The 72,089-nt window shown below is 44.1% G+C and overlaps 2 protein-coding genes across 2 annotated transcripts in view; both read right to left on the bottom strand.

Annotated features, from left to right (window-relative positions):
* sgk1 (serum/glucocorticoid regulated kinase 1) overlaps positions 1–4,348 on the bottom strand; it is a 49,001-nt gene extending 44,653 nt beyond the window's left edge. Inside the window, exons 1-2 of the mRNA XM_015947104.3 lie at positions 4,071–4,348; positions 3,495–3,660 (exon numbers count right to left, since the gene is read on the bottom strand). Of these exons, the coding sequence (XP_015802590.1) occupies positions 3,495–3,608 (114 nt within the window). The 5' untranslated portion in view covers positions 3,609–3,660; positions 4,071–4,348. The remainder of the gene's footprint in view (positions 1–3,494; positions 3,661–4,070) is intronic.
* Positions 4,349–46,749: 42,401 nt separating this feature from the next.
* LOC129165230 (uncharacterized) lies at positions 46,750–58,199 on the bottom strand. The gene is made up of 2 exons (XM_070542546.1): positions 57,813–58,199; positions 46,750–48,657 (listed from the first exon to the last, which is right to left on the bottom strand). Exon 2 carries the CDS (start codon positions 48,654–48,656, stop codon positions 46,947–46,949), a length of 1,710 nt encoding a protein of 569 aa, XP_070398647.1. The 5' UTR covers position 48,657; positions 57,813–58,199; the 3' UTR covers positions 46,750–46,946.
* Between the last annotated feature and the right edge of the window lie 13,890 nt (positions 58,200–72,089).

Here is a 72,089-nt window from a genome sequence, read left to right as displayed (position 1 = left end):
GTGTCATTAGGCTCATTTAGACCCAGCAGATGACTGTGCTCGTGCATTGCCAGACCTTTTAGAAGATTCTGAACATTTTCATCTCGCTTGGATGAAATGCAGACTCAGTGAACTTAACCTTTAATCTGTAATTACTAAAAAATAGAAAGCTGGCATCAGTCCAGTAATGACTGTGAGAGTGCTTCAGTCCACCTCTTGTCTACAAGTTCTTAAGCTTTAATGTTAGTCATTTCCTTCCTGTCTTCGCTTGCAGCCATTTTCCCGTTTGATCTCATGCAAATCAGCTGTAAATTATTCAGAGGAAAGCAGAAGTTCAGCTGTTTGTCAAGCTATGCATAATTAAAGCTCTCGTGGTCCTCAAACAAACCTCTGGCCATCCTGATTATTAGTTGGTGTCAGAGTCCATCAACATAGTAAATGATTCATTTCTTAAATTTTCACCTTTTATTTAAACCTGCAGGTCAACTCTGCGGCTGTTCACAGACAATTAAGAAAATAGTTCCTGCAGCTCTGTGTTGTTTCTCCAAAGCATGCATTAAAGGGTTTTAAGAGAACTATTTGTTAATTATTTCCGCACTGCTCGATTAATGCTGAACACAGAAAAGATTTTGGCTCATTAAAATTATTTTGTTTCAAAGAAACAGTTAGTGGAAAACAGGTGAGTTTTCAGGTGACCTGTTGCAGTTTGATGAGGTGTTACAGCGGCTGGAAGTGGGTTTGTGGAGTTCTGATCTCGCTGTTTCTGGAGAGGATTTTTATTTTCTATTTCAGCACCCTCAGGAGGAAAACAGGGAAAGGAATCCAAAAATGTTGTTTTTGTGTCGAGTCTTCTCTTTAATAAGAAGTAATAATCACACGAGAGCTACAAGAGAAACGCTGCATCCCTAATTTTCACCGATCACTTTTCTTTTAAAATGATCTTTAAATCTTTAGCTTTGTGACAACTTTGGTATTATGTAAGTATTTTTGGATTTAGCACCATGCTACAGTCTCGTACAGCTGGAGGACATACTGTCGCGGTCTGCCCCTGCCTCCCTGACTGTGTCTCTCTCCTGCCCCTGATTAGCCCTTATTGTTTTCACCTGCCCCTTGTTTACCTGCCCATGTGTTCCTCATTTGCCCTGTGTGTTTATACCTCCCTCCTTGTATCAGTCTTTGTCAGATCATTGTGTTTTTTGTCAGCGTTGTGTTTGTCCCGTCGTTCCCGCTCTGTTATTAAAACCATTTTTACTTTATCCGAACCTGCATTTCTGCCTCCGGGTCAGCTCCTCCACACACGGTCTGCCGTCATCCACACCCGCGACGTGACATACAGTATGTTTGTTAGGAAGAAGAAATTAATTTAGTAATTTTGTGAAAATTAAATACTTTTAAAAAAATTCATTTATGTTACTTTAAACCAGCTACAATCATCACAACTTTTTAGGAGGACGTGTTTTAGTGCAGTAGGTGTAGAAATTGCTGTCTCAGAAAGCTCATTTTACACTTTATTTCATGCACTTTTAGTTCTGGAAAGAATAATCCAGATCTGCATCGCTGCACATGTATATCTTCTTTACATTTCTGGTCCTAGGATTGCAGGATCTGAGGTTTCCTTTGAGATCAAAGATTTAAATCCGACAAGTTGGAGACACAAAAGAAGAAAATACTCACATTAAATTCATATGTACGCTAAAGAAAAAAATTATTTTAGCATTTACATGACATTCCTGCAAATGTGCAAATATCTCATTTACAATTTCATCACTCCTGTTACAGGAAGTAGAAGTGAGCCAGAGGAGAGATGAGCAGAAGACAATGTTTGCTGACATTTGGCTTCTGATTGGCTAACAGCAGCGCGACTCTACCACTGACTCTGTTTGCTTTGCAACGCTGATGTTTATCTCCACAAATAACACAAGCCTGAAGAAGTTTTACCATGTGGTGGAAATGCTAATGCTAACGGTTAGCTTCTACTAGCCGATGTATTCCCCACTGTTTGCTAGACGCTAAAACAGCAACAGCTTTCCCCGTCACGAGTCAAGATGGGTGAGTGCATGAATGCTAACTTTCAGTGTGACATGGATCTGTGTGGCTTTTCTAATCCGAGCGTTTCACCGTCTATTTTCTATCAGAAGCTAATGCAGGAAATAGGGGTAGGAGACCCCTTCTCAGTGAACTTGGTGTAAATGAGCAACATTTTTATCTGAAAGACCCTACTACAGATATATTAGAGCAATCCTACACAAGAAAACGTACCATCCCAGAATGCACCGGGGCGTAGAAGCCCAGCTGCTGTAGTCATTGCATTTTTATATTCAAAAAAACTGTATCACATTATATGTATATATTTTTATTACTTTTATTGATGTTCTGATAATAGATTATAAAAATATTATTTTCTGAACATTTTGACATAAGAAATCCTGAAAAAAGAAAATTTAGGTCTTTTTTTGCAAACTTAAATTTCAGCCTCTCATTGAACATCTTAGGTGTGTTCTTGCTGTGCGTTATTTCTAATTCCATGTTGTTGTTCTTTTTTAAAACACAGAAACGGTTTTGTTACCTGTTATTGACGCTACGTTTCGCCGACGGCTGCCGGCTTCTTCAGGCTGACGCTGATGGTGGCGCGTCACTTCCTTCTCCGTTTATCTGCGGGCAGCAGAGGACGCTGTCGCCCTCTACTGCCCGCTCTCTCCTCTCCGACGATGCAGTCCCATGCGCGGTCCAGCGTGTAAACTCCGTCGTCCCTGTTCATGGTCCCACATCCACGTCTCCTTATCTCGATTGCTTCTTTAATCCATCTTTTGTGCGACAACGTCCTCTGCTGCCAGCAGATAAACGGAGAAGGAAGTGACGCGCCACCATCAGCGTCAGCCTGAAGAAGCCGGCAGCCGTCGGCGAAACGTAGCGTCAATAACAGGTAACAAAACCGTTTCTGTGTTTTAAAAAAGAACGACAACATGGGATTCAGCCTCTCATGAATTAGAAGTCATCAACTTCACGCATCTCACATTTATCAGTTTTGGAAACAATGTTTGTAATTAATCAAAAATCCAACATCTGTGTAGGCTCCAACAGAAACTCATCATCTTCCTTTGAGCATCACAACATGCAGAAAGTTAAACATTTGGACTTTTTAATAAACTGCAGCTTTTCTGCAAGCAGCATCTAACCCTTTATGAGCATCTTTATCAGTCCACTCTGAATCATACTGTTTATGATGTCAACATGTTTAAAGAATACAGTTAGCAAATGGGATGAAACCAAAAGGACAGGACTGGTCCTGCATCAGCACTGCAGCACAACATCCTGGGTGAGCAGCACCGCTGGACTTCATGAGTGCTGTTATGTCATCATTTGATGATGCAACAATGGGTAGAGTGCACACACACATAATGACAATCCACACACACACACACACACACACACACACACACACACACACACACACACACACACACACACACACAGATCAACCGTCCCAACATTTTTGAACATTTGCTCAAACTCACCTTTCTTTTGACAAACTGGAAGGCTGAACACTTCTTAAAGGAGAAGGTAGCTTTCTCACCACCTCCACCCACACCTCCGCCACCACCCCCTCCTCCCCCGTTCACTAGCTTCATGGCCGGCACCGGCGCTCCGCTTGTCTCCGTAGATCCCAGGGTGACGGACAGACTGGCAAGAAAACAAAAGGAAGCACAATGAGAGTTGTTTCAAGGCATAGAGGCAGGAGATGCTGAGGAGGAGAGCACAGGACGAAAAATGTGAGGTTTAAATTAAAGACAGAGTGAGACAAGAGGAGGTGGAGGAGGCATATGGACCAAAATGTGAGCGAGGAGGGCAGGATGGTGCATTTACTGGAGGATAGTGGAATAAGGATGGAGATAAAGATAGAGATGGGAGAGGAGGTGGGATAAGAGGAGGAGAAAAGGGGCGGCATCAGCTCCTGTTGCTGTGAGGAGGAAACAGCTTTGTTGACAGTAATCCCACAACACTTCTAAAGCATCTCGGACATGTGAGGTGTGTAAAGTTTAAGCATGAAAGTGTGCCTCAAACACACACTCTAACACCTGCTCCTTATGTACCTTTGTGCTGCTGCGTTGCCTGGCTCCGCTGATCCCACTGCAGCTTTTCTTTTCCTAAAACCTGCTCCCAGATCAGATGTCCTCTCCTCAGTTACAGGTGTTCCTCCTCTCTGAGCATCATCCCAGCATGGAGAGAGGAGGACAGTCTGAGTTGTTGTCCGATGAGAACGCAAAATGTGTGAGTGTGTCCCCAGTGCAGCAGCTGCGAGTGTGTGTGGGCGTGCATGACGAGGAGAGGATGATGTGTTTAGCTGCGATGCTGCTACTTTATCAATGAGCGGCTCTGCAGTGAGCAGCTGCAATACCCCTCCCCCCCTCCCCCCTTCTCTTCATCCCCTATCTCTCTTTCCATCCAGCCTCCTCACTGTTCCTCCTCCCCCTCCCCTTTTCCTCCCCTCACTCATTTTTCTGCTGCTGCAGTCAAAGGTAGAGCTCCTCCTTCTTTTCTCTCCCCTCTTTTAATCTGCGTCACCTCCTGGATGCTGAAACTGTCCCAGTGAGGACCGAGGAGGACGATGACGTCTGTTTTCTGACCTTTTTTTTATGAGATTTGCTCTAGCTGGGTTTCTCACACACGTTTAGTCTCATCAGTAAGCATCTGACTCAATGACACAGGAACAGTTTAATTTCCTGATGTGACATATGTGATATCTAAAACTCAGTCATGTTTTTAAAATGATTTTTAATAAACCCGCACATATAATACGTGCTGTGAGATGGGTATATTACCTTAAAAGGAAGTGGGACTTGTTTGCAGCTTTCAGACCTGTTATATCTGTCTTTTTCAATAAAGAGTTTAAGAACGTGCATTCCCTCTATGTGTCATACAATGTTTGAATGTTTGATTAGTGCCGTAATGATGCCAGCAACACAATATTTAAATGAGCCAAAATGCCTCACAATGATGGTGACAGTCGGCTTTGATCAGTCAGATTTTTTTTCGTGCTGCAGGTTTGTCTTTGTTCTCTTTTAGATTCACTTTTGTTTTAGCTCATAAAGCTTTATTCCTCTGTTTGGTTCCTTATGCAGACCGAAACTAACTTTTCTATTTCCTGTCTCCTGTGCAGGTTCATGCTTTTCTATCAATGTCAAAAGCAAACAGTTACTTGAGATTTGTTTTAGATCAGTGGTGTTTTGTTCTGGTTCTTGAGAATCACAATCCTGCATGCTTTAACGTTTTCTTTCTTCCAGCACACCTGACTTGAAACAACGGGTGATTAATAGGCTTCTGCAGAACTTGAGGTCATTCTGAGGAAGTAATTCAACTATTGAATTAAATGATCCACACTCGTATAGCGCCTCTCAGAGTAAGGACTCCAAAGTGTGTATCATTCACCCATTCACACACACATTCACACACTGGTGGGGATGAGCTACAATGTAGCCACAGCTGCCCTGGGGCGCACTGACAGAGGCGAGGCTGCCGAGCACAGGCACCACCGGTCCTTCCGACCACCACCAGCAGGCAAGGTGGGTTAAGTGTCTTGCCCAAGGACACAACAGCAGAATTCTCTGTCCAGAGCCAGGATCGAACCTGCAACCAGCTGTACAACCCGCCCAACCTGTTGAATTACTGCTGCCAAATTAGGTGTGTTGGAGCAGGAATACAAACATGCAGGATAGTGGACACAACTGGTCCTGATGTCAAAATATATTTGTTATTATGTTTAAATTAGGAGTGGGACTAGATACAAAATTAATGTAATTATTCAGAGGCTTTGTAATTAATTAGTTTTGATTAATAGCATTTAACCATTCAAGACAATTTGCCCCCAAGCTATTTTTTAAATAAAAGAATAATGCATAAATGACATGCCCACACTTTAATGAGTGTATTTCTGCAACCAGAAGGTCTACCACTGTGAGATGTGTCGGGATGTGTAAATATCAGTGTATGTTTGTTTTTTTGTGTTTATTTTATTTTTATTTACATGGACCATTGTAAATGTTGTGTACTAAACTGAATACTAGGTGGCAGAAGAACACTGCTAATACATATAGAGGTGTAGTGTAGAGTTCAGGGGCAGTTCTGCTGAGGGTTACAAGATGAATGCTGTGTGTATGCTTGTCTGTCCTGCTGTAATAAAGTTCATTTGAATAAAGTTTCTGCCGGCTTTCTAACATCTAGAAAACATAACAATAATAAAGATGTTTTTTTTTCTTTTCTTCATGAAGAGCGATTTGACATGACTCCTTTATTTATGAACAGACTAAAAAAGTATGGTCTTGTAGCCCAGGCTTTGCAGTTCTGTTAGAGTAACACATTCTCACTCCCAGCGCGTCAAAAACAAACGCTTGGTCGGCCTCCCTCCGCCTCAGACCCCTGATGCCAAAAGAGCCCTTTTTCTTCACTTATGTGTGAAAAGGGGTTTTTCCCTTTCCTGACTGCAGATCCCAATGCAACGTAAAACTGACATGATGGGGTATCCGCTGATGCGGCATCGAACCGGCTCATTTAACCGCACCTAAACCTTAACGTTTCACTATTTATAACCTTCCCCTCAGCCTCATCCTAACCTTAACCCTCTTGCTACCTAAAACGTTACTCTCACTGTGATCAAGTGTTTGCATTCTGACTGTGAATTTTCGTATTTGCTGCCCAAGGGGAACGTTAGAACATACCATGTGGCGAGAGGGAGGTTACAAATACCCACTACTTTTAACCTCCACCTTGGCAGTTGAAACCTCCCCCTCGCGTTGGCTCGGTCCAAACCCAACCAATGACGAGGCGGCTCCCGCCGTTCACTTCTTAGAGCTGGCTTTTAGCGTGACCATCACTAACGTGTTCGCTAGCAAGATGGTTAAGGTTAGGATAGGGGTGAGGGGAAGGTTAAATAAGAGGATGAGGTTAGGATGAGGTACAATGAGCTTGTTTGGTGCCCTGGCTGCGGACATCCCATCGCGTCAGTGTAACGCTGCATTGGGATCTACAGTCAGAAAAGGGAAAAACCCCTTTTCACACATAAGTAACGAAAAAAGGCTCTTTTGGCGTCAGGGGTCTGAGGCGGAGGGTGGCCGACCAAGCGTTTGTTTTTGACGCGCTGGGAGTGAGAATGTGTTGGTTAGAGGTGCAGCTTGATGATATTTCTATAGGGCATACATTTTAATTCTAGATTTTTCCAGCCCCCCCAATTGGGGGGCACTCAGGCTCACAGGGAACATTTTTAACATGTTATTTCTTCTAATAAATTAATCCGAATTAACACATTAAATTCCCACCCCAGAAAAAATAGTGAAGTAAAAAATGGTCAGACCTGGCAGGCCCAAAAGTATTGTGAGCGTTTGCTGGGAACATCTGGCATAATCTCCTGTCAGGAGGAGTTTTAATTGCCACCCCTGATAAAACTTCCAAAATGTTCCTGGGGAGATAGGGGACATTGAGTCTGAGTGAACCATTTTCCATGCTTTCATTGTCAAGATGGCCGACCAGAGCTGCGGCCGAAAGGTCATCTGTGCCCAATGTGGTGGCAATCCTTGAGCCCGCAGGTGAACACCAATGGTTAGGGATGCTGTCAAGCTGTCAAGAATCCTATCAGATCTTTTTTGTCTGTGGGACTCCAGAGACAGCCGATGGGTACTGGCAGGCCAAGTGGAATGTGGCTCAGGTGGTCGCAGAGGCAACGATGGAGAGATGAGGTCCTGCCTCAAGTGGAGGAGTTTAAGTATCTTCATGAGTGAGGGAAAGATGGAGCGCAAGACCAGAAGGCGAATTGGTGCTGAGTCTGCAGTGATGCGGGCATTGTACCAATCTGTCGTGGTGAAGAAAGAGTTGAGGCGGAAGGCAAAGCTCTTGATTTACATGCCAATCTATGTTCCAAACCTGGTCACGAGCTTTGGGTAGTGACCGAAAGAATGAGATTGTGGTTACAAGCGGTCGAAAAGACTTTTCTCAGCAAGGTGGCTGGGCTCTCCCTTAGAGATAGGGTGAGAAGTTCAGTCATTCGGGAGGGGCTTGGAGTAGACCTGCTGCCCCTCCATATTGAGAGGAGCAAGTTGATGTGGCTCAAGCATGTCCAAAAGGGAGAAGACCTAAAGGAAGATCCAGGACATGCTGGAGGGACTATGTTTCTTGGCTGACCAGGGAAAACCTTAAGATTCCCCCAGAGGAGCTGGCCCAAGTGGCTGGGGAGAGCGGAGTCTGGGCTTTTAAACTTAGGCTGCTGCTCCCACAACCCAACCCCGGATAAGTGGTCGAAAATGAATGGATGGATGGTTGGATGGATGGTAAAAAATGGTTTCTCAGTGAAGGACCTTTAAGATTTTTTACTCAGAAAACTGTAGCATCATGAAGGTCCTCTAAATTGTGACAAAGGTCACATTTTCCCAGCTGGGTCAAGCTGGGTCAGACTGTAACTTTTAGTTCCACAGATTAACCCAGCAGCCCTGATGTCTGCTGAGTAGCACCCCTTATCTGCTGCTGTTCCGTCCCAGAAGAAGGACACTTCAAGTTCACAATAATAACCTAAATAATAATATTAATAAACTCTCTGACTTTATTACTGTTTATTATAATCATCATAAATAATAACTTGGTTCAGTATAAATGTATTTTAATTACTGAAATGAATTATTATGCTTTGGGTATAATAATGATTACTATGATAATGGTTGATGATCAGTAATGTGTGTTCAGTAACCAGAAGGTCAGCTTCCACTTATCCATCTAACGGAGTTTATCCAGAGTAAAGGGTAACTGCCATCTCATGTTTTTTGACTCATGACCAAAGCTTTCTTGCTCTGAGAGGGCTTGTTCTGAGGACTTTGTTAAACTAACTTCCAGCAGCTTTCACGCCAGTTCGTGAACCACCACCATCCTGAGGAAGGGAACGGCCGTCCTAACTCCACCTGCTGTTCTGTCACGCTGATAGAATAAGCTTTGAATAAACGTAACTGTAGCCAGCTGACGCAAAAACTCCTTCAGAGTATTGACTTGGAGACGCAAATAGCTCCACCAGTCGAGTGACCCAAGGAGGCACATCTGAGGACCGATTTGGTCGTGCCAGAGGTTTTTCTACCAACCTTGTGCCTGGCGGAAACCATCTCCGCCTGACACTTTGGATCCAAAAAGGGGGTCTTCTGTACTGGGCGAGGTAGACATTCTGACAGATTGTGTTTGATGCTGTTTTCTCTAAGTAAACAACAGTTAGCTGCAAACCATCATTTCCAACCCAGAACCCGTTCCTCTCTCTGAAAGAAACCTTCTGAAAAATCCATTCACACATCCAAACTCGTATTTTCCATTTAGCTTTCATCCAGCCACAGGTTCGCCTTTTAAAACAAGTTTAATATCAAAGCTGTTAAAAACTGTCATTAAATTATCCATGAATTGTCATTATTAATTGTCATTCAAATCGTAAAGTTTAAACTTGCTAGTAATAAATTCTTCATTTTTAAACTTGCCTCATTCTTTGAAATGAAACACAGAAAGGTATAATTATTTCTGGTTATTGAAGATTCCTACCTTCTGATTCAAAAACAAACATTTGCTATTAAATTTAATTATCTTAAATTAAACATTAATCTTTGGATTAAAAATAGACCAAACAGGTTGGTATGAACTTACATCGATCCTTGATATTTACACATGATGTAAGCTTCATAGATTAATCTGCTTGGTCATTCTCAGAATCTACAACTGATAGCAAACAGTGTTGATTCTAGTATGTAGTCTAACTCTACAAAACTGAGGAAGTCCAATTTCAAATGAAGTCCAGATACAGTCAAATGAATTAGCTGAGACGTTACATCTGCTGCTGTTGGCTTGGTCTGATTTAGATTGTAAATGTGGGATTTCTAAAGCACTAAAGTATCAAAAGACTGAGCTTTCAAACACTTTTCTCATTGCATCTATTCAGTTGAACAAAGGAAGAAAAAGTTTTTGTTGGTTCAAACATTAAAGTAGTACCGACATCCTTCAATAAATCCATTTGGTGGAATTTAGACAAAAAGAAATGAGTTGGCCAAAAGATCTCAGAGAGCTGCAAGGGCTCCAGGGTGCTATAACACAGACAGAAACACAGCCTTACATAACCACAACACATGCTCTTACTCTCTCATGTATATATATATATATATATATATATATATATATATATATATATATATATGTGTGTGTGTGTGTGTGTGTGTGTGTGTGTGTGTGTGTGTGTGTGTGCGCGCGCGCTGCATAACACATAAATAATTTTGTGATCTACTAAAAGATTCTTTGATGCTTCTGTGAAATAAAATGAAGCCTCTAAATCAGGGCTATTCAAATCTGGCCAGGTATCCAGCACATTTTGGTTTTAACCTGCTTCAACACACCTGATTTCAATCAGCAGGTGATTAACAGGCTTCTACAGAGCCTGGTGAGCTGCTGCACAGGTGATTCAACCACTGAAGATAGTGTGTTGGACTAGAGAAACCATTAAGACATGCTGGATATCGGCCCTCGAGACCCAGAATTGAATGGCTCTGCTCTAAATAATTGAAAAGCAAGATTTCTTAAATTTTACAGAGTTGCCAAAATAACCCCAAAGACAATAAATTATGGATCTTCCTCAAACAGCTATCATAAATAAGACTGCTTTAAAAACGCAATGAGAGCACCGTATGTGCTTGGGTTTTGATTCTCATCCACCCACACGTTCCAAGAGCTTTCAACAGAAAGCCAAATCAGGATGTTTTTAGGCTCATCTGATGGTCAGAAAACAAAATTCACTCACAATCTGAGACCACTAATGAGGTCCACTGGGTATGCACTGATCATCTAATGTGGTTCTAAAATAAAAAATCTGTGCTGAACCTTATCAGCCTCTGCTCTGTACTGTACCGACAGTTCTAATGCAATAGTGGGTAACTTTTAAACCTTGCATATTCTTAGCAGGATAGGAAAGAGGTGGTGATGACTCATCAGTATAAAGTTGTGACTTTGCCCGTTTTTTGTGTCTCTGTTGCATAAATCACAGCTGATTCCCACCTCCCCCCAGTTCTGCTCATCTGCTCCAAACGCCTCCGTCTCACCGAGAGTGAATCTTTTCTGGGCACAAACAGACTGACCGCTGACATGCGGTCAAGGCCGGATTATAATATGGACAAACTGGGTACAGGCCCTGGGGCCCACAGCCACAAGGGGGCCTACGCAAGCAGCAGTCTTAATTAATTTATTTTTTTGTGCAGCAGTCTTAACGTTGGAGAAAAATGTTGACAAGTAATTAAAATTGCACCCAGATTTTCTGAGTTAACACATTTCTTTTAACAACGGTAGTTTCTGCTTCAGCCCTCTCCCCCCTCCCCCAGCGCAGCGGCCGCAAACTCACTGATGCACCTGCAGCCTCTCAGAGTTGCTGCTGCTCTAAACATTAAAATAATTATTTAATTTTCTGTTCCTCACTTCTGATTACCTTCAATGGTGTCTGTTTGTTGCAACCACCAGGTACAAAAACTAACTTGTTTTTATTTGACTATTTTTCTGTCCTGTCTGTTTATTATCTTCCTGCATCTCCTCTCAATCCTAAAGAAAAACTGCTACCTGGCTTCATATATATTCACCTCATGAGTTACCTTTGAACTGCAGTTCTAAAAGATCTACCGACTGCAAACATAGCGGAGTGCGCACAGCGCGCCGGCCACACCGGTGAGGTGAAATCACCTGAGGACAAAACAGGTTTTCCGCTCCGTAGCAGTAAAACGCATCAGGCACAAATAAAAGACAGAAAGCCTGATTGGATATGAGCCGACATGAACGATCGTGTGTAAAATTTTCTTTGAGGTGGCGACACTTTGAGAACGTTACTGTGGCCGTGCTCAGGACGCATCTGTCTGGAGCGCGTCAGCCATCAGAGCTCTTCACCTCTCGGCTCTAAATAATCCCATCAGAGTCCACATGAATAATGTAATATTAATAGAACCATGATCGTTTACGGGCTAATAAATAGTCTACAGTCCAACTTCCCTAATGTTTTTGTGGCCCTGCAGATTTTTCTACCTTCACTTCTTATATGTAGCCTACCTCTCAACGTAGGACTCTTTCATAAGGGTACCGCACCATCAGCTACGTCAGCCCAGACAAGAGCAGAGCAAATAGAGACAGAATAGAGGATGATTCTGTCTGGATGTGGATGGAGATTATATTTTACAGCAGAATGATCATCATTTAAATACGTAAACCATCACCTGTCTTCTAGTCCACGCCATCAGCATTATTTTAATTTGTATTTGTGTGTGTGTGTGTGTGTGTGTGTGTGTGTGTGTGTGTGCGTGCGTGCGTGCGTGCGTGCGTGCGTGTGTGTGTGTGTGTGTGTGTTACAAACCCTGAAGTTGTTTAGGCATTGTGGTAGAGGGGTAACATAAAAACTGGTGCGGAGAAAGGGGGAGTGTAAATAAAATGTATTTTTATTAGCAAAGGGCGAACACAATCACTCAGTCCTTGACTGGAAAACACAAAACAAAACGCAGAATATACTCGGAAATAACTAACGAAAGCAACGGAGAAAACTCAAAACACCTGAGACAAAAGGTCTCAGGGAAGAAAACACGAGAATATCGGTACTAACAAACAAACAAAAATGCCGGAACTAACTAACTAAAACAAATCTCGACGACTATCTCTATTCTAAATATTATTACAACTAACAAACTTAAAGTGAGCTCTAAAGCTGAAAAAAACTGAAATCCAAGCACTAGGGCAGAAGAAAACAGGATCACTAAATGAAAACGACTAATAATTACTCTATGGTTAAACAAAAGGAACTATCACGATCATCAAAGTTCTTCACCGATTGTTACCAAATCTAAACCGTATATCACAAAGATCCAAGCCGAGGAGAGAAAGACAGGGTGTTACGCTGTGAGTCTCTCTCCGAGAACTGAAAGCTGCGGTCTTTTGAACCATCTGTCCTCATTAGCTAATAATTTGCAGCGGGGACAGCGAAGGCGGGCAGGGGTGGAGGCCAGCCTGACGGAGGACCTGTCCAAGGTCCTGAATGGCATGGAGGGAGCAGGACTGGACCATTCAAGGTGCGGGGAGCCCAGGATTCATAACAGCCCCCTCCTTAAGAAAAAACAAAAGGAGAAAACAGTAAAAACCATGTATATACAAAACTGATTTCTACTCTTTTTTTTTTCAACACTAAGAACCGAATCCAGGTCAACATGAGGGCTCCCGCTAACTACCTAACGGGGAGCTAACTAAGTCATCCCTAGTCTTCATGCTGACCTAGAGGTGGGCAGATTAAACAGAAAATATCAGGCGGTGCTGATCCCCAGCACTACCGAGTGTTCCCGAGATGTCCGGAAGAACCAGACAACACTAACCTCCATGCCGCAACACTACAGAAAACAACAAACAGACTCGCCCTAAAGAGGGGGAGTCTCTACAGCCTACTAGGGAGACCCTCAAGGGATTCCAAGACCCAAACATCCGTGTGAACGCCCATCTGCAAGGATGTTACCTGCACCACCTTTGTGGCGGATTTCGATGGGGAACTCTTGGAGAAGCAGGGCCCATCGCATTAGTCTCTGGTTGTGGTTAAACATGTGCTGGAGAAAAACTAAGGGGTGATGCCGGTGCTCCAGCTGGATCTGATGAGGAAAAGAGAATGGCTCCTCGTTTTTCACCCCCTCCTTCGCCTCAGTCTTCGGGAGGACTTCGTCTAAAGATCCGTCTGGCCCGACTCCAGCTCGAAGCCAATGAGCGGGCCCAAGAGAGAAAACTCAACTTGGAACTACAAATTCGCCGATTAGAACTCCAGACCAACGCCGACACAGCTGTGCGGATTCGACAATTAGAGCTCCAAGATCAAGCTGACGCCCAGGTGAAATGGGAAACATGTTGACGCACACAGGAGACAAACAAAAACATGCAGATATTTCATCTTTGCAAACTTTTCAATAACTGTATAATCTTTTATTTTTTATTTTTATTTTATTTTATTTTTTTTTACCGTGTCCTGTCTGGCTGTGAAGCAAACAGAATTGATGTCTGAATGCTGGTGACGGCCTTACGGATTTACTCTCAGGTGGAGCATCAAAGTGTCTGCTTTTAATGTCACGCCTGATACTTAAAACTTTATTGTTATTGTTTTTGAATGCTTTGTAATTGTGACCAGACATGGAGACAGAGGTGAAAGAGAAAGGAAATGACATAGGGTGGGGGGTGGGTGGGAGTGTGTGGGGGGGGGGGGGGGGGGCGGTCCACAAAAATAAACAATAATGAACAAGCGTCTGCTTCTAGACCTGCAGAAAGAGAAAGAACAGAAAAAATGGGACACACAACAATACAACAGGAGCAAGCTATCACCGCGTCAACGTGATGATGAAATATAAAATCAACATTGTTTAACTGAACAATCACACGATAATAAATCATAGTGCATTTAGTGGCAACGACAGCCTTAAGACATGTGTTGAACGTGCCCAAGCCCATACTTTTGAGAGCACCATGTGAGCACCTGTGTGTGTACACACACTTGTTTATTTAAGGTTTATCTATAGGAGCATCCAATAGAGTGTGTGAGGGGCCACAGATCCGCCCCCCAAAGATGCACAGGAGACGGGGGGAGCTCCAAGTCCAGAGATCCAGGCGCTGCCCCAGAACACAGGAACCCCAAGGGGACTGCAACCAGAATGGCCCCGCCCCCCTCGAGAGGCACAGAGGATCGTCCCGGGGGGCCACAACCAGCAGCCGGCAGAGTCCCGGGAGACATCAGCGGCAAGCCCTCAGGCCCGCCCGCAGCCTCCCACCCCCTAGCCGGCCGAGCCCGGGACCCAGCGACACCGGGACCCAGGGGCGACCACTCCCGCAGGGGACCCAGCAGAGCCCAAGGACCCAGACCCCACCAGGCAGCCACCGGGATCTATCAGGCAGATGCCAAAATCTTAAACCCCCTGACCCGGTTGCCATGAACACTCAGGCAGACCCAGGCACAACCCCTCACACCAGGTGTGGTGGGGGAGGGGGGACGAAGATCTATATCATCAAAAAAAGTTCCAGGAGAGGGGAGGAGTCAAAGGCCCCACCTGACATACACAGTCATACACAAACACAGTCACACACTCCCTCCCTCATGCTCATACATTTACATACAACCCAAGACTTACAAAAATGCACGCCGGACACCCACTCATGCTCCCCATACACACCCTATTCACTCTGGTCCCGGTACTGCTGCACATTGGGTACAACCATCACTGGTAACCAGAGTTTGACCCTTTCTGCTGGGGTGCTGATGAGCAGGCTCCCCCGCCCAACGCTGAGCACAGCAACCCACCACCCCAGACCCCAACCAGACGGCCAGATCTCCCTCCTAGCTTCCAGCCCCAGGAAGCCAAGCAACAACAGAGGTGTGCTAAGACCCCTAGTCTCCCTCCGCCTGCTCCATTATAGTGTTGTGTGTTGATGAGGTGTATTCCATGGCTGTGGTGAGCGGGCAGTGCGGGCATTGTCTGGCCTATGCACATTGTGCCCAGGGTCCCTGCATGCGGTAATGAGCTCATCAACAAGCTCAGTGCCCAGACCATGTGACCCTGACTGCATGCGCTTTCTGCTGCTCTGCACACACTTTCTTTTCTCACTGTCTCCTCCACTTTGAGCCCGTTTCATAAATGAACCATATTTCTGGTCTGCAGCACTGAGACTCTACTCAGGGAAGAGGGCTGTGCTTCAGTCACAAATGTTCCCTTCCAAACTGAAAATAGAAACTGCTCTTTGCATATTTACTGGCATGCAGCCCAGTTCAAATGCAATAAAGTGCAAGCTTTTAAACAGGAGTTTTATTATCTTGCACATAGTAAACTGCAAGAAACCCCACAGCAGTTTTAGCTGTGAATTCACATTTAAGGTGACAACACATCCAGGTGTAATAATTCTAGTTTCTGTATTTTTTCCAGTATGAACGACCTGTTTAAGGTCAAAAGGATCAAAAGGGCAAAGGGTGTGAGAGGTTCATGGCTCAAATATGTCAGAGGACAAACAGCCGGCTGCAGCCACTTCAACTTTAGGACAAACTACTAAAGTCCCCCCCACAAAAATACCATATGAAGTCACGGACAAAAAATGACATTTGGACCAAGAAAACGGCAACACCACCATCATCGGACTCATCTCTGATGGGGATGAGTCCGCTTGCAGAATGGAGGCTGAACGGCTGGTGTCCTGGTGCAGCCACAACAACCTGATGCTAAACACCCAGAAGACAGCGGAGGTTGTTGTGGACTTTAGGAAACACACACACCCCATCCCCCCCTTAAACCTGTCTGACACTCCCATCACGATGGTGGACTCATGTCGCTTCCTGGGCACCACCATCACCCAGGACCTCAAATGGGACCCCACCATCACCACCATCGGAAAAAAGGCCCAGCAGAGGATGTACTTCCTGAGGCAGTTGAAGAAATTCAACCTATCACCACAGTCAATGAGGCAATTCTACACCGCTATCATCGAGTCCATCCTCACCTCCTCCATCACCGTGTGGTACGCTGGAGCTACCTCCAGGGACAAGAAGAGGCTGTAGCGTGTCGTGTGCTCTGCAGAGAAGGTCATTGGCTGCAAACTCCCCTCCATTCAGGATCTGTACACCTCTAGGACATTGAGGCGTGCAGGTCGGATAATAGCTGACTCGTCTCACCCTGAACACAGTCTCTTCGACTCGCTCCCATCTGGCAGAAGGCTCAGATCCATTCGGACCAGAACCTCTCACCATAAAAACAGTTTCTTCCCCTCTGCAGTTGGACTTTTGAATGAAAATCCTAGGGCAGCCCACTCAAGTCGATTGGTCCCAGTCACGTGACCCAATGCCGTGCTTGAAAAACACTCAGATTAGTACCTACACGGGGTAGATAGCTGCTTCTCTAATTCTTGCCACTTTTTACATTAATAATTTTATCATGAGTGTTATATTTGCTTATCTCTTGGGAAAAAAATTCTTTCTTAACTTCTGCAACAAATACCGCAGCAATTTCCTAATGTTGTGACTTGGCACACATATGGCAATAAAACCTTCTGATTCTGATTCATGAGCTTGTTTGTGTTCAAAACCTAGCTTGTTCTGCAGATTCACCATAACGGTTTTAAGTTTGACCTCAAACACAAAAGAAGTCTATGAGGGAACAGGTACTTCTCACAGCACTGTACAGCCTCTATCTACACTGACAAGCGTCTGAGTAATAGGTAGGTGATGAAGTCCATTGTGTCTGTGTGTGTGTGTGTGTGTGTGTGTGTGTGTGTGTGTGTGTGTGTGTGTGTGTGTGTGTGTGTGTGCGTGCGTGTGTGTGTGTGTGTGTGTGTGTGTGTGTGTGTGTGTGTGTGTGTGCGTGTGTGCGTGCGTGCGTGCGTGTGTGCGTGTGTGCGTGCGTGTGTGTGTGTGTGTGTGTGTGTGTGTGTGTGTGTGTGTGTGGGTGTGTGTGTGCAATATTTGTGAGAATGTGTGTTGATGTTATTTGAAAACAAATGGAGAGGGCTGAATCCCGTGGGTTGTAGTCAGGTGACCACACGTGTTGGTAGATGTGGTGGGTTGGAGTGTGTGTGGGAGAGCCACAAACTCCCAGTGGGACTGATAACACTGCAGTGCTGAGCTAAGGAGGCAGAAGGAGAGAGCTAGAGAGGAGAATTCCAATTAGATTGGTTCACTAGCTGACAATCAACCCTGAGTTCAGTCGAGTTCAGTCGGAAAAAACACGAGTAGCAACCGCAGCGCTCTGAGTGACAGCTCTAAAGTCAGGATTCATTTTACTAAATGTTTTATTAGGTATGACATTTTTGTTTCTATGTGCACTGGATCAGTATAACACCACAAAACATCTCAGCTCATAAATCCATCGCTTTCAGCAGGCTTGGTAGACCAGAATTCACTAGCTTGTTCAAACAAGGTAAGATCCTTTGGTCTCTGAGTTTTACACATTTGGTCACAATTGTATCCAAAGGATTTTCTGCTGGGGGCTGCACAGTGATGCAGTGGTTAGAGCTGTTGCCTTGCAGCAAGAAGGTCCTGGGTTCGCTTCCCGGTCTGGGATCTGTCTGCATGGAATTTACATGTTCTCCTTGTGCATGCGTGGGTTCTCTCCGGGTACTCCGGCTTCCTCCCACAGTCCAAAAACATGACTGTTAGGTTCATTGGTCTCTCAAAATTATCCTTAGTGTGTGTGTGTGTGTGTGTGTGTGTCTGTGTTGCCCTACGATGGACTGGCAACCTGTCCAGGGTGTACCCCACCTGAATGCCCTGAGACAGCTGGAGATAGGCAGTCCCCCCCCCCCCCCCCCCCCCCCCGCGGCCCTGCAAGGATAAGTGGATAAAGAAAATGGATGGATACATAGATTTTCTGCTGATTAAAAATCATGTGGTGGAGACAGAGGGGGAGATGTGAAGATTGTCACCTAACCCCCACACAACTGATGTTCACCCTTCAGCAGGATGTGATGCGTGAACACATATGTTGTTTGCCTTATGGTGTGTGTGTGTATTTGTGTGTATGTACATGTGTGTGTGTAATCTATTGCACATGACAGCAGGAGAACAGAAACTTTACTAAAATATACAGCGTGACCATCTAAACAGAGCCTCTGTTGCTTCGTTCTGCCTTTGATTGCGTTTGGCAACATGTGAATGACAGAGTAAGTTAGTGTGACTGAGTCAGGCAAACATTTGTGACACCTGCAGCTCATATATGAGATCTGTTCCAAATCAAAGCGCCGGCGTCACACAATTTCATTTCACGCTTCTCAAAACCAAGGACTGTGAGGAATTCAGTTTCTGTTTTTAAAATACCCGTGTGTCAGCTTTTTTTAATACTTTTAGTTCATTTCTAAGCACTAATCTGCAGGAGGAAAACTGCGAAATCTGGCTGAGTGGTTAGCACTGTTGCCTCACAGCATGAAGGTTGCAGGTTCGAAACTCGGCTGCAGCCTTTCTGCGTGGAGTTGAGTGTTTTCCCCATGCATGCGTGGGTTTCCTCCGGGCACTCCGCTTTCCCCCACAGATCACAACATGCTCTATAGGTTATAAATTGTAAGTCGCTTTGGATAAAAGCGTCTGCTAAATAAATAAACATAAACATAAATCTGTTTAGGAGCGGCATTCTCTGTATAGAAACTTTGAGACTTTCGTATTTTGTTCAATGTTATCTTGCATTTAATTAATCTAGTTTAAATTTGAAATTCTAAAATCTATGTTCAAAATAAATAAAATTATGCAAATTCCATTTTAATTGGTTTACCTGCCTCCGCTCTTGACAGGCTTCAGATCATACAGAACGCGGCAGCCAGGTTTTTAACAAACACCCCTAGAAGAGACCATATCACACCTGTACTGGTGCAGCTCCACTGGCTACCCGTAAACTTCAGAGTCAAATTTAATATCCTGACTTTTGTTTTTAAGGCCCTGAACTCCGGATTACCTGTCGGATCTTGTGACTCCTTATGTGCCAAACCGGGCATTGAGATCTGCTGATTGCCTGCTGCTTCGCGTTCCAACAATGAAATACAAAACCTGGGGGCAGCGTGCTTTTGTCTATGCTGCTTCGACACTCTGGAATGCTCTTCCTCTTTCGGTGAGGCTGGCACCATCCCTCCTCCGGTTCAAGTCGCTACTTAAGGCTCACTTTTACGACCAGGCATTTTTAAATCCCTGACTTTTATTTTACTGTGTGCCTTTTTATTGACTGTGATTATCTGCCTTGTTGTGTATTTTATTGTTGACCGTGTATTGTTTTAAATTGTGTTTTTACTTTTTATTTTGTACAGCACTTTGGTCGGCTGCCATGCCGTTTTTAAATGTGCTTTATAAATAAAGTTGGTATGGTATGGTAAAATACTTTAGAGAATATTTATATTCCAACAACACAACAGCAATTACGCATATTGTCTCCACCAAACGGGGTTCTGGTGCGACAGTAAATAAACAGGTTTCTACAAGGGAAAATACTTAAAAGCCTATATGTGCACAAGATAAATCCATCCATCTGTCCATTAATGTTCGGCCACTTATTTGGTGTCGGTTCGCAAGGGCAGTAGCCAAAACAGAGAGGCCCAGACTTCCCTCTCCCCAGCCACTTGGGCCAGCTCCTCCGAGAGGAATTCTAAGGCATCCTCTTGCCAGCAACAGAGATGTAGGCCCTCCAGTATGTCCTGGGTCTACCTTTAGGTCCTTCTCCCAGTTGGACTTGCCCGGAAACATCACCAGGAAGCAACCTTACTAGATGCTTGAGCCTCCTCAACTGGCTCCTCTCAATGGGGAGGAGCAGAGGGTCTCAAGCCCCTCCTGGTTGAACTAGCTTCTCACCCTATCTCTAAAGGGAGAGCCCAACCACCCTGCAGAGAAAACGCATTTTGGTCACTTATAGCTGCAATCTCTTTTTTTTTTTTTTTTTGGTTACCACCAAATGCTTGTGACCATAGGTGAGGGTGCAACTTAGATCATCGTTGTCATCGTCTTCCTCCGCTTATCCGGGTCCGGGTCGCAGGGGCAGCATCCCAACTAGGGAGCTCCAGACCGTCCTCTCCTCGGCCTTCTCCACCAGCTCCTCCAGCAGGACCCCGAGGTGTTCCCGGACCAGATTGGAGATGTAACCTCTCCAACGTGTCCTGGGTCGACCCGAGGGCCTCCTGCCGGCAGGACATGCCCGAAACACCTCCCCGGGGAGGCGTCCAGGAGGAATCCTGACCAGATGATCAAACCACCTGAACTGACTCCTTTCGATCCGGAGGAGCAGCGGTTCTACTCCAAGTCCCTCCCGAATGTCCAAGAACCTCACCCTATCTCTAAGGCTGAGCCCGGCCATCCTACGGAGGAAACTCATTTCGGCCGCTTGTATCCGCGATCTCGTTCTTTCGGTCATTACCCAAAGCTCATGATCATAGGTGAGGATTGGGACGTAGATCGACCGGTAAATTGAGAGCCTGGCTTTCTGGCTCAGCTCCCTCTTCACCACGACAGATCGGCTCAGCGTCCGCATCACTGCAGAGGCTGAACCAATCCGCCTGTCGATCTCCCGATCCCTCCTACCCTCACTCGTGAACAAGACCCCGAGATACTTAAACTCCTCCACTCCCCCAACCCGGAGTTGGCAAGCCACCCTTTTCCGGTCGAGAACCATGGTCTCAGATTTGGAGGTGCTGATCCTCATCCCAGCCGCTTCACACTCGGCTGCGAACCTACCCAGCAAGAGCTGAAGGTCAGAGCTGGATGAAGCTAGGAGGACCACATCATCCGCAAAAAGCAGAGACGAGATTCTCCTGCCACCAAACTTGACACACTCCACACCACGGCTGCACCTAGAAATTCTGTCCATAAAGGTAATGAACAGAACCGGTGACAAAGGGCAGCACTGGCGGAGTCCAACCCTCACTGGGAACAGGTCCGACTTACTACCGCCAAACTCATGCTCCTCTGGTAAAGGGACTGAATGGCCCTTAACAGAAAGCCACCCACCCCATACTCCTGGAGCGTCCCCCACAGGGTGCCCCTGGGGACACAGTCATAAGCCTTCTCCAAATCCACAAAACACATGTGGATTGGTTGGGCAAACTCCCATGCCCCCTCCATCACCCTTGCAAGGGTGTAGAGCTGGTCCACAGTTCCACGGCCAGGATGAAAACCACATTGCTCCTCCTCAAACTGAGATTCAACTATCGATCGGACCCTCCTCTCCAGTAGCTTGGAGTAGACCTTTCCAGGGAGGCTGAGGAGTGTGATCCCCCTATAGTTGGAACACACCCTCAGGTCACCCTTCTTAAAGGTGGGGACCACCACCCCAGTCTGCCACTCCACAGGAACTGCCCCCAATGACCACGCAATGTTGCAGAGACGTGTCAACCATGACAGCCCTACAACATCCATAGCCTTGAGATACCCAGGACGAACCTCATCCATCCACAGGCGGAGAGTCTTGGGGCTAACACGAAGCCAACCCCAGCTCTCCGCCTCTCACCCGGAGAAACTCCAGCAAAGGAGAGTGTCCAACCCCTCTCAAGAACTTGGGTTCCAGAGCCAATGCTATGTGTCGAGGTGAGTCCGACTATATCTAGCCGGTACCGCTCAACCTCTGCCACAAGCTCCTGGTCCTTCCCCACCAGCGAGGTGACGTTCCATGTCCCAAAAACCAGTTTTCTTGTCCGGGGATTGGACCGCCAAGGCACCCGCCTTGGTCTGCCACCTGATCCACATTGCACTAGACCCTTCATATTCCTCCTGCGGGTGGTGGGTCCACAGTTGGATGAGCCCATGTATCCGGTTCAGGCTGGGCCCGGCCGGGCCTCATGGGCAAAAGCCCAGCTACCAGGCGCTCGCTCACGTGCCCCAACCCCAGGCCTGGCTCCAGAGTGAGACCCCGGTAACCCTCCGGGCCGGGTACTCCGACTCTTTGAATTTACCTCCATGAAAGATCCTGTGAACCGTTCTTTGTCTCACCCTTCACTTAAGACCAATTTGTCATGGGAGACTCTACCAGGGGCACACAGTGCCCCAGCCAACATAGCTCCTAGGATCATTAGGGCACTCAAACTCCTTCACCACGATAAGGTGACGGTTCAAGGAGGACTTAGATCGACCTGTAAATTGAAAAGCTTCGCCTTGTGGCTCAGCTCTCTCTTCACCATGACAGACAGGTACAACACCCGCATCACCGCAGATGCAGCACCAATCCGCCTATTGATCTCACGCTCCGGTTTTTCCTCATTCGTGAACAAGACCCCGAAATACTTAAACTCCTCCACTTGGGGCAGGACCTCATCCCTGACCCGGAGAAGGCATGCTACTATTTTCAGACTCAAACATTTGTGACATACTGTGCAAAGACTCAGACTCCAAAGATAAATTTGTGTCAAAAACAAGGGAGATTTGTGGCCCATTGGGTACGTTAACAAAGCCTTCTGTCAGAAATGCTGAATACTGTTGCTAAGCCTCTGACCAGGTCACCCAAGCTCTTTCATGTGACCCCACTGCTGAGTCAGCTACTCAAGTGCAGAGTGCACAATAAGATTCTAGTTCTGACAGATAACTCTTCTTGAGCAGGCACCAAGATTATTTTAGGAAACATCTGCATCGCTATTTTTACAGCAGGTCCCCGAGGTCCTGTGAGCAGGGCCTGCCACCAGTATCTCATCAAAATCTGAAAATCAAGATGGAACCATCTTCCTTTGGACCTGAGATAAGTGAACTTAGTGATTTCTGTTAAAAGTCAGTTGAAAATATATGGTTTTTGTTTCTTTCTTTCTTTGATTAATTTGCCTCCTTATGAATCTGCTTTGACAAGTCTATTTGTAATGTGAAGATCATAGCTATTACATTTGTTGAAATGAGCTATATCAAATCAAATCAAATCAAAGATACTTTTTTAATCCCAGAGGGAAATTAGAGAAAGATATAGATATACGTAAATAAAAACTATCCTTTTTTGAAAGAACAGACCTGAATTTGGTTTAACCTTCTCTGGTCCTTGCCGTCTTGTTGTCTTTCACAACAGTGCTTGCCCTACTGGTGTACTTTAGTCTGATTCTGCCACAAGAATTTTATTTAGAGTAAAATCTCCTAGAAACACAAGGAACTGAGATCTTGGCTGTTGATACATGTTCCAGTATTTAGTACAAGTATTCAGGGGGAGCGTCTTCTAAAGAAAGGCATAGAACAAATGTGTCACGTTGGGTCAGGTTGGACCCAAGATGCAGAAATCCCCAGAACGACTGAAGGCAGCAGAGGTTTAAAGAAAATAATTCCTTTATTAAAGGAGGATGTGCCAAAATTCAAAGCACAAATAATAAGACTAACTCTCAAAAACTCATTGAAAACTCAAAAACCAACAAAAGCTCACACATAAGAACAGACTCGGGAAAACTCGAGAGGGGAACGAGCAACGCAGACACATACGACATCGAACCAAGAAACACTGAGGGACAAGACAGGCTTTTAACACAGAGGCAAACAATCAGGGAAACAGGTGACAGGTGTGAGGAGTGAGGTCTAGAGGGAGGACTGGTGAAATCAGTTAACTAAATGGGAAGGGAAAAACCAAGCAGAGGGGAAGATAATCATAACCTATATAACACTAAATTACTGAACTTAGAAATTAAGGGCAGAAATAAACAACTAATAACTAGAGGGGTGGGGAGGACTGATGCAAACGAATGGGGATTACAGGGAAGTGACTAGGAGGAAAACATGAAGGAAGCCTAGAGGAAGCTGGGGAACACAAGAGGACACATGAGGAGAACATGAGGAAGAACAGGAGGGGGCTGGCGACCAAGAGGACACAGAGCATGGCAAAATGTTCTTGACTGATTTTCATACCAAGAATGTAAAGCATGGACTTGTCACATGGTTTTACAATTTAGTGCTGATTTATTGTCACATGTTAGCATGAGATGAGGCAAACAACAGATTTTGGTCATACGCGATCATAAGGTTATTTCCATCTGTATCGGTGTGGAAAAATGTGATGTTTCTTTTATTTTTCTAAAAATATTATTAAAAATATTCAGCATTATCTCGTTGTGTCTGCTTGTTCTGCAATTGTCTCAAGACCTTTTCATTAATGCAGTGTTCAGCCGGAAGAGTGGAGGGGATGATGGACCACGAGATCCAAGAAGGTACTATCAGCTCACACACTAGTACCTGAGTCCTATCTCCATGGACAAAAACCAAATGACAGTTTATCATATCTTTTTGTCTTGATGTCTTTCTGCCTGGAAAACACAAAGGTTGAATAAAAGTCACTCATTGGCAGCCTGGCGTGGCTTTCTGAGGGATATTGGTAAATACTCAGAAACGTGTCAAATCCTGATTTGCCAAACTTGGCCAGAAATCATAACAAAGTAGTTTAATAAAACAAGAATTGCTTCTCGAGTAATTCAGTTTCCAGCTGACCCCCGATTCAGCCAAATCGAGAAAGAAGCATCTCTTTTGAAACAAACTCCTTTGACCTTAAGTCAAAACCTTTCTGCGACGCTGCAAGTGATTACAGACACAACAGCTCTTTTCAGAGCTACTTCACACCTGAGACACCTAATCTGCAGACCCCGGCTTGCATTTCATGGCCGGGGAAGCTGAACTCAGAGGAAGCTACTCATCTCTGAGTATCGTGGTTTTGACGTCCGGTGACCTCACCACTCTGACCGCAACCCTCTGGACCGCCGGGAGCAACTCATACAAGGGTATCATAAGCTTGCATACTGGAGTCTGATGAGGTTTATAAATAAACAACTCTCTAGTTTATCACAAACAACAAATTCTTTTACAGCCAGATTTCACAATTTCTCTCAGATACAAAAAACTGTTGCTACAACATCTAGTTTCCATCACAACACCTCACATCCACCACACCACATCTCATTATTCATATCTTGTCATGTATCATGAGTGTGGGAAAACTAATTAAATTCATTTTATAAACTATATTCTGACTCTGTCTGAATTAATATGACGTGTGTTTATGGTCCCTGAATAAGCAAAGAACCCTGGAAACTTCCGATTAAACATTCAAAGATCAATCAGGTTGATCTTTCATATTTGTATGGAATATCACATCTTATTGATCATAATTAATATGTATTAATTGCTACATGTATTTTTTTTACTATAAAGTCACTTAAATTAATTTTAATCAAGAAACAGGCTCAAATCATATCCATACCATTAAAATAATTGGCATAAATTTAAAAACTAATCAATTCCTAATTTTTATTCTTTGATATTTTTGATTGGGGAGTTGGCTTTTTTATATTACTAAAAAAAAGCCCAACCAAACTTACTTTGTCTTTTCAGCATTGTTAAATTTCATATTTGAATCTGAAACTTTTTACAACAGCACAACTCATCACAATCTCACCTGTCCTGCTTGACCTGTATGACTAAAGCTTTTATGTTTCACTGTGAAAAACCTGTCAGAATAAAAAACGATCTGAACCAAAACAAATCTATTTTGTTACCTCTTAATCATCCACACTTATTCACTACATGTCATTAAGAGAGTTTAACCTTACCACTTTTGTCAACATTCATAAACTGAAGTTACGCATTCAGAAGTGGTTATAGAATTTACCAAATCTTCTTCTATTGTCATTTCTCGTTCCTTATATGTCTATGTCTGAACTTTGCTTCATTCTGTCGTTTGTTTGGTAGCAACTGTGAATTCCTCTCTTTTCAGGAACAATGGGAAGCATTCACTTCAGAGGAGCGCTCGAGTCGATGGTTCTGCGATAAGGAAGCATGCAGGAGCCACAGGGATTACACAGACATGCAGCTGCACTATTTACAGACACACTTTGTTTCTGTCTTTTGTCCCACAGGCAGCTGGAGGCATGCCAATCATTTCCCCTCTTTCTGATCTGGGCCGCTTTGGGTATTAAATCACATTTTCAACCTATACTATAAAAGGTATTTCTACTTTCTCAGGGCTTGAATGGCTATGGTCTCACTGATAAATGTAATTTTGTAAGACAGCTAAGGTTTAAACCATGTTACAGTTAGATTTTAACATATTCCACAAAACAGGATGTATGTTATTAAAAACGTTACATGCTTCATTTTACTGAAACTTTTAAGTTTATGGTTGTTTATAGAATATGATAAACAAATGTTGGCAGGTAGGCAAGTTTCAATATTTCTCAGCATCTGTAAAACTGAGTTATAACCTATTTTGTGTTTACTAAGGTTGAGTAGCTGGGATAGGCATATTGAATGTGGTTGATTTCTAAACTAAATTTGTTGTAAATGTACCTTCAATAAAGAGAGTTTAATTTAAATCCACTGAGTGATTTACATCCTATTTTGCTCAAATTAGACACACACACACACACACACACACACACACACACACACACACACACACACACACACACACACGTTTGTATCACTATACTTGTGTGGACATGACTTTTTGGGCCTGTATTATGCCTAGTTCCAACCCCAATATTTACTGCTCTATACCTAAGTTACCTATGTTAATTCACAATATACCTCTGGAACTAAATTTAAGAGTTTTTTCACTGTGGGGAACAGCCAAATGTCCCCACAATTTGAAAATGTCCCCACATTACTGGTTAAATGTGGACATATTGTCCCCACAATGTCGTAATTAGAAAGTGTGCACTCACACACACACACACACACACACACACACACACACACACACACACACACACACACACACACGCACGCACCCACACACACATACACACACACAGACAATAGGCAGGCAAAAAACTACTAAAACACATAAATAGGTGTAAAAATGTGTTAGAAGTACCTCACCCACCCCATTGTTACATGGCACCACTGAAAACAATACACACATGATGGATGGACGGTGTCCACTCTTCTTGCCTGAGTTTGAGTTTGTTCTTCATTGTCCAACTTCCTGCAAAAGCGGTCAGCTGCTTCCTTTCTGGCGCCACACCAGTGATGACCAGCCACTGTCCCCCCTCCTCAAACCACTTAGGTAACACTGTGAAGGCAGGTCAAGAACAGGGGGGAAATAAATACAACAAAAGATAAGTTAGGGCAGCATAAGAAGCTATGAGCAGAAAAACTTTTTTTGCAGATTAATAATAGAAAAACCATAACATTTGAACTAAATGATAAGAAGTGCACAGGTCAACAGCTCAATTTACTGACATGTCCCTTTATAAACATGCAGCAGATTTCAAGTGAAAGATTTTACCATATGAGAAAATATTTCTTTTTATTTATTTATTTATTTTACTCAAAGGCAAGAATTTTTTGTTTCATCATGGACGACCCTGTCCTGTAGGCAGAGCGAGCAGGAACCTGGTTCAAAGTAAAATCCTGATAGATTCAGAGAAAAGACACTGAGAGCCAGATAAAATGGGGGAGAGAACCAGAGGGGGTGAGTGAATGTGAGAGAACAGAACCAGTGGAATACAAAGAGGTGAAAGAGATGAAGGGGGGTAAGAAAGGAGAAGATCTGACAGGGGTGACAGCTTTCTTTTTTAAAGAGCATTGGATATGAGTCTAGGTCTAACTCCCTAGGGAATGTGGCCTGGTTTTTCTTTTCCCAACATGTGCACACACACACACACACACACACACACACACACACACACACACACACACACACACACACACACACACACACACACACACACACAACATTCTCAGTAAAAAGTGCACACAAGCAAAGTGAATGCACCTTAGCCTTATAGTTTATTGAAACCAAAAAAAGCACAAGGGTAACTGGTTAACCAAAGACTTTAGGCAAGACAGCTTTACTTGCTAAGCACATTTCAAACACAAAGGCAATTCAAAGTATGTTAAAGGTGTCCATCCATCCATTTTCTTCCACTTATCCGGAGTCAGGTCGGGGGTTCAGCAGCCTAAGTTGAGAGGCCCATACTTCCCTCTCTCCAGCCAAAGATCAAATTGCCAATGTCCCCGCCCTCGACTACCACCCGTCACACACTGCACCCCCCTCCCACGAGTGGTGAGCCACTACCACCGTCACACACTGCACCCCCTCTCACGAGTGGTGAGCCACTACCACCGTCACACACTGCACCCCCCTCCCACGAGTGGTGAGCCACTACCACCCGTCACACACTCCACCCCCCTTCCACGAGTGGTGAGCCACTACCACCCGTCACACACTGCACCCCCTCCCACGAGTTGTGAGCCACTACCACCGTCACACACTGCACCCCCTCTCACGAGTGGTGAGCCACTACCACCGTCACACGCTGCACCCCCTCCCACGAGTGGTGAACCCATGGGAAGAGGGACCCATGTTTCCTCTTCGGGCTGTGCCTGGCCGGGCTCCATGGGTGAAAGCCCGGCAACCAGGCGCTCGCCAACGTGCCCCACCTCCAGGCCTGGCTCCACAGGGGGTCCCTGGGACCCGCATCTGGGCGAGGGAACACTGTTTCCATTTGTATTATTCATCATAAGTGGTCTATGTGTCATGCTCTGCATCCTGCGTCCCCCTCACGTGTCTCCTTGTGTTCTCCTGCCCTCTCTAGATTCCCCTTTATATGTCTCCTTGGTTTCCTCATGTGTTTCCTTGTCCGCGTCCCTCCCTCAGGGGCCTCCTTGTGTTCCCCAGCCCACTCTAGGTTTTCCCCTTAGGTTTCTGTGCCCCTTAGGTCTTCAGCTCCCTCCAGGTTTCCCTCAGGTTCCCCCTTTGTGATTTCAGATTTAGTTATCCCATCCTTGTTAATGTTTTTCTTCTGATGTCTAGTTTTCAGGTTTATTAGTTCACTATCTTTAGTTCTCTGTAGATTAATTTTACCTAGTCAGTTTCCCCACTCAGTTAATTAGTCTCACCGGATCCCTTCTGATCTCACTCCCCACACACCTGTCACCTGTTTCCCTGATTGTTTCCCTCCATGTTCCCTCTGTGTATATAATCCTGTCTGCATCTCAATGTGTTGTCGGTTCATTGATGTTGTCAGCATTGTTTTTGGCCTCCTCGAGTTTCCCAGGTCCTTCGTGCTTTTTGGATTTTGCTCCTCCTCCTTAATAAAAGGAATTTATTTTCTTACAACCTCTCCTGCCTCGAGTCATTCTGGGTTCTGCATTTTGGGTTCCACCTCCTCCTGCCGCATCGTGACAGAATCAACCGACCGCACACTTTGGATCCAGCAGAATGCTTGACTCCACCTACATCACACCGCTACAGGTACTATGGCGACCCAGATTCTTGCTGAGACTTCTTCAAAGCCTGCGTTGGTTACCTGGACCTGGCTTCCTCGGAGTTCGACAAGGTCTCCTTCATGGTGCTTAATTTGGGTGGTAGCGTCCTGGCGTGGGCTGCAGACTATTTTGAAGTACATCCAATCAGATTGGTGTCTTTCTGGGAGTTTGCCAAGCGACTGCAAGAGACCTTTGGCCGTAACTCACCTCCTGTTCATGCCTCCGCCTCCACACCCCTGGGACACCAAGTCACCTCCTCCATGTCTACCCCATCTGCCCCGAGTCGTCATTGCCCTCCTGTTATCATCCAAACCATCAGAACCGGTTTCCTCTCCTTTTACCCCATTCCTGTTGACATCACCTCTTCCCCTCTGGTGGGTCAAGTCTCTACAGCACTCACCAGTCCCAGCAGCGCCACTTCAACCTCCACACGACGGTGACATCGTAACCGTCACCAGCAGCCTCCTGCAGTCGGAGCTGCATCAACAGTTCAGGTGTTTCCTGCTCTGACACCTCAGCCCGAGCTCCACCCATCATCATCAAGAGCTCAGCTCGATCTCCTCCTCATCCCAGAGATCTGAGCTGGACAGCCGGTCTAAAGGGCTCCGTCTGCAGCGGTTTCGGCCGTCCAAGAGGCTCCGCCTACAGCTGTGGCGCCTGTCTGAGACGCTCCGCCTGCAGCGGCCCAGCCAGTCCATGAGGCTCCGGTCCAGCCTGTCCAAGAGGCCCCGCCCGCGGCGGCTCTGCCTATCCAAGAGGCTCCGTCCGCGGTGGCCCCACCTCCAGAGTCTGTGTCCCAGCCTGCAGAGTCTTCGCCAGCAGGGTCCTTTTGTCGGGATCACAGTAATTAACTCAAATTTAAGAAAAGAAGTTTTTTTTTGACTGTCTTTTTTTATGTAACCTACAACCACCCTCCTTTTTTACTACAGAATAAAAAAAACAGTATTGCTTCAAGGTAAAAAAAAAACATTAAAGGCACTGAACACTCGAGCAGCACATTATTTAAGAAGCCAACTTTATGGAGAAGTTCGGCAGTCTGAGTGTTAATAAACTTCAGCCCAGATGCATGCTAACCTTCAATGTGGACTACATGTTGGATATATTCACATCGATCTTTTGCTTGTTTCTTCTGTGGAAGATGGACTTCACAAATATTTGCAGACTTGATGGTGAATTGTTCAAACCTTGATACATTTTCTCTGAACAAAAGCAATTAAAGCAACAGGAATTCACCTTTGATGACCATGTTCAAGCTCAGCCCGCCATATCTGACACTGCAAATGAAAATCGTGTTCATTCACGTGTTCATCCCCCCAGGATCCCAATCTCATGGTTTTCACACCTGGTTTTCACAAAATCCGAAAACAAAACAGTAGGTACTAAAGTCAGACCGCACTTTGTCCTTAACTATGATCCTATGTGAGTACGAATAAAATAAATTCTTTCCTAATTCTTTCTTAGTCAAAGAATAAAATGTCTTCTAATGAGAAACTGTGAAGCATCTTGTCTTCTTTCCCAGGAAGAGAAGCCACATCACTTCTGTTTATTAATGTGCTGCACTGGCCAGCTGTCCTCTGATGTTGTGTATACACACACACACACACAGAGAGAGAGAGAGAGAGAGAGAGAGAGAGAGAGAGAGAGAGAGAGAGAGAGAGAGAGAGAGAGAGAGAGAGAGAGAGAGAGAGAGAGAGAGAGAGAGAGAATGACCACACAAACCATTGTGGCAATAAAACCTTCCTGCGCCATTATTGGCTGAGGCACACATCCCATGAGCCAGTGAGCACAGAGGACAGGTCTGTGGACTCCTAGTCCAGTGAAACTACTCAGTGACTGAATGACCCTGATATATCAGTGCACACACACACACACACACACACACACACACACACACACACACACACACACACGCACACACACATGATGAGGGCAGATGAGGCAGAGGGAATCATGTCTTGCATTCAGATCAGGGAAATCTGTCTCAAGGAGAACAAGCATCAGAGTTACACAGAGAGGGTGTGTGACTAAAATCTGATGTCGCTGTTTATTACTCGTTGTGTTCTACTTTCTTTTCTTCTTCTCTTTCTTTGAACTTTTAAACTCATCTCATCAGCTCTCGTTCCCCTGATCCCCCTCTTTGTTTCACTCTGCTGTCCTCATTTACCCTCCATGCGTTTTCATTCATTCATCGCATTGGTTCTCTGTTACCTTTTTCCTGATGATGAAGTAATGATCTTTTCTTACCCTCCATTTTATTTCCTCTTCCTTGAGCTCACCTCTTTCTTTTTTCTCATCTCCTCTCCCTCAAAAGCCAGCCCCCTCCTGCTTGCACACCCCTTCCCTCCCTGGTAAAGGATCTTGCTTGCTGACAAAGAAATTAGTTCCTCCTTCCTGGCAATCTGCCAATGTTCCCATCAAATAAATCTGCACATTCACAAACCAGGAGTGTTTGTATTCTCACTGTAAAACCTGACCCCTGTAGATATGTGTGCACATAAAGACCAGAATAAAGTTTCCTAGTTTTTTCAATGCATTTGCAGTGGTCTCTAGTAGAGATGAATACCTTTTGAATTGATATGTGTGAAGCGAAATCTGTGGTGTTATATTAAATATAGGGCTGGGACTTGATTAAAAATTTTAATCTAATTAATTACAGGCTTTGTAATTAATTAATCTCAATTAATCGCATTTTAATCGTTCAGGAAAATGTGCTCTCAAAGTAAAACTTTTAATTAAAATTATGAGACAGAGAATCAAACATTAGACATAGTTATTACTGTAAACTAAATCTTTTATAAAAATGCATTTTAATTATTCAAATGTCACTGTGTGATATGAAACAAAACCCAAATCAACTAAAATTTATAATTACAAATAGAAAACATCTGCAAAGGGTTCCTGAGCCTTTAAATAGTCTATCAGTCTAGTTGAATTACTGAAATAAATTTGACTTTGCACCAGATTCTAATTTTTCCAGTTTCACTTGTTTGTATAATTGGGAGTTTTTATGAGCATTTCTACTCATAATGTAGTAAAAACACACATATAAATAATAATCCTTCAAAATGACAGTAGAACAGGCACAAATAGTACTTAAATGTACTAACTTTTAACACCAGAGCAGGCATGACATATTCTGAGAATGATCAGGAACACTAACTGGTTCCAGTTGGATGACTGGAGGTTGATGGGATGATAAAAGATCATGGCGAGGAAATAATGATCTGACGAACAGGTGAGCGGACCTTCCTTACATGGGAAGTTCTGCTGTCATGTTAAGAAGGGGATGCTGCAGACCCACAGATTCACACCTGCAGCAGCAAATCTGGTGTGATCTCCAGCCTGATCACAACTTCCTCGTTCCTCGCTGCCCCTGATGCACTTAAGCATCCGCCCCTTAGCTGATAACAGCTTCAACACACCTCGCTGCTTAATGATAGTAATGCATGTGGTGATGTTTAGACAGAGACTCGTCTCAGAAACATAGAATTCACCAACAGAATTGTTTAGAAAATCATCAGAAAAGTTTCAGAGTGTTTCTGTTTTAACTTAAACTTCTGTTTTCAACTTTAAGACACGTTGTCTGTGATTGTTTACAGAGTAGTGACAACACGGAGCGTTCTCCCAGCGGCAGCCAGGTGCCTCTCGTTTGTCTGACTACTTTCATAAACTACTAGGGCACAGAATTATTCTGTCTGGTGCTTTCAGCGCTGCACAGATGTTACGTAAATGTTAAAAATATAGCTTAGGGCAACTTTTGTAAAGTTTCCGGTGCCACCGGGCAGCCGCAGCAGAGACGATCTCTGAAAAATGTCCGCGACATGGACTCCGTTGATGTCTGGAAGTTTTTTTTTCCAAGTAAAGAAAAGAGGCGGACGTGTTTCCTAAATCCTGCATCAGTCCAAGCAAGGCAACTTCTTTCTGTTTTTATTCCGTTTTAGTAGCCAGTAGCACTGTGCATTGTTGTGTGCGTCAGTGATATTTAGTCTACGAGGAAATCGTGCAATGACAAAGGTTCCGCCGTGCTTGAAATGCAAGCTGCGATTAAATGCGTTAATTTTTTTAACGCGTTATTTTTTTCTAATTAATTAATCGTAAGTAACACGTTAAAGTTCCGGCCCTAATTAAATATTAACAGGACAGTGGCTCCCAAGGACTAGAATAAAAAAAAACACATTTTAAACCAAGTAAAAAGTCTCATTTGGCACGCTGTGTGTCATGGTCTGCGTCTGCGTCTCCCTCTTGTGTCTCCTTGTGTTCCTCATGTGTCCATGTGTCCCCTTGTCTGCAGCCCCTCCAGGTTCTCCTCCCCAGGTATCCCCCTCAGGTCCTGTGCTCCCGTTGGTCTCCCCTAGTCACCCCTCTGTAGTCTTTCTATAGGTTCAGCTTTTCATTTAATTAACCTCTTTTTAGTGTGTTTCTTTCTCCACCGGTTTTTTAGTTCTCCTCAGATCATTAGTTGTTTATCTTAATCTTCTTGTCTTTAGGTTTTGTTTTTACTCTCAGGTCATGTTATTTTCCCCTCCTCAGCTCACTTTCCCCTCACTGATTGATGTCACTAGGTTTCTTCCCCCACACACCTGCAGCTCATCTCCCACTCATCCTGCCCCAGTGTATTCAACCCTGTCTGCGTCTCAGTGTGGTGTTGGTTCGTTGTTCGTGTCAGTGTTGTTTTGTTACCCCCCTCTAGGTCTCTAGGTTTTTTTTTGGCTTATGCCCTAATAGGTTTTCTTTGGCTCTGCCCTACTTGAGATTTTTTGGCTTCATACCACGTTTAGTTTTTTCATTGGACTATTCATCTTAATAAAGATGTCTCATTTTACATCCTCTCCTGCTCCGTGTCCTTCTGGGTTGCTGCACATCGAGACCTACTCCTCCACCTCTCAACATGACACTGTGGTTGTCTTGTGGCTGACTGAATCTCACCTAAAAGTGGGATTCGAACCAGTGACCTTGCTGTGGAGTGTTGGTATGTTCTCCATATGCATGTGTGGGATTTGCTCTGGCTACTCCGGTTTCCTACCACAGACCAAAACCATGTGTCAGTTTGATTAGAAACGCTAAATTATTCCTAGATGTGAGTAGGAGTGTAGCCTTGTGATGGAATGGAAACCTGTATGCCTCTTGACCGATGACTGCTGGACATGGGCACCAGTTACACGCAACCCTAAAAATGAAGAAGTTGAGAGGATGGCAGCCATCTTGAATCAGGCTGACTCCAAAAGTCATTCACTTGTGGACGCAGCTCCAGAGAGTCCAGAGAGATTCAGCGAAATCCATCCAGCAGTTGATAAGATACTTTGCTAACAAACAAACACACCAAGGCTCCCATTCATATATCTTTATTTGTTCTTTTTTGTCCTCTTTTGCTTTTGAACATTCACAAGAGGGACATCAGTGGGTATTTGTGTCTGTGCTAAAGGCTGAGCTGACATTACATCACTACTTTGGTTGCATCATGGGAGTTAAATAATATCGCCTTTAGAGTACAGGGGGAGGGGTAAACATGTCTGAGGGGATTGTGACGGGTTCGTAAACCCACTGACCACTTAAGAATAATCTATAAAACGTCCTGCTACACACAGAAGCTCCTTTATAGGTGAAATGGGAATAATTCAGAGTGATTTTTTGATTTGACAAAACAAAGCTGGGATCTGAGTCATTAAAATAAAATAATTTAAGTAAATGTCAGCACTGTTGAACTAATCTCATTCCACAGGTGCTGCCAAAAGACGAGTCAGCACCTCTGAAGACACAACTGTTCAATGAACACAATGTTCCGGCTGACACGTTTATTCATTCCCTCTGTTTATGGTTCATCCCCCTTTTGGCTCAGCCCTACAACGCCATGTCAATATCAGACATTTATAAGTCATAACTGAAGATAATATTCAGCAGCAGCTGTGTGCACATTTGTAGTAAAAGTCATTAAACTTACAAACCCTAAAGGGATCTTTCTCTGATGTATTTTCAAGTCAAATATCAAGGGCTGCATGGTGGCCAAGCCCCCACAATACGGCTCAAAAATTGAAGCAATCCCGGAAGTACCAAAAATTGCAGTTTCTCCCTCATCCACTAGGGGCTGGTGTCAGAAGCGAGCAAATCCTCACTGTTAAAAATACCAGATAGAACCAATGGGGTGGGGGGTTTTGCTGGTCTGGGGGCGCAGTTTGATAGCGCTCCCAGACCAGTTGATAAATGACACGAGGGCATAAAGTCGGATGACGCTCTAAGGAAGACTGAAAGCTTCAGATGAAACTGTAAGCAGGTGAGTAAAAGCAACTTTAAAACCATGTTTGTCTTATTTAAAAAAAAAGTAATTTTAGTTTTTCACAAAGACAAAACTTATTTTAAATGAGTAGTGATGGGATTTATGGCTCTTTCGTGGGAGCCGTTCATTAGTCGGTTGTTTACCTCAAGGAGCCGTTCAAAAGACTGGCTCCTTTGAACAAAGTGAAGCCAAGAGAGCAACATGTTCCTGCGGTGTCTGTGAGGGCGCACGGGGTTGGTTAGGGTTCCTCCTACATCCATCACAGCAATGGCCGGGGTTTGAGCAGGTGCACTGTACTGACTTTCGGGGAGGTTTGTCACCGGAACACAAAATGAACGACTCTCTACAGGGATCCGGCTCTCATTGTTAACTTTGAAAACCTGTTCAAGAGATTCGATTCATTTGTGAACATCACATCACTAAATATAAGCAAAGTGTGACGTTTTTTACTCGTCACAGAAGCGAAGGGATGCAATCATTACCTTTGGAGTCTGTTTTTTTATGCTTTATGTTTCCAAAGCATGTCAAATTCAACAGTTTAGATCAAGACAGACAGGATGTCAGACACAAAAGCAGTGTAAAACATCTGGGGCCTCATTTATAAAGCTAGCTTACGCACAAAACGGGGTCGGACAACTGCCTAAGCAACTTTCCACGCAAACTTTGGGATTTATGAAAGAAAACTTGGCGGAAAAATGTGTGCAACTTTAAGTTGACTAAGGACCTGGCTTACGCACATTTTGGACATGGAGAGCACCTGCAGTGCTGCTGCTGAGAAGATAGAATTATGAAATCCTGCACTATTATCACTTGTACTGCTTCGTTTTCACACAGAACAAGACCCTCCACATGCACACTCACACACAAACACGAGCGCGCGCGCACACACACACACACACACACACACACACACACACAGCCTGAAGTGGAGAATACAGAATGCAGAATGCAGAATATCAGCAGGGGGACAGATTGAGACAGAATGGCATGCGTCTGTGACAGCGTGTGTCCTGTCACTGTGACCCGATTGATCATGCGCCCTGACTACTTGGTCAAGGGAGATCTTTGTTTGGCTGACTGGTTAGTGAGTGTGACTTTCACCCGGGAGTCTGAGGATCGAATCCCAATGGGACCATTTTTTTTGTATCCGCCACTGATCTCTCTGAAGAACTCCCAACATTGACGGCTTCAGAAACGCTGTGCCACTCCGTGGATTTTCTCTTATTTGTTTTGCAAAAGCACTTCCTTTCATTTCTCCACCTCACCCACAGGTACCTCAACTTCTGCTTCTGTGAAGTTGCGCTTCCTTGATCTGCCTTGATCTACGGTCACCATGTCATTGGCAGAGCGCTGCAACAGCCGGCTTATGTTTATGCATGAGATCCACAAGGCACTTTGCATTGACCATTTATGGCAGTAAGTGGGCGTGGTAAGGGCGGGATGTGACTAAAATGCAGCTGAGAAACTTTCTAGATAGGTTCTGATTCATGAAGCGGAGATTGCGTGCAGCTGTGCGTCCTCCATGTTTGATAGATCACAAACCTGCTTGGCGTAAGTACTTTTTTTTGCTGAGTTTAAGTATGGTTTTAGTAAGGATTCTACGCAATGTTTGATAAATGAGACCCCTGGAAACTTTCAAAATAAAAGTCTTGTGCAGATAAATGCACATCATTTCCTGCAAAAGCCCCGTAGCCGATGTAAACAGAGCAGAAAATAAACCAAAGACCTTTTTGTATACATGCAGCTGTCCTTCTCCTTGCTTATTATTGTGTAGATTTCTGAATTCACGTAGAATTGCTTACTGTTGGAAGGGAGCTCACAGATAAAGCCCTGCTATTACGTTACACGTCCGGTGGAAAACTAGGGCAAAGCTGCTATGCAAAGTTATTTAAAAGAAGGTTTCAGCACTAAGTTCAGTTTCAGCTGCAAACACCTGTTTCCACAAAGTGTTTGATCTAATCAGCAGGAAGGAAACTCTGGCTTTCCTTACTTCAGCACACTGCTCTTTTCCCTCTGAAATCCAGTGTGTGCAGATAAAATGCAGATGCATCGCTCCCTCAGCTCTGCCCAGCACACATCAGCTGCTGCACAAATGTGCTGAGCAGAGAGAGCAAACGTCATGTTGACTGAAATGTCGAGAACTATCAGGTGAGCGCTGTCATCAGATAACTGCACGGATCTCGTCACAGATTTGCGTAACCTCAAACGGGTCAAATCAGAGTCAGGGTGTACTTTAAACGTGTGGGTGGTGAAAGATGACCATCTGCATTCTGGACAATCAATGTAAAGTAGTGAACATTTCATTGGAGTCACTTTGGATTAACAGCAAAAATCTCTGCTTCAGCCCAAAAAACGGCTGAAAAATTGGTGAAACTACATTTTTCACTTCTGAAAGTCAATTTGTCTCAAATTTCCTGGAATAAAAAACTCAAATGAAATAAGATTAAAAAACTTTAAAACAAATTAACTTTTTATTTTTCATACACCATATTAAGCTATATGTTTCTAACACTTTAGATATTTTACAATCAATAATTTCCAAAAGGTTGTTAAAATTGGGAAGAGTGTGGGCTTTAAAAGTTTCACTTAGAAAAACTTTATTAATCATTTTATTGATCATTGATGACAAGTTGTTGTTCGTCCTGTTATTCTTCTACACTGTAAGAAATGAAATGTTGAATTATTAACTTAGCCAAGTTACAGGGTACAAATTACACAGAGGCTTCCGGGGGAGCGCAGTTAAATGGGGGGATGCTTGGCCCCCGAAATGTCTTGAAACGGCACTGGGTGTGGGACTGAGTTTTGAAGGTGATCTGAATTGTATCAAATCAAAAAAATATTACATGCCTATAAAATATTGCTTTAGATAGTGATTTACTTTTGAACTAAGTAGTTCAAAGGGATCTACCGACCACAAAAATAGTGAAGTGTGTGCTGCGCACTGGCCACACCAGCGGGGTGAAATCACCAGAGAGCAAGACAGGCGCACTCCTCTCTGCAGCAATGAAGCTCATCAGGCACAAATAAAAGACATAAAGCACCAGAGGATATGAGCTGATCATGTGTTCATTATATTTTATTAGAGTGGCGACACTTTGAGAATGTTACTGTGACGACAGCCGTGCCCAGGATGCAGCTTCGTGGAGCGCATCAACAATCAAAGCTCCGCGTCCTCTTCGATCCAAAGACTCCACGGAGAGTTAACATAAATAATGTAACATAAGTAGAACCAGGATCTTTTCTCGGGCTCCCCCTGGGTGTGTAAGTTGAAGGCTTCCAGGGGAGCCCGTCACCCTTTCAGGTGAGCTGGGCTCCCCTTGCCCCGCCCCCCCCCCCGTAATGCAAACCCTGTCAAGATATGTCAGCTGGTTCCACTAAACCTAGTTGCTTAAATGTGATGAGTAAAATACATCGTCACATTAAAAGTACATTTATGTTACTTTAGGTTTAGTGGAACCAGTTGACATAAAGTGTATGTTTGTTGCATTACACTTTTGAGCATTTTCATTGTTACAAATGCCGTTATCTTTAAATGCTCATTCAGATCAATTAAATTAGGTGATAAAGAGTCAAAACAAAGTTTAATGTTGCTAATTAAATTGTTAATTATACGTGTTAAATGATTGTTATTGTCCAATTTCTCCAGGGTGTGCCAAAGCCTAATGTAAACCTAATCTTATCTACTATGTTTTGATTTGAATTCACATCTCATTCTTCTTTTATCGAAATGTCTGATACAAATAAAGTTGACATTGATGGGGAAGTGAAACCCAAAGTTCAAGAAAAATGCAACAGCAGGCAGGGGGCACAATCCAAATGGTAAATGGCCTGTATTTGTATAGCGCCCAAGGCGCTTTACAACACAATCAGTCATTCACCCATTCACATGCTGGTGGGGATGAGCTACAATGTAGCCACAGCTGCCCTAGGGCGCACTAACACTGGCACCACCAGTTCCTCTGACCACAACCAGAGGGCAAGGCGGGTTAAGTGTCTTGCCCAAGAACACAACAGCAGTTTTCTCTGGTCGAAGACAATATCAAACCTGCAACCTTCTGATAACTGAACAACCCAACCTACCTCCTGAGCTACCTTTGTCCCAATCCAAAAGCTTGCAAACATAAACTACAAACCTAACCCTGCTATGCAGACGACACCCAGCTCTATCTGTCATTTCCACCGGACGACCACACTGTCTCTGCACAAATATCGAACTGTCTCTCTGTCATATCAAAATGGATGAAATCCCACCATCTCCAGCTCAACCTCTCTAAATCTGAACTACTTGTCATCCCAGCAAAACCATCCATACAGCACAATATCTCAATCCGAAATGACTTCCTATCTCTGGCTCCTTCAAAGGCAGTTCGAAATCTGGGTGTTGTGATTGATGACCACCTGACCTTTAAAGATCATGTTGCCTCTGTTGCTCGTTCATTCTGCTTTGCGCTGTATGACATACGAAAGATCAGACCATACCTAACACAACATGCCACCCAGCTCCTGGTGCAATCTACTGTCATCTCCCGCCTCGATTACTGCAATACCCTTCTAACTGGTCTTCCAGGCTGTACTGTGAGACCTCTTCACATGGTCCAGAATGCAGCGGCGCGTCTGGTCTTCAATCAGCCAAAAAGAGCACACGTCACCCCTCTGTTCATTGAGCTCCACTGGCTACTGCTAGCAGCACGCATCAAAATCAAATTGCTAACACTAGCATACAAAGTCCGAGATGGTACGGCTCCCATCTACCTGAATCCTCTTGCAAAGGCTTACGTCTCGGCCCGGCCGCTCCGGTCATCACAGGATTGTCGGCTAGCAGTGCCTACACCACGCTCAGGACAATCCAGGCTCTTCTCATGCATCGTTCCACAAATGTGGAATGACCTACCAAGCAATACCAGAACAGGAGCTTCCTTTTCAATTTTCAAGAAACTCCTGAAGACCCTGCTCTTGTATCCCTCTCTACTGTCCACTCCTTGTTCCCTACTCTCCATGATTGATGTCAAGTTGTTGTTGTTGTTGTTATCCTCAAGGGCAATATGCCGATTATCACTTGTAAGTCGCTTTGGACAAAAGCGTCTGCTAAATACATAAACATAAACCCCAACAGGACAAAGAGTCAGGAAACAAAACAAACTGCTGGATCAACAGAGGACCTGAGAAACTGGGGACTAGATATTCTGGGGGAGCTTGAAAGCTGAATGGGCACCAGTGATTAGAAATAGAGACAACGGTCAGAAAAATTCAGTAGAACCAACTGTAACGTGAGGAAATATGGGTTTTCTGTCACAATGGTGGTGTTGGACGCAGCTGGGTCATAGCTGGGTCGCTGAGAACTTTCACCCACAGATTAAGACCTGAACGCCAGCGAGTCTGGGAGGAAACCATAACATCTGCCACCTGCAGTCTACCAGAAGATGTGTTTACATGAGTTGTACCCAGACCAAGTCAAAACATAAAGTTTAAACTTCTTTTTCTTGATTTTAATGTTAAAATAACCATTATCATTTTGCTCATTATAAATGTGTTTAATCAAATGAATGACTATTATGCTTTGGGGTAATTATAATGGATTAATGAATCCACACTTAAGTAGATAATGTTGAATGTGTGGTACTGACCTTCACACTCAAGCACACAAACATTCACACACACCCACACACATCTGCCCACAGTAAACTCCAGACACATTTGATGACGCACATGTTTTGCTTTGAGAAGAGAGGTTTTTGGTAAGTTTTCAGTTTTATGTGGCAGTTCGTGTTGGACAACGGGAGAGAACAGACCTGAAAACCAAAGGGGGGGCAGAGCCTGTTGGCTCGTTCTTCCCCCCTTTCACGCTGTTTCTGCCAAGCCAGGCAGAATAGCTGAATCGCAACTTCTAACGCAGACTCATTACCGAGTCTTTTGATTTCTGAGTGAATTAACTTAAGAAAGCGCATCGATAAAACGCTCTACCATCCACGTGTACCGAGGGCAACTCTGGACCGGTTCCGTTCGACACCTACGTCTCCTGTCAGCCGCCGGTGTCATCTGGATGAACCACAACATCCTCCACGGCCCGGATCCGAAAGAGGGTCCACAAGAGTTCGGTGAGACAGAGCACGGTTTTAGCGTTTGATGCAGTTCTCTGATAAGACCTAAGTTTATCCAAACCATCACTTCACTCAGACACCTGTTTCTTCCTGAAGCAAAATCAGACTCACACACGCATTCATGTCACAACATTCTCAATCTTCATAAATTCACCAGAAGGTCTATTTGAGCAAGAACAGCATATAAACTGTTAAAAGATTGTCCCACAAAGTTGCCAATGTGATTGTTATTTCCTGTTTGTCAATTTTCAAAATCATTAGTTTAACTTGAAGAATTAAAACTTTTAATCCTTCAAACTTGTTTCCTCATTGAACTGAAACACAGACACTCAGATATTATCGGCAGTTTATGGATGAAAACAACCTTTGAGTCTTCTGAACAATATAAAATTTGGTTATTGATTTATTAAAATTAATATTCCGAATTAATACGTAGCATGGTTTCTCTTTCATAAAAGAGCATAAATCCATAACGCTACACAACCTATCCACAATAACTCACAAGTCTGAGATTTCATGAAAGTAATTATGTGTAATTTTAATAGGGTAGCAGTGATTAAATTTTTGCTAATATTTTATTTTTGACCTAAAAAATAACTGATTTAACATTTTAAAAAATTAAACATTGTTTTTATAAGTTCTAAATATACCAAACAAAAATAAATAAATAAAATTGCACCAATTTTTAAAAAAGTTTTGTGGCAAACAAACCATTAACCAACAAAATGAAGTTAAACTGAATTTCCAGAGGTGAACCCTTCTGGAACTAATAAAAATGACCATAAATAGAAACTTCTCACTTTCCTCTTTATCACGTTTGCTTTATTTTATTAAATGCTTCTCTACTGCAACAATCAAACTGATCTTTTATGCGTGATTCAGAATGCAAAACATGATTGAAAAAATTTTTTAGGATCTTTGCAAAGTGAAGTCACAGTTTGAGTACAATGTTCTGACAGCTAGACCCCGACCAAAGCTGTTGATGTCTAACAACTTGCAGAATTCAGCAGTCCAGGTTGCACATTTGTTCACGCAGAAAAAAGCCTGGCCTTAATCGACCCGAGAATAAGACAGAAAATTCAAAGAAACCAGCAGTTATATTTATGTTTTAAAAACTTCTCTCGCCTTCAGGCAGAAAGATTCAACCATAAATTTCTTGCATTCTAATGAAACTGTTCCTGCGTGCATGCATGTGTGTGTGTGTGTGTGTGTGTGTGTGTGTGTGTGTGTGTGTGTGTGTGTGTGTGTGTGTGTGGGCGTGTGTGTGTGGGCGTGTGTGTGTGTGCGTGTGTGCGTGAGTGAGTGAGTGCGCGTGCGTGTGCGTGTGTGTGCGTGTGTGTGTGCGTGTGTGTGTGTGTGTGTGTGTGTGTGTGTGCGTGTGTGTGTGTGTGTGTGTGTGTGTGTGTGTGTGTGTGTGTGTGTGTGTGTGTGTGTGTGTGTGATTATGTAAGCACTGGCAATCAGCCTTTTATTGCGGACTGTTGAGGTTTCGCATGACTTCTCTAATTAAGTTAAACTTGAATTAATCATATGACTGAACTGAATTCAGGTGTAAACCTCACTGACGTGCAAGGGCAAAAAAGGAAATTACATTTTTACAAATGTACAAACATTTAACAGTTACCATAGTGGCTTGCATTTGGCTCACTCATCTGCAGAATTATCTCATTTATACCCTTTGTCAAGGGTTTGTCCTCCAAATGGGACACGTAGGGACACACTTTCCCTCCTGGTGCCTGTGTGTCTACCGTCCGGTCGGTATAATGCAAGGGTGGAGTGAACACAGATGAAGTGTACAGGAGGAAAACGAAAGACACTGAAACAGTTCAGACAATGGCACTGGCCTGCCTGTGCTATTTACAGACGTTTCCTCCACACCTAGTTTTTGCCTCAACTTCCCCCTGCTGCCATCTTCGGTTATGCTCCACCTTTCTGGTCTCGTGCTGGATGGAGTCTAATCAAAACGACAAAGTGAGTCATCCTTGACTTCTTCAGCGCTGGCCTCCTTCAAAAAAAAGTGTCCACGCTGTATGAGCTTCCTCAGCACAGGAAACATCCTTTTGATGACAGGAAACAGCCCCTCACCATGGAGACAGCGGTCTGAGCCGGTGTCCTACAGGTCAAAGGCACGCTAACTGATTCTATCTAAAAGGAAAAAAGGAGAAAAGAACTGATGCACAACTGGTCAGATGTTGGCCTCGTGGTCAATGCAATTGGTTCAAAAGAAACAGGAAGCACAAAGCGTCTGACTGTCTGCAACAAGGCGGTGACCAACTATTCTCTTCTGTCTGTTCTTTTGATCCTTCCTCTAATATTTTAAACTCATTTGATACTGGCTCAAGCTTTGTTAGGTCAACTCAGCACAGAAAAAGAATAGGGTTAGGCTGTAAAGTTGCCCTTTTTCTGAAGATGACAAAAAGGGACATATTATACAAAACTCACAGTTTGCATCTTTATGTGCTGCCATGTGTGTCTCTACTGCCTTTATAAACACTCCAAACTTTTAAAAAAATGTCCATCTTGTTGGGGTTATTAGGAGCGAACAATTAGTAAGCTTCAACTTACTTTTGGATTCTACAATAAATTCTGTAAATATGGGAATATTTACTGAGTTATTAATTAATTAAGATACAATTAAGTATATACGGGGCACCATTCCCTTCAAACGGGAAAAAATTGAATCCAAAACTCTTATCAGTCTTTCTTGAAGTTCGTAGAATCCTTGGAGCAGAGACTTCTCTTCGACACAACAAAGATACGGGAGGCAAAAATCTGAATTTTATAACGTTTAATTAACAATTTGTCAAATGAATAAACAATGGAACAAATGAATAATAACCACGTGATATGATTGAAGATGGATGTTTTTGCGTGTGATGGAGGATGTATGAATGGGGTCCTTTGTTCTCACAAAGGAGTAGAGTGTGTGTGTGTGTGTGTGTGTGTGTGTGTGTGTGTGTGTGTGTGTGTGTGTGTGTGTGTGTGTGTGTGTGTGTGTGTGTGTGTGTGTGTGTGCGTGTGTGTGTGTGCGTGTGTATGGATTCAAAATGGAGTCTTGAATACAAGATGGCTGACCCCTTTGTCTGGCTAAAGTGGGGGTGGCAACTTGCACTTTAACTTCCAAAGCACTTAGAACCAGTAGTAACTTAACCTTAAAATCACTCAAAACATTTCAAAATGATCATGAAGCTTCACCAAAGATTAATCACGAATTAATATCTTTTAGTTTAACCACTTGGCCATAGTAGGAAACATTTAAAGATACCAAACAATGATTAATAAGCAGTTTATTCTTTCAAAATGACCCGACGGACGTATTGGGAGCGAAAGAGGAAAACACGAAGCTACTTTTTAAGCAATAGCGCGGTTTTATTGCTTATTCTGGACTATAGAGGAAACGGAAGAAGGAAAGAGAGAGAAGGAGATGAGTTTCTGATCACCAGAACAGTGAAGCATCCCTCCTCACTGTTTGATGGTTCTCCGTGTTTCTCCGCAGTTTGGCGTCGTCCTTCGGTTTGATGGTTTTCTCCGTTGTTTCTCCCCACGAGTGTTTCTCCAACGGGCTGGACACAAAGAGAACGAAGTTTCTTTTGTGCTTAGTTTGACAACTTACAGCGTCTCTGAGAGCTGGATGGAGCTCTGCTCGTTCCCAGTCAGGTCCTGATGGAGTTGGAGTGGCTTTTTCCAGCGGTCCCGTGGGCTCAACTTGGGCACTTAGAGCTTCCGCGTGCTCAAGGGAGTCGGAGCGTTCGACAAGCGTGTCCTTACCGCCAGGTATCCTGGGCAAAAGAAAACGAGGTTTCTTTGTCTCTGCTGAAGATTTATGGTCTTAGTTCGCGGGAAAAGCTCCACGGCCTCCCGCACATGCGCAGAACGTGTTTCTGGTATTAGGCGGTGACATCATCCCAATGCTTCCGTGTGCAAAGCATCATGGGAAATGAAGTTTCTTGGCGCTGATGTGATTATTTGCTTTTCAGAGCAATTTAAGCACAGTCATTTTGGAGAAAATCACTGCATAGTAATTTCCTCATGAGGTCAGACCCTCAACATTCCCCCTTTTGGTTTCGGGGATCGCGCCCAAAGCTCGATCGTCGGAAGCACAGATGGGTTTGTTCCTCATGAACGTAGGTCGACTTGATTGTCGGAAGCACAGGTGGGTTTGTCCCTTAGGACGTTGGTCTCCTTGGACGCCTTTGTCTTTGGTCTTTGTCTTGGATCCTGGCGCCTTTGGTCTTTGATCCTGGTCAGGCACAAAGAGGATAGGAAACGGGATAGTCCCCAACGCGCATAACGAGAAGAAGCCACTCACGCAGGTGGTACGCAATGATGATGTCGTCCATGCGAGAGGTAGTAGTGTAGAAGGAGGAAGGTCGGTGGGCGGTTAACTCCACGAGAGGACACAAAGGCATCTCACCGCCGGCCATACAGTTCAGTTTATGGAGCACGCGGCGATGTACGAGGTCCATAGTTCGCAAATGCGCATTGACCTATGTGGTCCCAAGATTCCCCCCTTTTTGGTCCAAAGGGTGGATCAGGACAGTCTTTGGGCTAAAACAAGGACCATAAAACTAAGAGGTACTACAATGTGCTGGTGCGTCAGACAGAGTCATTGACAGACTGAGCTGGGCCGGCACATAACCACTAGTTAATATGTGACCAAGTAAGAAACAAAAAATACAGAAAACCCAAAAAAAAAAAAAATATATAACATATAACATCCAAGAAAATTCATAGCAACCTTGAGGTCTCAAAATACATTCTTAGGTCATACATTCAGTGTGTAGCTTATAAAGAATGCGGCATAATGCAACACTCAGATAAAAATGTGAGGTAGACTAAAGTGAGAACTACTCTTAGGGTTACAAAATAATAAAGAAAATGTTGCTCACCCCCTTTAGACAGGTGTGGTACATTCACGCTTGGAGTCTCCCCGAACGCGGTCACGAGGCACACCGTAGGTGAGCAAGTGCATCTTATCTTGAAGTTTCTTAACACGCCTGTAGGCGGAATAAGCCATCACGGCCGTGATGAGCCATCCCATCCCCAGGGCGACCAATGTGCAGATTAAGGTGGTATAATCTGTGTCAATGTAGCGTCTTGGGTATCTATTCATGGGCGCCAAAGTAAGTTCACGCGGGGTTTGTGTGAACTTAACAAGTTTGGTTCCTTCAATCAGTAATTGTTGGTCAATTTCTAAATCGATGGTAAAGTTATAACCCTGGAAAGCGTCCATGATCTCAATCTCCGAATCATGCTGTTCGAGGTTGAGGTGATGGAGTGCCAGGTTTTCCAGGTGTACAATTGCACCTGGCGGAACTGAGAGGAAAAAGGTTTGGTTCGGCAGTTGTAACTCAGTGGCAACGTTATGCTGGTCATAAGTTACAAGGGCCGAGTCTACTGGGGTGCTGATAAGCCATCTGTCACCTGCACGTTCCACTCTGGTATCCATGTCAACATCTTTTAACGTGACCGTAGCTTGGCAATTCTGCAGGGGCGCATCGCTCCTGAGGCCGCATTGATAATTGGCAACGTCTCGGACAAATGGGTTACCAAGACACACCCAGTGAATATCTTTGGTTTTTGTGCATAAATCTAAGTTAGGAGTTAGATAGAGTTTGCTATCAGCATCTTGGTAAGCAAGGAAGCTCGGAGTTTTAAGGTGGAAATGTTTACCGTCTTTCCAAAAACCAACGTTTAGCATGGACTTAAGCCTATAGATGTGAGGTGTCTCAATTATGGGAACATTTAACAGGAAACCGAGTTCTAATTTTTCTGCATCAACGTGAATGGGAATTGCACTGCCTAGGCTGTACGCTAGGTGGATTTGTGAAGTGTGTACAGTGGAGGGAGTAGCAGCAGTCAAAACATCTTTGAGCAGATCCATTGGTACCAAGTACGCAGGAATGCGACCTTCAACCAGGCTGTCCAGAGTAGAACCAATTTCCCTGAGCAGGTCCTGCATCAAATCTCTCACCACTCGTGTGTACACAATATCCTGATGTATGGTGTCAGACAAAGTCTTGATTGCACGTAGAGATTCATTAATCAGAGCAGAATGTAGGTTGACCGTTACAAGAGTACCCTGTAAGGTTTTAGTAAGAGCTTCTTGTTTGCGGTCTAGGAGGAGGAGGTTCCCCTGGATCTCTGGCATCTCGTCCTGGAGTTCGGCAATGTGTCGTTGGACAGTCTTAAGACTAATTGTGTTAGCCGCCGAAAGTCCAACTGAAAAGAGGGAACCCACCGCGGACACCGCAGCGATGAGTCCACCTAGAAACCTTTTTGGGTGGTTATTTTCTCCGAGGTCATCTTCAGTGACTATAAATTTTTGAAGTTGTGCCAACATGTAAGCGGTGGTGCGCTTGGCATGTTGAACAGTACCAATAATGGACTTGTGAGGAGGAGGGGCCGGTATCACGTGTTTGTGATAGACGTCCCATGGGTCCAAACGGACAACGATACGTTGCGTATGAATGCGGCAGTGTGTGATCAACAATCCGGGGTTGTCTTGGAGGACCATCCCGGTTGGTGGTCCTGGTTTAATGATGGCTGATGGAGTTGCTGCCGTTGATCCAAAGAGGATGCAGAAGATCCAGAGGAACTCCATCCTGTAATGGAGAGACTCGTGGTTAGTGAAAAGAACGGCGGGGGGGGGGGGGGGGGGGGGGGGGCTTGTTCTTTGTCGGTTAGTACATGTTAGTGGGTTAAACGTGCACTTCCCCCCTTTCCATTTCCATGCATAAACTATGTGGAGACTATGTCGACCTCCTGCGGGGAGTCTGGTCTCTGTACCCGCGGGGATGGTTTGACGTAGGGTTTGATTTGGTTTGCATGCACCCATTTGTAGACAGGCTCCCGTCTCGCTTTGGTGATGCGTAACCTGTATGCAACTGGAGAGAGTTTTGCCACGATCTCAAATGGTCCTGACCAGCAGGGCAGGAACTTCTTAGCTTTGCGTGCCGGTTGGGCGAACCGAAAGTAGAATACCTTGTCACCCACCTCGTATTCGCGGCTGGTTGTCTTTTGGTCGTAGTAGGCTTTAGCGCCTTCTACGTTGGTCTCCAGTTTCTTCTGAGCGTGCGCGAACGTAGCTCTGAGGTGTGTTTTCAAGTCTGCCACATACTGATGAGCGGTATAGGCAGTGGCAACACTGACATCCTCTGGGTGATACAGGAGGTGCAGTGGTAGAGTCATCAGTCTGCCGGTCATCATCTCAAAGGGCGTAACCCCCGTGGATCGCTGGGGAGTGGACCGTATGGCCATCAGGACCAGAGGGAGCTCAATGTCCCAGTCCTTCCCAGTGGAGCAGACGTACTTTTTGAGCATAGAGACGACCGTGCGGTTCATCCGTTCGACCTGTCCGGATGACTGTGGGTGATACGGGAGGTGGAATCTCACTTCCACTCCCAGAAGTTCAAACAGGGACGTCATGACACTGGATGTGAAATGAGTTCCCCGGTCAGAGTATATGCAGAGTGGAAGTCCCCATCGACTGAAAACGTGGTTAATCAGCAGTACAGCGGTCGTGACGGCTGTATCGTTTGGCGCTGGAAGGCATTCCACCCACTTGGTGAAACTGCAAGTTACAGTTAGCATATATTTGTTTCCTCTTGCCGATTTGGGAACCGGTCCAACCCAGTCGATCTGCAGGTGGGACCAAGGGAAGGTGATTCCCCTGCGTTGCAGTGGTGCTCTAGCAAGCGGCTGGGAGGGTTGAAACTGGGCACAGATGAGGCAGCCTTGGACATAGCTGTGTACGTCCTTGGACATTGATGGCCAATTTGCTACTTCTGTCAGTGACACGAGGGTAGCGTTTGCGCCGCGGTGACCTCCGACCGGAGCGTCGTGGGCGTAGGCAAGCATTACTCCTCTGTGGTCGAGTGGAACGACCCAGCGCGGCGGGCTGTGATCGTCACGCATGTAAACTAACAAATCGTTTTGTAGTTTCAGGTGCGCGAGTTGACGATGCAAGGTTACCAAATCTCGGCTTGCGCCAGTAGGTGGTGACGGTTGTTTAGACATCGGGCCCTTTTGGAGAAGCTCGCGGATGAGCTTCAGGTCAGGATCTTGTTCCTGCATGGTGACTAGGTCCACGTCCTGTGGTTTTCTGCCTAGAAACACGGGTACCCCAACGGTCCGAGGTTCGTCTGCCTGTTTAGCATGGCGACGAGTAATCTCACAGACCTCGTGAACGGCCTTGGGTGGAAGCCACTCGTCTTTGAATTCCCAGCAGGTTCCCTGGTCAGCACCAAGCTTAGCAGGGCGGTCAGCTTCGTCATTACCATCTTTCTCCAGACCTAGGGTCCTGGAGTGACCTTTGACCTTTTTCCAGTAGACCATTATGCCTTTCTCAGTGGTGAGCAGATCACACGCTGGGAATAACTCAGAGTGTTTCACGTCTCTGTTCCTGGCGTTTTTCATGTTGTTCTCCTTCCACATGGGGAAGTGAGAAATGAAGCTGTGTCTAGCGTAGTTTGAATCTGAGCAAAGGACGATTTGAGTGATGTCCAAGGCTGCCGCCTGCTGGAGGGTTATCAACACTGCAGCGATTTCGGCGTACTGACTAGACTTTTGGCCCAACCGGTAGTGATTTGGTTGCTTGGTGTCACAGTCCACCCAAACGACTCCAACCCCAGCACGGAGCTGGCCTTCGTGAAGGTAGGCACATCCGTCAGTGTAAACTTTCGGAAGCCCTTGGCAAACATTCTCATCAAAGTAGCGATGATTGGATGCGGTTGGGTAGACTGCGGCATGTGTGTCCAGGGGGCCCATGACGGAGTCAGAGTCACAGTGCTGGCAGCCTGCTAGCCCTTGTCCTAGCGCTAGCTTGGTGTTCTGACCATACTTGACCTCAATGTTGTATCCTTGGAGCACCATCATCCATGTCGCAATGCGGCTGTTTGACACTCTTCCTTCACGCAGTCGCTGGCTGTTTAGGAAGGTGACAGGCTGATGACACGTTTCAATGATCACTTTCTGTCCACCGATGTAACTACGAAAGTGTTCGACGGCCCAGACTGTAGAGAGGAGAGCTCTCTCGCAGTCAGAGAACTGGAGTTCCACCTTGCTCAGAGGCTTGCTGGCGTATGCCACAACTCTCATGTCCTGGTCGTGTTTCTGCTTCAAAGCAGTGCTCAGGCAGTGAGAGGAGAAAGTCGCCTCTATGTAGAACTCTTTATCCTTGTCTGGGTAAGCCAGACAGGGTGCGGACGCCAACTTCTGGTTTAGGAACTGGAAGGAGAGTTCTTGGGGTCTGTCCCACACGAAAGGTGTGTCGTTCCGAAGCAGCTCAGTGAGGGGCCTCGCTGTTTCAGCGTACTCCTCAATGAACTGTCTGGAGTAGTTGCAGACTCCGAGGAAGCTCCTGAGTTCAGTCAGATTAGCTGGGGCTTTGATGTCCTGAATGGCTCTAATGCGTCCCGCTTGGGGCTCAACTCCATTAGGGCCAACCAGCAGTCCAACATACTCCACTTTGGTTCGACACCACTGTCCCTTGAGAATCGCCAATTTAGCTCCAGCGTCAGCGAGCTGTTGCAGCACATGACAGAGTTCGGCCAGGTGCTCCTCGAAGGTTCGACTCCTCATCAAGATGTCATCGACATATATGAGGTTCCCTCTGGAAGCAGCATCTGACATGGCTTTGTGGAGGAAGATGTTGAACTCGGCAGGTGAGTTAGAGTAGCCAAAGGGGCAGCGGTTCCAAGTATATTGGCGATTTCCAAAGGAGAAAGCCAGTTTATACTGGTCCGCCGGCTCAACCTTCATGGTCCAGAAGCCGTTGGCTATGTCAACCGTAGAGAAGAAACGAGCATCTCTGACTCTGGCTAGCTCTTGATCTAAATGGATCATAGGCCACCTGGAGAGAGGTACTTGTTTGTTCAGTGCACGATAGTCTATGGTGAGACGCCATTTCCCAGTCGGTTTCAGAACCGGCCAGATGGGAGAGTTGTAAGTGGAGTTACACTCTCTGATGATGTTTTTCTCCCTCAGCTGGTCGAGGATCTCCTGGATCGACTCATAAGCAGCGAGGGGAATCTTGTACTGACGTACAAAAGTAGGAGGGGCATTCGGGTTCATTGGAATGCGAACCGTATGCAGGTTTGTGAGTCCACAGTTCAGGGAGTCCATGGATAAGATGGACTGAAACTCATAGAACAGGCTTCTAAGCGCTGCTCTCTGCTCCTCTGACTCCAGCGCATCCGCTTTGTCAAGCTGCTGGCTGACTTCGGCCTCGAAGCCGTCATAAGGTTCAGAGGAGGAGGGTCTCTGGTGTTCCGGGCTTTCAACCGGTGACCCAGATGGCTGAGTATTTATTGCAAAAACCGTTAGACACTGACCGCCGTCAGTATCTAAGGTTGCACTGCAAATGGGTTCCTCAGGAAGGGCTTCATGCCGCTTGATGAAAATCATTTGTGAGGGGAAAGTACTGAATGTGTCTGCACAAATCTGTCTGTCGTTCAAGAACAACGGAAGTTGTCCGATCACGGGGACTGAAAGTTCGAAGTCATGGAATGAGCTATCTATCAGCATGCCCAAGGGCTTTCCTGCCAGCATGTGGATAGGACTCCGGGTCGGATTTTCGACCAACAAGTAGGCAGAACGATTGTTCAGCTCCAAGAGTGGCGTGCCACAGACGGCTAAGTTGAGCTCCAAGAAATGCGGTGATAGCTGGAAGAAGGCCTGTGTGCCTGGCAGCTTCTGATGCTTCATCAGAGTCAGACGAACAGGCACTCCTTTGACCAGTGGGGGCAGAACCGTGCTGGCCTCAACCACTGCACGGCAGGCCTGTGGAATGGTCTGACCGGACAGCAAGTGTTCATAGCCTTCTGAGCGAGGCTCAGATGATGGTGTGGCCCGGGCCCAAAGGACTTGATTGCAAGTGTCCAGCTGGGCACCTAGTCGAACCAGCAGGTCTGCTCCAATGAGTGCAGATGGATCAAGCTGTGGTATGATGCTGAATGTATGTGTGAGCTGTCTTGCTCTAAGCTGGATAGTCAGGGAGCAGACCTCTGGCGCTTTCAGGAGCCTCTGCGGCCAAGTAGGTGACAAGAGCCGGTGGCTACGTGTCACGCTGACCAGCAGGGGGTCCTTCTGACGCAGGTGTTCAAACGTCTGCTGGCTGATGGCTGACTTTTCCGACCAAAGAGCAAGGCGAGCATCTGAGATGTGGGTGCAGTTGATGGTAAGACCACCAACTATGTGTGGTGCATATGGCTGCAGGCTGACGTTCTTCAGCGAGCAGAGAAAAGATGAATGTGTGCGGAGCGGAGTTCCAGGAGCGGTTTCGTGCCTTTGCAGGCGGACATCGTCTGTGGGAGCCGTAGGGAGGGGCATGACCTTGGAACAAGGGTTTTGCGGCTCACTTAGGCTGACTTCAAGAATGGAGGATGGTCGGCTGCTATCTGGGTTCCAGGGCTTAGGTGTGTCCACCTGAGCCCAAAGTTGACCCTTCTGGCAGTCGATGAGGGGAGCTAGACGTTCAAGCAGGTCCTGACCAATGAGAAGTGGTTCAGTGTCTAGCTGGCAGACATAAAACGGGTGAACCAGAGTCATGTCTTGGAAGGTGATGTCCAGCCACGCCCGGTGAGTGATACACTCCCGGGTCTGGGTGTAGCTGGTGATTTTCAGGTCACAGGGTTCTACCTGGACTGGTTTCCCGAGCGACCGCATGGTGTCAGACACGCGACGGAACAGTGTGGAGCACATCAGGGTGATTTCTGAGCCGGTATCCAGCAGAGCATCAACCTGTATGCATCCACCTACGTTGGTGCTACAGTACAAACGGCGAGCATGATCAAGGTTTGTTAAGTCACCAAGGAACTTCAGAAATTTAGTATCAGGTTTCTCTGGGGGGTAGATTTCAGGAGACTCCTGTGATCTACCCGTAGTGTTCCCCCAGCTGATCAGGTAGGTCCTGGCCACGCTGGGGGGTTGAGCCACGCCTAGTCATGCGGACGTTGGCTCTAGGTCTGGCTTCTTAGAAGAAGACTTTGGTGCAGGGGTCTCTTCTGCAGATCTCAGCTGTTCCTTCTGTTTAGCTAGGAACTGCTGAAACATCTCCTGGACGTCGGCTTTGGTCAGGTACTCACCCGCGGACTCGCGTTCGGGACCTACCTGTGGGCGGCGCTCCTTAAACCTTCCACTGTTCTGACCTGCCTGCCGTTGGTTTTGGTTGGGCCACTTCCTGTCTGATTGTCCAGACCTAGGCGGCCAATCAGCACCCCCCTTCCCCTGTTGAGGAGATTGGGACTGCTCTCGCGGTTTAACAGGTCTAGGTTTAGCAGATTTTGGCTTAGTGGGTGGAGCTTCTGTGCCTTCGAGCTCCAAACGCGGCTCGGCGTCGGGAGCTAGGTGCATGACGCGGTGATGTGCGTCAGGCTTTTGGGGCTTTCCGCCGGCTTCCCAAGCCTGTTGAGCGTATCTCCTAATCTCCTGAGTTGTCAGTTTTTCCATCCGACAATACTTTGAGACTTCGGATCGAACACACTCGTGCAGGTTGTGAATGAACAGGGATCTGAAGGCAGGGTCTTCCTCGAGCCCAGGGCCGTTTCGACCTTGGAAATAAGCACTTTTGAGTCGGCGATAATACTCTCTGGGGGGTTCGTTCCTCCCGTGTTTGATGGAGAAGGCCCCCATGGTAGCTGACGCAGAGACTGCATACGTGGCATATTCATCCCTCAACGCTCGGCAGAGCGAGGAGTACCGATCACGAATGTCAGGTGGTAGAGTTTCCATGAAACCGTGCACCGTTCTAGATGTGGTTTTCCAAATTAGCTTGAGCTTTTCCCTTGAAGAGGGTGCTGGAAGATCAAGCAGACAACGTTCTATCTCCCTGAGATAATCGTCGACGTTGGATTCATTGGTGTTAGGGTCAAAGCGTTCTATGTCTTTAGCTAGTGATTCAATTTGACGTACACGGAGCCCTGACTCACGGTACGGCGCGTCATCCTCTGACTCTGACCCACGGTCTGTCTCAGAGGGCGCTGGATATCGCTGGTGTGCTCTGGGCTCCCAATGTTGACTCCTGGGGCCCAAATCGGGGTCCGGCATGTTGTGGCGGGCTGCTGGCACGTCACGTGGGTGTCCTGGGAGGTCCACCTCCCGGGGCACGTCTGCGTAGTGCAGCCTGCGTCTTTCAACTGGGGCTTCTGCGTAATACGCTCTGTCCGGGTACGGACTGGCGTAGGATGCTTTGTCCTGCAGCTGGTTATCGGCATGCCGAATACCGGAGTAGCTAGGATGGGTGGATGGTGGAGGTGCAGGTTGGGCTTGTGCATAACCCCAGCCGGCACCTTGCACCCTTCGTGGACTGGGGGAGCAGTCTAAATAGAGGTGCCGCTCAGCTGGTTGACTTCTCACTGATTGAGAAGGCCGTGAAGATGAGGGTGGTGGTCCAACCTGGGGTTCGAGGGCGAACTGCCCTCGGCCCCTAGGTGGTCCTGAATGCCCTATAGTGTGTGTAGGGAACGGGGCCGAAGGTTGGGACAGATAAGCTTCATCTCTCCCCTGCGGCGTGCGTCCGTCCAGAGAGTCCCACACCACATATTGTCGATTATCGTATGGAGATGTATCAGGAGGTAGGCTACCTTTACGGCGGGACGGCGGTCCCTCGCTTCCTCGGGTGGAGGAAACCAATTGCGGTTTGCCAGTCGTCCTGGGCGGACCCTGGTCACTTTTGCCGGCTTGCTTTCGTACCGGTGTGGGAGAGCACTCTGGCTCAGCCTCAGAGTCACAGTGTTCCCCCCCTTCCGACTGTCTGTTGTCATCAGCAGAAGGGGGCGGGGTCTTCTCCCCATCTTCCCCAGAATCGGTGCTGTCTTCCTCCTCGTCATCCTTCTGCCTTCCATTTTGCTGCCTTTCAGCTAGCATGCTCTGGAGCTTCATGATCTCTCAATCATGTTGGAGTTCTCTCTGATAGAGGATCAGGGCTAACTTAGCTAAGTGAACCTGGGTTGGTTTTGTACCATCCGGGTTTTCTATTTGATCAATTACAGCATCAAGCTGTTCTTCAGTGAAATCCCTAGAAGGGTAGTCGGGTTCTCGAGCAACCGCGACCAGTTTGGACAATATTTGTCCAGAAAGTAGGCCAGGTTCATAGTCGTGGGCCGCAGCGCCACCTGGTTGCTGGGAGTTGGTCAGTTCACTACTCTGTCCCTCCATTTTAACAACCGAACCAAAAATAGCCTAGTAGAGCTTCTGCAGATAGCTCAAAGCTGCACCTTTTGGCAGCAACTGCTAGCTTTGTAGCAGAAAAACACTAAATTAACCTTTGTGCGCACAGGTTTTAGCGTTTTAAGATTGCACGGAAGGCCGTGACTGACGCTTAAAATACTATTCCTTTCAGTATTTTAGCAAAAGCTGGTGCGTTGCCGTAGCAACGTCTTACAACACTTGGGTGTTAAATATGCTAGTTATTCCTTCAGAATATCAGCAAACAGGGTGTTATCAGTCTTTGAGTGAAGGTTTAGGTTAGTTATAATAGCCACTGTGAGTTAAAGTCGCTAAATTAGCAGTTAATTTTAGCCTAAAAGGGTTAGTCAGAATCACTTACATACTGCACCTTTAATGAGGAACTGAATTTTAACCTAAAAGGTTAGCCAGAATTAATTACACGTTGCACCTTTAAGGAAAAACTGAATTTTAACCTAAAAGGTTAGCCAGAATTAATTACACGTTGCACCTTTAAGGAAAAACGGAATTTTAACCTAAAAGGTCAACCAGAATTAATTTACACATTGCACCTTTAAAGAAGGACTGAGTTACTGGTGAGAGTTCGATGCAGCTTCCTGCTCAGCGAAATCAGCACCACTCTGTTGCTGGTTCAAGGCTGAACAACTGATTATTTTTAATTCAATCTCTTTGGATTTATTTGTTTGTTTGTGCCGGATAGAAATCTCTGTGTATCCAAGCCTCACACGGCTGCACCAATTAATGTTGGGGTTATTAGGAGCGAACAATTAGTAAGCTTCAACTTACTTTTGGATTCTTCAATAAATTCTGTAAATATGGGAATATTTACTGAGTTATTAATTAATTAAGATACAATTAAGTATATACGGGGCACCATTCCCTTCAAACGGGAAAAAATTGAATCCAAAACTCTTATCAGTCTTTCTTGAAGTTCGTAGAATCCTTGGAGCAGAGACTTCTCTTCGACATAACAAAGCTACGGGAGGCAAAAATCTGAATTTTATAACGTTTAATTAACAATTTGTCAAATGAATAAACAATGGAACAAATGAATAATAACCACGTGATATGATTGAAGATGGATGTTTTTGCGTGTAATGGAGGATGTATGAATGGGGTCCTTTGTTCTCACAAAGGAGTAGAGTGTGTGTGTGTGTGTGTGCGTGTGTATGGATTCAAAATGGAGTCTTGAATACAAGATGGCTGACCCCTTTGTCTGGCTAAAGTGGGGGTGGCAACTTGCACTTTAACTTCCAAAGCACTTAGAACCAGTAGTAACTTAACCTTAAAATCACTCAAAACATTTCAAAATGATCATGAAGCTTCACCAAAGATTAATCACGAATTAATATCTTTTAGTTTAACCACTTGGCCATAGTAGGAAACATTTAAAGATACCAAACAATGATTAATAAGCAGTTTATTCTTTCAAAATGACCCGACGGACGTATTGGGAGCGAAAGAGGAAAACACGAAGCTACTTTTTAAGCAATAGCGCGGTTTTATTGCTTATTCTGGACTATAGAGGAAACGGAAGAAGGAAAGAGAGAGAAGGAGATGAGTTTCTGATCACCAGAACAGTGAAGCATCCCTCCTCACTGTTTGATGGTTCTCCGTGTTTCTCCGCAGTTTGGCGTCGTCCTTCGGTTTGATGGTTTTCTCCGTTGTTTCTCCCCACGAGTGTTTCTCCAACGGGCTGGACACAAAGAGAACGAAGTTTCTTTTGTGCTGAGTTTGACAAATTACAGCGTCTCTGAGAGCTGGATGGAGCTCCGCTCGTTCCCAGTCAGGTCCTGATGGAGTTGGAGTGGCTTTTTCCAGCTGTCCCGTGGGCTCAACTTGGGCACTTAGAGCTTCCGCGTGCTCAAGGGAGTCGGAGCGTTCGACAAGCGTGTCCTTACCGCCAGGTATCCTGGGCAAAAGAAAACGAGGTTTCTTTGTCTCTGCTGAAGATTTATGGTCTTAGTTCGCGGGAAAAGCTCCACGGCCTCCCGCACATGCGCAGAACGTGTTTCTGGTATTAGGCGGTGACATCATCCCAATGCTTCCGTGTGCAAAGCATCATGGGAAATGAAGTTTCTTGGCGCTGATGTGATTATTTGCTTTTCAGAGCAATTTAAGCACAGTCATTTTGGAGAAAATCACTGCATAGTAATTTCCTCATGAGGTCAGACCCTCAACAATCTTCTTTTTTTTCCGTGTCCTGTCTGTCTGTGAAGAAAACAGAATTGATGTCTGAATGCTGGTGACAAGCCTTACAGATTTACTCTCAGGTGGAGCATCAAAGCTGCTGCTTTACAAGAAAGAACAATGATGAACAAGCATCTGCTTCTAGACCTGCAGAAAGAGGAAAAACAAACACAACATTTTTTTAAACAGGTGCACACAACAATACAACAAGAGCATGCTGTGTCAACCTCATGAGGAAATATAAAATCAACATTGTTTTATTGAACAATCACACGATAATAAATCACAGTGCATTTAGTGCCAACCACAGCCTTAAGACGTGTTGAAAATGCCCAAGTCCATACTTATGAGAGCACCTGTGTGCGTACACTCACTTGTATATGTAAGGTATGTAAGAGCACGGAACCCAGCGACCCAGGACCCAGGGGCGACCAGCCTCATCGGGGGCCCAACAGAGCTCAGGGACCCAGATCCCACCAGGCAGCCGCCGGGATTGATGAGGCAGACGCCAAAAATCTTAAACCCCCCGACCCGGGAGCCACAAACAGTCAGGCAGACCAAGGCACCACACTCCACACCAAATGTGGCAGGGGGAGGGCAGGCGAATATGAAGTCCCAGGAGAGGGAAGGAGTCCAAGACCCTACCTGACATACACAGTCATACACAGACACAGTCACACAATCCCTCCCTCATGCTCACACATAAACATACAACGTAAGACTTATAAAAATGAACGCTAGACACCCACTCACGCTCCCCATATACACCCTATTCACTCTGGTCCCGGTAGTGCTGCACAAAGGGTACAACCATCACCAGTTCCTAGACTTAGCCCCTTTCTGCTGGGGTGATGATGAGCAGGCACCCCCGCCCAACGCTGAGCAAAGCATCCCACCACCCCAGACCCGAACCAGATGGCCAACTCCCCCTTCTAGCCTCCAGCCCCGGGAAGTCAAGCGATCACAGAGGTGTGCTAAGACCCCTAGTCTCCCTCCACCTGCTCCAATATGGTGTAGTAATGAAATGTATTCCATGGCTGAGGTAAGCAGACAGTGCAGGCATCGTCTGGTCTACACCAGCTGATGCAACCACACAAGCCCACTTACCCCCCACAGACCTCTGTCTAAGTGCAGTGTTGAGTATGCTCACTCCCTGCGTGGAATGTCAGTGGTGGAAGTGTTTAATGTGCAAATAAAATTGGGGGGCAGGGCATCACAGGATGCGAAAATGGGATCCATACCCGCACTCCCTGACTTGTCCACCCCCAAGGTTCTATGTACATGTTTGTGTGATGATGTGAGGGAGCAGGAGGAGAGAAATGTGTGGGGATGGGGAGGAATGGCTGGTTGGCCTAAGCCCTCCAGGGAGCCCACGGGCCCCAATAGGCACCTCTGTTCCCAAAATGCCACCCAGGGCATGGAGACCCCAGCCCATCTTGCCAGGGCCCAAAGCAGCAGCCTCGCAGAGCCCCACGGAGTCCGAGGGCACAAACCCAACCCCACCCCAGCAAAATATCTACTCCCATCCCTGCATTTGCACAATTTCCAGAATATATGAGACATAGGACATCCAGGTAAGGTTGGGTCCTCCCCATCCTGGAAATCCCCCTACCCCGTAATGGGACAGAATTTTTATTTCAGAGAAGCCAAGGTCCAATTGAGGCCCCTGAGCCTGGGCCAGGCACTGCTGCATGTTCCCACCTTCTTCCTGACAGCATACATGGCAGGACCCAATCCCCAACCCCCATTTTCTGTCAGTGTTTGGTTTTATGAACTCTATGACTAAAACAAGCCTTTTCAAAAAGTCCATTTGTGATGACACAAATAACAATTAGATTTGAAGCACTTCTCACATGCAAGAGAAAGCTGCTGCTGGAGGAGCAGCGGCTCTACTCTGAGCCCCTCCTGGATAGTTTTTCAGAGTTTCTCAGCTTATAGCAGCCTGAGCGAGATATAGGTGGGCGTGGCCAGCTCTAGCATGTTTTCTTAAAGTGACGGAGCCCTGAATCATAAACCCTGATCATAAAATTTTCATAACTTAAGAAAAAAGTGTCATCATAAACTATTTTGTCTTCTAGCTTTATAATTTGGAGTGGCTTTTTTTAGCACAGATTGATTAGTTAGTACCTTTTCTCTTTAGAAACCTTTTGTCAACATGGACTTACAGCACAACACAGACTTAGTTTCAGTTTAGTCATTAATATATCTAACTTTTAAAATAGCAAATCCCCTGCTGAGTCTGAATCTGAACATATATTTTGACTGGAGTATTAGTATTCGTCTAAAAGAACAAAAGTGCAACACATTTGAATAAAAACTCTGCTCTATTGCATTGTTCATACTGCAAGTGATTTAATGCTTCAGGTACTTACAAATAATTTTCCTCTAGATTATAAAAACGTTATTTCAGGCAAAATCTAAGTTCTCAGAACTACCAATTTAACTCCAAACATTTCCTATTTATTATATCTACCTTTCTAAGGAATCTACTTCTTCAAGAAAATGTGTGTTTTCTTCAAAAACCTACATATGGTCTTTGGTTGTTCTGTTTTATCTCAGAATGATATGCAAAAGAAAACCCAGCATCAATTATCAGTCACCTCTGAATCAAAGCAGCTCCTGTATTGTAGGATCCTATAACATGCTTCTATAATCAGCATCAATGTGTGTGTAAAACTGTGTGTGTGGGTGTGAGTTTGTATTGTAGTAACCTCCGTCCACAGTTCATTCATGCACTTTTAAGGACGTACGTACATCACTTCCTCCTGTGTGTTTATACTCTGGCTCCATACTGGCCCGAACCCTTCACACACTTTCTTCATCATCAAAGCCAAAACATTCAGCATCGTATTGCCTCCTCCCCTCTTTATTTTCAGCTTCTCTCTTTGTCATTGACCCTGCCCCCACTCCTTTCTACCTTTATAAAGCACCCAACACAAACAGCCATCATCAGAGTCAAAAGTCAGGGTTGGTTTTAATAGAGGTTGGAAGGTATTTAGGTTGGAAAAAACACATCCATTTAAATGTATTGCAAAATGTCTGCAAAATTATACTAATTTACTCATCAGTTAATTTATTCATTGGCTTATCAAGCTCTCTGATTCAGTTTATGTCAGTAAAAGGGAAAAAAGGAATATTTTAATAACCAACATCGGCAAAAGCTCTGACTAGGGCTACAGTGAAAGCAGAAACATGTCAACAAAATAAGGTAAAAATAACTATTTAATAATTATTATTACTGGTCCTAATGTAAGACAAACCAGTGTGTGTTAAATCTAAATTTAATTCTGACTAAACTGATGAAAATCTGAGTGGTTCTAAAATATGAAAAATATCTCATTCTTTAAAATTTTAAAGCAGTTTATGGAGACACTGATTTACAAGCATTTATGTTGTCATCAGTTGAGTGTTACAACATTATTTAGGCTGAAGCATTACACTAATCTGATTATAAAACACAGAAAAGTCAAAGGTTTATAATGTCAGACTCAAAGAATTGATTGAATTTAACATTTAGTTTTATTTGACATTGTACAGTTAACACTTGTTTAATCAATGCATTTGCAGTAGTCACTAGTAGGAACAAATGCCTTTTTAGTTGTTCTTGGAGGATAAAATATACCAGGGCACCAATTTACTGACCTAAAATCAAAGCTGAGCTTCAGATGATAGGATTAGGAGTCTTATTTACTGATAATTGGACATCCCACCTCCGACTGGATAAAAGCAACGAGATTCAATCACTGACTTGCAACATTGATGTTTTATCTCCACAAATAACACAGGCCTGGAGAAACTTCTGCTGTATGGTGAAGTTGCTAATGCTAACAGTTAGCGGCTGCTAGTCGAAACGTTCTCTGCTGATAAAAAAACAACAGCCTTCCCCATCAAGAGTCAAGATGAGTCCATGAATGTTAATTCACAGTGTGACGTAGATCTGTTCAATGAGCTTTTCAAATCCTAGAGTTTTGCCATCTATTTTCTATCAGAAGCTAATGCAGAAGATTGGTGTAGGAGACTATTTTCATATTCAGTCTTCATGAAAAATTCAGAGTTGCTGATTACAATCAGATATAATCATTAAAATTTGCAATTTCCCCACTGAGGGACTAATAAAGGTATTCTTATTCTTAAAAAAATAGGTTTTCAGTTAACCACACCTTTAATACTTCAAATTTTATTATTCTTACATAAATAGTGTTGTTGTTTAAACAAAGTAAAATTCAGATTAAAAATAAACTGACTATATTCAGTCTAAACTCAGCCAAAGTTCAAATCAATTCCAAACTTTCACAACCCTTCATCTGTTTATCTCATTTAACAAGGACGAACATCTCTTTGATGGTTGAGCAAGCTATCAAAGCACAGGAAAATCCATGTTTTTGTACATTTCGACCAATCAGAATGTACGAGTGAAAGAAAACTTTGAAAGATTGTTTCCCTGAATTCCCAATGGGACAACGTGCTGGTATGCTGTGTCATTGTTGATGACCGGGCTTTGGAGAAGCTCTTTAACAAAGTTCAAATGTTGCTCGTGTGCTGATCACAGTTGTGTTAAACATGTGACATCATCACATCACTTGTTAGAAAAACTTACGTGTTTTAACTGCTGAGCCATTTAATCAATAGTAAAGTAGATTAGTTTGGTACTCTTCTATAGAACATCCAACAGTGATTAAGCAACGTATTCTGAACCCTTACCCACTGAACGTGTAAGCACATTAACATTTAGCAACATTTAAAAAGCTCAAAACTCATCTAATAGCCGCCATTATAGTCAACGGGTTTGTTTCCATCAGGCGTGTCTTGAACGCATCCCTGAAGAGTATTGTTGCAGCGTTCCAACTACATTTTTTTCATGTGTTGTCCGGCTGTAAAGCAATCAGAATATATATCTGAGTGCCAAAAACAGGCCTTACAGTTTTATTCTCACAGGAGGAGTGTTATAGTGTCAGCTATAATGCCCCGCCTGAAATCAAAACTTTATTAGAAATGTTTTTGGTTGATGGCGTGTCGTTCATTACCTGATCCATTTGAACTCGGCCAAGTGTTTGCTCTTGTTGATTTATGTACGCATGTGTGTGTGTGTACATGGGAAATGGGCTGCTTTTTTAATCACTTTTATATGGGTGGGAAAGGGAGTTCCAAAATAATAGAAAAAGTATGGTTTTAGGACCAAACATTCAACTGCAATGGCAATAATGGAACTTATAGAGAAAATATCTACAGCAATAGACAATATAAACAACTTCATAAGTATATTTGTTGACTTGAAGAAAGCTTTTGATGTTATCGATCACTCGAGGTTACTTAAGAAATTGCATCAGTATGGAATAAGAGGTGAGGTGCATCAGTGGGTTAGAAATTATTTAAAGAATAGAAAACAATTTGTCCAAATAAACAACACTAAATCAGAACTGCGGGAGATTAATTATGGTGTGGCCCAAGGGTCGGTCCTTGGACCTAGACTGTTCATACTATTTATTAATGATCTTGTAGATGTATCTAAGCTACTCAGTACTGTTTTATTTGCTGATGACACAACATTGCTCTATTCAGGGTCAGATATTAATGAAGTAACTAGAATGATAAATGACAAACTGATAAAAGTTAACAACTGGTTTGACATAAACAGACTTTCACTGAATCTTAATAAAACAAATTTTATGTTGTTTAATGACAGAGACAACAAAGACGTGACAATAAAAACAGATGGAATGGACATTCAAAGGGTGAAAGAAACGAAATTTTTAGGAGTCATGTTTGATGAAGCTATCACCTGGAAGTCACACATAGGTTATATCAGAGGTAAAATTACCAAAGCCATTGCAGTACTACATAAAGTTAGGTTTTTACTGAATAGTTCTGGAATGCTGACATTGTATAAGTCACTAATTGTTCCATACTTGACTTAATGTGTAGAAATATGGGGATCCACATGTAAAACTCATACACAACCACTGTTTATTCTACAGAAAAGAGCATTGAGAATCATTAATAACAATCACTATAGAGATCCATCCAACCCGTTATTCATCAAATATAAACTACTGAAATTTCGTGATCTAGCGAATATGAAAATATTGCAAACAATGTATAACGCTAAAACCAATACGTTACCCACCAACATTCAGAAAATGTTTGGGGGAAAAAACAGTCAGTAATTATTTCTTAAAAGGAACTGAAAACTGAAAAACCAAACTTTAGAACCAGAAAGAAGGAAATGACTATCTCTGTAAATGGCGTGAGAATATGGATCAACCTTGGCAAAGACATAAAAGAATCAAACTCACTAAATATATTTAAACAAATGAATCAAGTAAGTAAGTAGTAAGTAACTTTATTTCTATAGCACCTCTCACAGACAAAAAGGTCACAAAGTGCTTCACAAGTTAAAAGGCAACAACATAAAAATACAGTAAAATACAGCCACAATATACATAGTGTCAAATACAACCAATCCGAATGAGACTAAGTTTAAAATGCCTGGAGAAACAAATGGGTTTTAAGATTGCTCTTAAAAACATCAATTGAGTCGATTGAGCGTAAAGACAGAGGTAGCTCATTCCAGAGCCTAGGAGCGACGGCCTGGAATGAGCGATCTCCTCGTGTCCTGAACTGAGTACGTGGGACCATTAAAAGGTTTTGATCCAGTGATCTCAGCCTGCGAGAAGGCGTGTAAGGGCAGAGCATGTCTCGAACATACAATGGAGCCAGACCATGCAGCGCTCTGAAAGTCAGCACAAGAATTTTAAAATTGATGCGAAATGTGATTGGAAGCCAATGAAGAGCTTTTAAAATGGGGGTAATGTGGGCCCTTCTGTTGTCACGGGTCAGAATTCTAGCTGCACAATTCTGGACTTGTTGTAAGCGGGACAGCTCTTTTTTGTTTAGACAAGAAAATAAACTATTACAGTAGTCTAAACGGGATGATGTAAACGCATGAATAATCAACTCAAGATCAACTTTAGACACCATTGTTCTGAGTTTAGAAATTTGTCTCAAGTGGTAAAAACAGTTTCTAGTTAACTGCTTTGAGTGATGTTCGAGACATTCCCTTGTCAAAGAAAACTCCAAGGTTTCTAAGGGTAGGTTTTACAGACAAGCTCAGATCACCTAACTGCTGGTGAATCCCTGGAACAGCATCATCGGGGGCAATCACCAGTACTTCAGTTTTGTCTGAGTTCAGCCGTAAGGCATTTGCACCGAGCCACTGTTTGATTCGCTCAAAACAAGATAATAGAGAATGCAATTTTTTAACCTCAGAAGGCTTGAAAGAACAATACAGCTGAAGATCATCAGCAAAGAGATGATAGGAAACATCATCGGCAAACTCCTGGATTAGGTTTCCTAAAGGAAGGATGTACAACAAGAACAAAACCGGGCCCAAAACTGAGCCCTGGGGTACTCCACACCGTAGATCAGTTGGGTCAGACAGGATCTGGTTGACTGAGACACTTAGGCTTCTCCCGGATAAATAGGATGTAAACCACGCCAGGACAGAACCTGACAACCCAACCAACTCGCGGAGCCTACTCAGCAAGATCACATGGTTAACTGTGTCGAATGCGGACGAAAGGTCTAGTAAAACTAGGACCGTGCATTTCCCAGAGTCTGCGGACATCAAGATGTCATTGGACACTTTAAGCAGCGCAGTTTCCGTAGAGTGGTGCTTACGGAAACCGGACTGAAACCTGTCAAAGATATTGCGATCCTGTAAGAAGGAAACCAGTTGTTCAGATACCACTTTCTCTAAGACTTTGGACAGGAAAGGGAGTTTTGATATCGGTCTAAAATTGTTAGGATCTGTTGGATCCAGATTAGATTTTTTGAGTAGGGGTTCCACAAAAGCATGGTTAAAACAGCTAGGGAAAATGCCAGAAGAAAGGGACAGGTTAAACATTCTGGTAACCCAGGGACCAATGGCATCAAATACTTTTGAAAGGAGTTTACAAGGTAAGACATCAGCCAGGCAAAAAGAGGGCTTCATTGTGGTTACCAAAGCTAAAATATCATCCTGTGTTACAGGTGAGAAAGAGGACCACGCATGCGCAGGAAGTTCATCAATATCATCATTACATGACTGAAAAGATGGGAGTTTGTCTTTGATATTTTGAATTTTATCAAGTGTATTGCAGAACTACAATAACCTAAATTCAGTTGGTGTCTGATTAGGTCTGTAAGTTGGAAGAATACAAAATGAATCTGTGTTTCGGATTTTTGTTGTTGTTTATTGAGAATTGTATGGAAGCATTATTAAAATGTTTGGCTTGTAAATAGGGGCAGATAAAATAAGATATTTCTTCTTTCTGCCCCTTTTCATTCAAATTGTTTGGTGTTCATGTTTATGTATGTTTTTTTTTGTTGTTTATATATATATATATATATATATATATATATATATATATATATATATATATATATATATATATAAACTTTGAATTAAACAAATAAAATAAAAAACGAAATGTATATATATGTTTTATGGGGTCTTTTTTTAATACATAAAGCACTTTGAGTTGCTTCTTTTGTATGAATAGTGCTATATCATTTATTCGGATTGATTGATTGATTGATTGATTGATTGATTGGTTGATTGATTGATTGATTGATTGATTGATTGATTGATTGATTGATTGATTGATTGATTGATTGATTGATTGATTGCCCCTAGGCCCCACCCACCAGGGCAGGCCAAGCTTGGACCTAAGATCTAAGGACACCCAACCCCGGCAAAGGTCCAACAGAGCCAGAGAGCCCAGGCCCCATCAGGCAGCCACCAGGAGTGAGCCGACAGATGTCACAACGCCCAGTCCCTGACATAAGGGCTGCAAATGCGCAGGCAGACAGAATTAAATTTACCCGCTGGATCTATTTTAAATGCTACGCTGCCAGAATCAAGCTACGCAGTTCAGATTGGGCTAAACAGGAAGTCAAACAGCGGAGCACTGTAAAGCTCCTGCCACATTTTGAAATAAAAGACATGTGAATAATTTCAATTTCTTAACTACTAAAATAAATACATGATCACCCATGAAACGTCCATAGAAGAGGTAAACGGAGCAGAAAAATAAATCACAGGCCTTTTTGGAAACATGCTTCCATCTTTTTATTTTTTTTAATGCTTGTTATCATTTTAATTGGCTAAATGCTCCCAATAAAGAGATTTACTGCTGGTCTTAGTGAAAACACATCTAATACATTATAAACTACTTATCCATGTAAGAATATCAATATAAAAAATATACCCGCCACGTAAAGTTAATAGGGTGATACTACGTTCCTGGAATGCTTCTGGTATACATCAGAAACAAGTGGAACCCAACCATTGACTAAAAGTGCGACAACTTGCAGAGTTTTGCAGCCCTTATGCACACATGGAAAACTGGATTTATGGTTATTTTCTGAGTGTTTACAGAAATTACTTTAACAGTCTTTATTCATCTTAGTATTTTTTCATAACTCAGTTCTCAAGAGTCTACTTTCCTCCCACGTCTCATCTCCCTCCTGCTCCTGTTGTTGCATACTAAGCACAGCCTCCCAGTGGGCCGACATTAGGCAGGCCTCTGGGTGTTGGGACTCCCAGGTGTATACCAACACCACTCTCTTTCCTCTCTTTATTCAATCCCACACTCAGTTTCAGCAGCACGGCTGACAGCACCCAATAAAAAAAGTGCTTGCTTCCTTTTCCATTTCAAACAGGAGGTTAGGCAATACACTCACACTCACACATACACACACTTTGATGCTTATTGCCAAAATCATGCAGTTAGCTGCAGGAAGAGGTAAGTAAAAGAGATAAAAGGTACGCATTATACAAGAATGCTAGAGGATCTTAATTGAATTTAGTCTTCAAGACAATAATTAAATATAAAAAGACCAGGACCAAATTAAATAACTGTCTTAATTACAAACCATTCACTCATCACCAGTCTATATAGAGAAGGTCATATTTCATTTGATTTTGCATAGATTTTGATCTATCAGGGGAATTTGGCGGTAAGAAGTATATTTAAAAGTTCTAATCAAAGACACTAAAGATTGATTCATTCATTAATCAAAAGAAAAAAAATTATATTTTTAATTTTTGAAATGGATTGGAACTAAATATGACCAGTAGTGAGTTCCTATGATGTTGTCCGTGCTACCTGGTTACTGGTTCACCAATCTTCTAGATCAACTATCCACAACTGGACTGATTGAAACCTTTGGTGAAGTCACACTCATGTCAGATTGTTGTCGTTTCTATGGTGATACTTGGTGTTCAGGCCTTATATACACGTACAATTTGCCTGTCCAATATCCACCTGTATGAGCTTGATACTGAAGACTAAACTAGATTTAAATGAACAGCTATGACCACCATAATCATCTCTAATTAAAAGACCTCCCCCCAGAGCAGTGGTTCCCAATCTGGGACAATCAAAACTCTGTAAGAGGTATAACTCTGTATATCTGTATAAAGTTTAGTTTAACCCTAACCCTAATTATTCACTTTTAATTGTGTACATGTGGGTAGGAGTTTGTGTTGGGGGACCCTGGCTTGCCTTGGACACAGGAAGTGGGGTCCTCCTGAAAAAAGGTTGGGAACCACTTCTCTACAGTGTCCAAAACCTCAAATAAAACAACAAAATCTTGACTGATTTTTTGATCTTGTTAGTTCAATGATCAAATTATGGCACCTTGTCCATTTGTGAACACGCAAAGGGGTAGGGGTTTAATGGGATTGGGTCTTAGACAGTTATGTTGAAGAACCCAAATTAGCATTGGTCTATATCTTATAAAAGTGACCAGTTAAAGATATCCAAATGGCCAATTAAAGACGTCTGAAGTGACAAAAATCTTTCTTCCTTCCAACCATTATTTTTAGGCATCAAGTTTTGCATTGAAATTACTTAATTCCATCAAGAATTTCCCAACAAAAGTGGACAAAATGCAGCGTTCCTTTGAGACTCTATTGTCCTAGACTGTGCCAGTTTTCCTGTGAGCAGAGGAGTGGCCAGATGTTTTACGTAAACAGAAAACCAACATTGACTGTATCAGATATCACACCCTAGTGGTGCAGCCCGGCAACGAAGGAAGCTCATTGTTCGACTACAAAGCCATCCCAGTGACTGTGAGCATCCATTTAGTAAAATAAAATGAAATGATTTTACTTTCCTCTTGGGATGGTGTGTTGGACAGACATTGTGCACAAATACATTTATTTATTGACAAGGTCAGTGAAGAAAGAGAAGAATCCCTGGAAAGTTTCTCCTTCTCTGGAAAAAAAAATCTGGAAATGTTCCGAAACAAGCAGCTATTGTCATGAAAACGTGTGTGTGTGTGTGTGTGTGTGTGTGTGTGTGTGTGTGTGTGTGTGTGTGTGTGTGTGTGTGTGTGTGTGTGTGTGTGTGTGTGTGTGTGTGTGTGTGTGTGTGTGTGTGTGTGCAAGGTTAATGAACTTTGAAATCGAACTGTTGGATAAATATGGGATTAGATTTGTGCCAATAAGATCAAGAAAAACACTTTGGAGATCAAACAAATTTTAAGACATTGAGAGAAAAAACATCTGTTTCAAAAGAAAAACTTACAATCTGAATCAGATTCTTAAAATGATCAAGAAAAACACTTTGACAGTCAAACAAAAATTAAAAAATTGACAGAACAAAAATATTGACTAAAGGAAAAAACGTGTTTTAGAAGTAAAACTTACTATCTGAATCAACTTCTTAAAATGAGTAACAAAGTATGTTTCCTTTTTCTGTTTGCCTCTATGTGTTTTTGTTATCAGTTTCCTAGTTTTATTCTCGCTGCTCACAGCTTTGCTCTCACTACCAGATCTGCACTTACACTTTCTGGCTTTCTCCTTTGCAATCCCTGAGTTTTTGGTTGCAATTCTGACGCAACCCTTTCGGGTGGGTGGGACTTCTGAGAAGTCCTCTCCCATAGGACAGTGGTTTCTCTTGAGTGACAGTTCAGTGATGTAACCTCCAATACTTTTTTTTCCACCTCAGTCAACAACATTAATTTTGAGCCCAAAACACATTATTTCTGCTGTCTGTGGTGTCTACTGGGGATCTAAACTGAGTATTGATAATATATTTTATCTTTTCTTAGTTAATCTGTAAGTTAAGCTACTTTTGGTTTTAACCAGACGTTAGCTCACTAGCTAGCTGCTAAGCAAGTCATTGTGCTAGCCTCAGTACAATGGTCTATTGTTCCAGAGAGACGTATTAAAAACTCATCTTAACATATTCATTTTTATTCCATGTTACTTGGACGGGCTAAACAAGTTCATAGTTCTGCCTGCTCCTTTTGCAGTGAAACGAATGGATTATATGATGTAACTCTGACTGAATAATTATCTAAGTGTATGTTTGATAACAAATTTCTTACCAGTATACAGATCTGACATTTGTTTGTCAGAACAGGACAAATCAGATTCAATGTGCTTTCTGTCACCCTAAATCAGATCCATCTCTGATGTTTTTATTACTTAAGTTTGTATGAACAGTACATTTGACGCCACTTTTACATCTCTGAAGTGAAACAGATGTCACATAAGCGCTTGAGGAAGTGGGACACTAAATGTAAACAATGGATAAAACAAAATGATATATTTTGTGAGGTACTGGTTAGAGATAGTTGGGAAGCACTGATCTAGGTAAAGCACCACAAGCATTTTTATTTTACAAGCTTGTTTGGCATCGAAATAATTACAACCCTCTTCTTTTTCTCACACCTAACACATACATAAACACACACCAATTTCCATGTCGCAGCTGATGCCTTCATTAAATCTAATAAAATCTATAGTAACTATAGTCTGGTGACTAGTGTCTAGTTTAGCTATATGTAGCTTAGCTGGCGTAATATAGTCTAACTCTGCCTCAACTGGTGGCTTTACTTCATTGTCAGCCAGACAAAATGTTGCTACAGAGAAACGCCCAAGGTACTGACCTCACAATAAAAAATCATAATGTCCACATTTATTTCACACAATTTCAAACGTCACACTAAAATTAAACTTTTAGCTCTGATTTAATTATTTCCTTATTGATATGAGTTTTCCCTTTGTTGTAGGTAATCCTCAGGTGTCAGCAGGAGGAGGTGACCACCTGCATAACGGAGCACCCTGGTTCTGAGCCAGTTGCATGCACCTTTGTGCAGCTCTTTGGGGAGACAATGCTCAGCAGGTTAAACAACTGTAAAATTGATTTTGTTCATACTTTTTATTTAGATCTCATACATCACCAGTTTTTCTTTCTTACAGACACATGCCTCCGTGTGGTCAGGTGGTGTTGGTGTGATCTGGGAGGGCACACTCGTGTCGTCATCTCCTTGTGCCGTCTCCAGGATCATGATGGGAGTTCTCTGTGCCTATAAAGCAGGGGCATTTACTTCTGGGCCTGGAGGGCCGGTATCCAGCAAGTTTTAGTTTTAACTCTGTTTCAACCAAGCCCCCACAAAGCGGGTCAAAAATTGAGGCAAACGGGGAAGTGACAAAAATTGCAGTTCTACCCTCATCCACTCGGGGCTGGTGTCAGAAGCGAGCAAATCCTCATTGACTCCCATGTTAAAAATACCAATTTCACAGCAGAAATAAACATGTTTACAGCCTGGTACCAAAACATGTTTTTGGTTTAAATGATCTAGTTTACACTCATGACAACTCTGA

Source organism: Nothobranchius furzeri, chromosome 2, assembly GCF_043380555.1.
Source record: "Nothobranchius furzeri strain GRZ-AD chromosome 2, NfurGRZ-RIMD1, whole genome shotgun sequence".
NCBI classification, from domain to species: Eukaryota; Metazoa; Chordata; class Actinopteri; order Cyprinodontiformes; family Nothobranchiidae; genus Nothobranchius; species Nothobranchius furzeri.
The sequence above is the reverse complement of the archived record's forward strand: the minus strand, read 5'-3'. Positions and strand labels throughout refer to the sequence as shown.

What these genes read in the sequence shown, in the direction of transcription:
- LOC129165230 (XM_070542546.1), bottom strand. Translation starts at nt 48,656, where the DNA reads ATGGAGTTCCTCTGGATCTTCTGCATCCTCTTTGGATCAACGGCAGCA.